Source organism: Lucilia cuprina, chromosome 5 (assembly GCF_022045245.1).
Source record: "Lucilia cuprina isolate Lc7/37 chromosome 5, ASM2204524v1, whole genome shotgun sequence".
In the NCBI taxonomy this organism is placed as follows: domain Eukaryota; kingdom Metazoa; phylum Arthropoda; class Insecta; order Diptera; family Calliphoridae; genus Lucilia; species Lucilia cuprina.
The window spans coordinates 37,114,793-37,165,363 of NC_060953.1; the positions used below are offsets into that span (position 1 = coordinate 37,114,793).

At 31.7% G+C, this 50,571-nt stretch overlaps 3 protein-coding genes across 9 annotated transcripts in view; all 3 read left to right on the top strand.

The window, feature by feature from the left end:
* Nucleotides 1-6,826: 6,826 nt before the first annotated feature.
* Nucleotides 6,827-7,566, top strand: LOC111677607 (heat shock protein 27). The gene has a single exon (XM_023438765.2). It carries the CDS (start codon nucleotides 7,038-7,040, stop codon nucleotides 7,503-7,505), a length of 468 nt encoding a protein of 155 aa, XP_023294533.1. The 5' UTR covers nucleotides 6,827-7,037; the 3' UTR covers nucleotides 7,506-7,566.
* Nucleotides 7,567-18,444: 10,878 nt separating this feature from the next.
* On the top strand, nucleotides 18,445-34,405 carry LOC111677620 (fibrillin-1). 7 transcript variants are annotated; one of them, XM_046951702.1, is made up of 12 exons: nucleotides 18,446-18,483; nucleotides 18,766-18,907; nucleotides 26,421-26,975; nucleotides 27,049-27,468; nucleotides 27,522-27,647; nucleotides 27,819-28,076; nucleotides 29,474-30,769; nucleotides 31,517-32,563; nucleotides 32,702-33,456; nucleotides 33,522-33,624; nucleotides 33,685-34,016; nucleotides 34,208-34,405. In XM_046951702.1, the coding sequence occupies exons 2-12, from the start codon at nucleotides 18,862-18,864 to the stop codon at nucleotides 34,313-34,315; spliced, it is 5,046 nt and encodes a 1,681-aa protein (XP_046807658.1). In that variant the 5' UTR covers nucleotides 18,446-18,483; nucleotides 18,766-18,861; the 3' UTR covers nucleotides 34,316-34,405. The 7 variants fall into 7 exon arrangements, with proteins under 7 accessions (XP_046807656.1, XP_046807658.1, XP_046807654.1 ...); XM_046951700.1 differs by having other exon boundaries at nucleotides 18,445-18,483; nucleotides 29,474-32,563; nucleotides 33,688-34,016; XM_046951698.1 differs by having other exon boundaries at nucleotides 29,474-32,563.
* An 11,263-nt stretch (nucleotides 34,406-45,668) lies between these two features.
* Nucleotides 45,669-50,571, top strand: part of LOC111677596 (aquaporin-like) — a 5,933-nt gene continuing 1,030 nt past the window's right edge. The window contains exons 1-2 of the mRNA XM_023438750.2: nucleotides 45,669-46,395; nucleotides 46,467-47,013. Of these exons, the coding sequence (XP_023294518.2) occupies nucleotides 46,358-46,395; nucleotides 46,467-47,013 (585 nt within the window). The 5' untranslated portion in view covers nucleotides 45,669-46,357. The remainder of the gene's footprint in view (nucleotides 46,396-46,466; nucleotides 47,014-50,571) is intronic.

Below are 50,571 nucleotides of genomic sequence, written 5' to 3' on the forward strand. Positions count from 1 at the left end.
AAAAAAATCTAAAAACAGTATAGAATATAATAAATTGTCTAATATGAGACATTTTGACTTTTTGGCAAAACGCCCATTAGTTTCACTTTCATAAAGTGCTACATGATGACAGTAAATCGAAGCAAACTATGAGTAGTTTTTCCTTTATACTTTGCGCCTCTTTTTTTATTTTCCGGCACTTTTTTATTTAATCTTTTAGATGTTGATTTGGCAGAATGTTTTTTTCCTGCTGTGGCTTGTTTTCCATTTCATTTCAATTTTCAACATGAACATTGACATTATGACTAATTTGTGGTGGGATTTAAAGAAATTTCAATTTAAATCTAAACAATTTATTTTCAACAAAAAGGCAGTAAAATATAAACGATAAATAAAACAAAATGCAACATTTTCCAAAAAAGAAAAAAAGTACGTTCGTTCATTGAATCATTTAGTTTAAAACAATTTACAGCGATAAAAATCATCGAAAGCCATTAAAATAATTTGTCATGAGGGTCAATCAGTCAGTTTAGTGAAAACAACAAGTGACCTTTTTGGTTTGATCTCAATTAATTGATTACATACATTCATACTATCTACTACATACATATAATCGATTCATTTACAGAAAAATTTAAATAAATTTCATTGGAATGTTCGCATTAAAATTTTAAATGCCTCCCTCCTTCATCAAAACAATTCAATTGTTTACATCAAATTACTCGTGTCATTTTTGGAATTTATTTGCAATTATCTCTCGAACACTGTGTGCGTGTGTAGGTAGATGCATTTTCCTTCGATTTTCGTTTTTAAAATTTCTTTTGAATTTTCTGTTTAGAAGCGAAAACTTTCATTTGTAATATAAATGTTTTTTTTTTTAATAATGTAGTTTATACAAATTCTCAACCCACATTTTACAATTTGTACGTGTGCTGTTGCAATTTCCTTATAATATATTTATTATTAACCTTTTGCTTTTAACAATTTTGTATATCAAATAATTTATTCAATAATATTTTAACGATGAGTTTGTGCATACGTTCTTACATACTTATGTCGGCATATTGCCTGTATGTGTCATAAGTTGACAAACGTAACATTTAAGAATTGTAATTTGTATTAGCATCAATTTGTAATACACGTCAAGCATGTAAAATTGAGTATATACGTACTTTTTTATATCGTAAAATACCCCAGTTCTGCGAAGAAATTTTCGATAAATTTTTTAGTTAATTTTTTATATATAGTCCACTTAGTTGTAGAGAAGACAGTTTATAGTTTATAGTCTACTCTATAGTAGTCTAGTCTATAATCTAGTCTTTAGCCTAGTACATAGTCTAGTCAGTAGTCTACTCCATAGTCTAGTCTATAGTCTATTCTATAGTATAGTCTATAGTCTAGTCTATAGTCTAGTCTATAGTCTAGTCAATAGTCTAGTCTATAGTCTAGTCTATAGTCTAGTCTATAGTCTAGTCTATAGTCTAGTCTATAGTCTAGTCTATAGTCTAGTCTATAGTCTAGTCTATAGTCTAGTCTATAGTCTAGTCTATAGTCTAGTCTATAGTCTAGTCTATAGTCTAGTCTATAGTCTAGTCTATAGTCTAGACTATAGTATAGTCTATAGTTAGTCTATAGTCTAGTCTATAGTCTAGTCTATAGTCTAGTCTAGTCTATAGTCTAGTCTATAGTCTAGTCTATAGTCTAGACTATAGTCTAGTCTATAGTGAGGTTTTAATAAAAACTCGGTATTAAAAACAACACGAAAAATCTACTGAAAACGAAGTTTAGTAAAATTATAAATTAAATTGGGGTGGGCCATTTTTTTTTTTTTTGAGGCGGCCTCAAATTAAAACCACAATACATATTCTTAATTTTTTTCTTGGTTTGGATACTCAGATATGTTGGCTTTAGTTTATTCCTTTCAATCTTTCCTAAGTCAACCTCATGTCAACTTTTCCGCACTGACCAAAAACCGCCCCATCTTTGGGGTAAATGCACCAAGGGGATGGGCAGATTTGTCATTAGTAAAATAAAAGAAAAAATTACAAAAATAAAAACTTATTTTGCTGTTTTATACTTTAATTCATTAAACAAAGTATAATAAACCAGATATTTATTGTTTATTTCACAAAAATTAACAAAAACATTAAATCAAATTATTACTGATTTTTTTTATATTCTAACCAAATCACAAGAATTACATATATTTGCGCATATGCCCCACGGTAGTACTAGGGTTTAATTTCAATTTTTTTCGGGCTTCAAATTATATTATCGAAAATATTATTATGTCTTATTGTTCACTATTATTGACGCTATATGTAAAGTTAATGTTTCAAATTTTTAGGGATAATAATCGATAAAATCGATTACTCAGTTTTCAAGTTATTTGATTTGGCAGATGTGCCCCTATGGCGTGTGATCTCCCTTCTACCCTAAATGTTTCAAAAATTTAGCGAAATTAATTTTATATCCACTGTAAATTCATAATTAACAATTAAGCATTATTATACCCATCACTGTGGCATTGTTTACAAAAGTGATTTACAACAACATTATTGAAACGTATTTAAGCAAAATATTTATATTGTTTTTATTTTTATTTCTATAAATAAAAACAAAAACATTTTAATTTGCAGGAGATCTCAAATAGTCAAAAACCTTTCTTTAAAATTTGCAAATATAACTTTAAATATTGTTGCATACAGCTAGAAGTATGTATGTATGTATATAATAAAAATATATTAACACATTCAATGAAAACTAGCATTTGTTTATTGTTCATGTAACCATTTAAGAAACACTGCTTTCAGTTTATTTTCAGAGAAATAAAGGGAACGAACAAGTGTCGTCACAAATAAATGTGGGCAGGTCAGGCAGCAACAAATGTATTTATTTATGTACAAGTTAGTAAGAGCTCAAAACAACAATTTTAATTCAGTATTTTGTAAATAACAACACAAAATAATGTAAACAAAACAAATACAAGTAAAAACCATCAATATATTCATATAAAGAAATCAATATTTAATTTTAAGATGAAATGTATAAACAATGTTTCATTTTATGACTTTACATTACATAATAGCTATGTAAAATATACATTGTATACAGAGTATATGTATGTAGGAAAAATTAAAATTATTAATTTAAATCGATTTTTTTAAGATAAGCTTTTGTAGTATAATATGCCTAATTTATGGGTGAAATCTAGAGGCTTTATTAGGAATTAAGTTTTAGTTGTTTCCGTAAAAAATTATTTAAATATATAATAAAATTATTTTGTTATACATATCCAGACAATACTTACATTAAAATATGATGAGTGAGAAAGCTTAATAAGAAGTTTTTCGCAAGTTTTTCATTTTTACTCATAATTTTAGCAAGGTGTACATAATTACTTATTACTGTTGCTTACAAATTGCGACTTAAATAAGTAGAGGGTAAGCATACCAATCTGGGACTTTTAAGAGGCTGTCGCACTCACAACACTTCAACTTGTTAGAATAAAATGGTATGGCAACCGAACTGTTTTCCTGAAAGAGGTGTTATACGGGGGCAAGGATAAATATGGGCCTATCCGTATAGGATAAGGTCAAAAGAGGCCCGTTCACTATGAAGTTCTACATAAATATTTATTTTCATACAAGATAATTAATAGGCTTCGCCCTTGGGTCAAGTAGAAGTTATATATCAAGTTTAATCAAATTTTAATAAAAATTGAGTGCGTACAAGGAGTGCCCACCTATAACATGAGGCTTATATTATTATGAGCTTTTGGCTTGTAAGTAACTTACTTCTGTGTATCATATTTCATAGCTATACTCGTATTTTTCAGCTAATAGTGTGCGTTAAAGTGTAAAATTTTAACACTGTAGCTTTTTCCGTTCGGTCTCTTTCGTGATTTCAATAGACAGACAGACGGATAAATATGGCTGGATCATCTTAGAACTAATAATGACCCAGAATATATATACTTTTGTGGGTCTATGATCAATATTTCGATGTGTTATATGACAAAATAAAAAGTACATTGAACAATTATATTACCTTGACATACCCTTAGACCCACGACCTTTAAACGGAGAAAAATCCAGAATATGGACTGTCATTTATCATTATGCCTTACACCAAGATATTAGGGCTTTATATGTTTCTGCTGATGTTTGTAACGCACAAAAATATCGGTCCTACACCTACATTAAAGTATACCGATCTACCCAGAATCACTTTTTGAGTCGATTAAGCCATGTACGTCCGTCTGTCCGGCTGACTGTCCATGTAAACCTTGTGTGCAAGGTACAGGTTGCAATTTTAAAGACGTTTTGATGAAATTTGGACCATGCGTGTTTTTTGGCCCAACGACGAGGCCTATTGAAAACGTTTTAATTCGGACCATTAACCGCACTCCCTGGAAAGGGCTTTTAAGTTCACAATTATGTTAAATATTGTAATCGTCAAAACATAGTTCTAAATACGTCTTAAAAATAATTACGTTTTTTGTAATTATCTGACTTTATTTGACCCTTGTCCCCATACAAATAGAGCATACATTACTCTATTGTAAACGAAAAGCCATGCAAAAAAAATTGTAAGTAGGCAGCCGATATTTATTATTGCCTCCATATCACCCCACTTTAAGAAAATGCCTTTTTTCAACAAATTGTTAAAATATTTCGGAATTGAAGAAAACAACTTAATGCTTTATTATTAAAAATATGGTCGACCCGACTATACTTTCCTATTTGTTATACCCTACACCACTTTAGTGGGGAGGGTATATTGGGTTTGTGCTGATGTTTGTAACATACAAAAATATTCGTCCTATACCCACCTTAAAGTAAAACAATCGGCTTAGAATCATTTTCTGAGTCGATTAAGCTATGTCCGTCTCTCTGGCTGGCTGGCAGTCCATGTAAACCTTGTGCGCAAGGTACAGGTGGCAATTTTCAAGATAATTGGATGAAATTTGGCACACAGGCTTTTTTTGGCCCAAGGACGAAGTCTATTGAAAATGGTTAAAATCGCTCCATTATTTCGACTAGCCCCCATACAACCGTACCCGCCAAATTGGGCCTTTTGGCTTATAATTAATTTAAATGATCTATTATGTTAACAAAAGTCGACAAAACTTAGTTTTATAGAACTTTAAATGACACTACCGCTTTTTGTAATGATCGGGCTTTATTTGACCCTATCCCCCATACAAATTCCCCTTCAGAAAATGACTTAAAGGTCAAAATTCACTTACAAACACTAATAACACTTTTAAATTCTAGATAAATAATATTGAAGAAGACTTAACTCCCCCTACCTAAATTTTTAAGGATAGGGCCATATTTTGCCCTACTCCCCTTTAAGCCCTCTTAAAAAAATCTCTTTTTAACCAAAAAAAAGTAAAAATATTCCGAAATAAAGTTAAAAAAAACAAACCAAATGCTTTATTTTTTTTAATAATCCCCATTTTTAACATACATACTGACTGGTGTAGGGTATCATATGGTCGGCTACGCCCGACTATACATTCATACTTGTTTTTCTATTACAAAATCAAGTAAATTTGTTTGTGAATAATTTTTAATAATTTTGCTTTCGAAATGATTTCAACCAAAATGAGAAAAAGGTTTTCTAAAGGTTTTCTAAAGGTCTTCTATTGGATATTATGTATTATTTACCCTTTTATTCCCCCTGAACGAGTGTTACCGTGATAAAACCTAATCTTAGTGTGATTGCAATTCCGGGGAAGGGAGGGGATATTTCGACATAGGATCGAACTAGAAAACCACACAACCTGGTACCACAAAAACCGATAGCCCGCACTTTCGGACTTCACGGAAATGGACAAACGTTAAAGTTCGCTGCCGTTGCCGAAGACAACAGATACCCCGTAGAGGAGTGACGGATATTAGGAGTCTTAAACAAGTTGTATCATTCAGTTTCTTTCATTGTCCAGGTTTAGACAGATACCCCGTAGAGGAGTGACGGATATTAGGAGCCTTAAACAAGTTGTATCATTCAGTTTCTTTCATTGTCCAGGTATGTTCCGGGAAAACTCTGTTTATACGTGATTTACCCTAAGTGTGTTCTCTATGAGTGAGATGTGTTTGATGGATTCATGTTTCGGTCTATAAAATAATCTTTAGGTGCTGTTGCCGACAACAAGGACTACCAGCTGTCAAAAGTAATAGCTATGTGATCTTTTCTATGGGAATGAACTATCATACATAATTATTTCATACTATATTTGAACTTTACATAAGCATTCCCATTGGAGTTTAATACAAAAGATAATATTTGAAATGAGCGACCATTACAGTATTCAAACTAAAATATTTTCCAAATAAAGTGAAAATTATTTACTTAATTTAATTCTCTTAGCATTTTTGGCATTTACAACTTATTTACATTTACAGTTTAACGTCACATAACAAACTGAAGCCACAACCTCCACTATTTGAAACTAGACATTTTTAAATAACTCAACTTAATTTCCTGTGTCAAGTATTCAAATACAAAGAAAGTCAAGATTTTATAATTCAAAATAGAGCAGAATAAAAATGATAACTTTAGTCCAGTTGTAATGAACATTTGACCATAGAAAGAACCTACACACAACGAGTTTAAAATGACATTAGTATAATTCTCTATATCTTTTGAATGAACAAAACAAAAATTTACTGAACTTGGGCAACTGTTTGTTGTTTTATCTGGGTTTAAACAAGATTTTCGTCATAGTTTGGGCGCGCGCTGTTCAATTAATGTGCGATGTCGGTGTCTTTGTGTGTTTAAGCTGAACTGAAATGCTCTATAAAAAGCCATTCAAACCAGGGATGACAGTTTATTTGCAAAAAATCGCGAAACTAGTGAACATCGAACAATACAAAAGAAATCACTCAAACGGAACATATTTGAAAATTGTGCAAAAAAATATAAAATCATAACAAAAAAGAAAATTCTAAAAAACGCAAATTAATCGTGTGGAAATAGCGAATGAAATTTAGTGTTGCTTGTATTGTAGAACTTACGAAAAAGGAGAGAATTTAAATAATTTCTAAAATATGGCCTTAGTACCCTCAAATACCAGCAATACCGATTGGGACTATTGGGATTATCGCAGACGTTTATGGCGTGATTGGGATCTAATCGATTGGGATTTACCATATTACAAACGTAGCTTATCACGTGTCGGTTCGGCACCGGATCTAAGTCGTGTTGTGGTGGGCAAAGATGGTTTTGAAGCCAACATAGATGTGGCGCCCTTTAAGCCCTATGAAATAACAGTTAAAACTTCAGCTGATACAATTATAGTGGAAGCCAAACATGAGAAACGCCGTGATGGTGATAGTTTTGTGGGTCGTCATATAGTCAAGAGATTTATTTTACCTCGTGGTTATTATCCCAATGATGTTCGTGCTGAATTATCCTCCGATGGCATTTTAATTGTTAGATGTCCACCCTGTTCCACCGCTGAACGTAGTGTATATGTGAGACAAATGGGTCTGCCCTATTTGAGTTTAAAACATTAAAAAAAATTATCTTAAGTTTAATATTCACTTTCTTACTAAAAGACTATATTGCCCGCTAAAACGAAAGAACGAAAAATCAAAAAAAAAAAATATTTTTTAATGTTGTTCAATATTTATTTTTTCATCACTTTTTATTCAACTAAACTATTTTCCAAGTGTCATTTGTTTTGTTGTTTTATAATACTTGCCAAAATGTTTTTATTTTAATTTTTATTTAACTCAAATTAAATTTAAAACACTTTTATCGTGTATGTTTGCAATATATTTTTTTGTTTTTTTTTCAGTGTAATTAATTAATATTTTATGTTTATTAGTGAATAAAATTTATTAATTAAAACTATATTGAATAAAACTTGTTTTAATATTATATATGGACTGTATTTGTGTCGAAATTGTATAATATAGTCAAAAAAATCTCGGATCAAATATTTATCCCTATCACCCATAGAAGTAAAATTTTTACTTCCGTGAATTTTATTTCAATGAATAATTTATTCATTAATGTTTATAAAATTCCATTAACAAAGGGAAATTTTTAATACGTTAGCAAAGATAGTGAACAAAAAAAGTGTAAAGAAAAAATATTTTACGTGTAATGGTTTTTCAAAATTATTAGAAATTTTCTGTATTTAACAAGTAAGAGTTCTATATTCGCCTATGCCGAATCTTATATACCCTTCACCATGGTGTGTTAAATAGCCAGTTCAAAAATGATTAACCTTTTATAGGTTCTCACCTAATCTGGGCTCTATATGCTAAATTGCATGTTTCAAGGTTTAATATTATAAAAAAATTAAAAAGTACGTTTTATAGAACAAAAAAGTACCAAAAACTCCCCTTTGGTCTATTCTCACCTAATCCGGGCACTACATATTTAATTTCATGTTTCTAGGTTCAATACTTTAGAAAATTCAAAAGTACCTTTTGTAGAACAAAAAAGTTATCACTTATTCCGGACTCTGCATACTTAGTTTCATGTTTCTAGGTTCAATATTACACAAAATTCAAAAAGTACCTTTTGAAGAACGAAAAAGTATCAAAAAGTTCCCTTTTATGGATTCGAATTTAATACAGGCTCTACATACTTAAATCTCAATTTTTGATAAAAATTTCAGAGTTTGTCTCCGATTTTGCTCATATCTCTGTTCTTTGTAGACCGATTTTGCTTATTTTAAATAGCGATCTTTTCGAAAGTATAAAAAACTCAAAAAGTATCTTTTGTAGAACAAAAAAAAAAAAATACCAAAAAGTCCTCTTTTGTGTGTTATTCTTTGTTATTTATAGACCGATTTTGCTGATTTTTAATAGCGATCTTCTAGAAAGTATAAAAAATTCAAAAAGTACCTTTTGTAGAACAACAAAATACCAAAAAGTTCCCTTTTATGTGTTCTTACCTAATCCGGGCTCTACATACTTAATTTCATGTTTCTAGGTTCAATACTATAGAAAATTCAAAAGTACCTTTTGAAGAATGAAAAAGTTATCACTTACTTCGCACTCTACATATTCAGTTTCATGTTTCTAGGTTCAATATTACAGTAAATTCAAAAAGCACCTTTTGAAGAACGAAAAAGTACCAAAAAGTCTCCTTTTATGGGTCCTAATTTAATACAGGCTCTACATACTTAAATCTCAACTTTCGATAAAATTTTCAGAGGTTGTCTCTTATTTTTGCTCATATCTCTGTTATTTATGGACCGATTTTGCTGGTTTTAAATAGCGATCTTCTCGCAAGTAGAGTTATTGAAAATTCGAATATCGCAGATGTCTGGGGTCTTCTAAAAACTGATTTCAACAAACATACAAAACGGACAGACAGACGGACATGGCTACATCGACTGCGCTACCTATAAAGATATAAAATATATATACTTAATGGGGTTGGAAAATTATATTGTAGAAATTAAGTACAAACGGAATGACAAACTTATATATATATACCCTTCATAAGAAGGTGACATACTCAGCAAAAGCATGGTAATGACTTCGACTTGCCGTTTGCATTACATTAAATAATTCTGCATTGCATAGAAGGATTCAAGCAATGACTTACAAATAAATATTTATATAACTTCTTTCCAAATTTATTTTGTTAAAACTTACAGTAAATATAATTGACGTATGTTATACTCTATAATATACTACATATATACTTTTTAATTTCAGGAAGAACGGGTTTAAACCGCGTTGAAAATCCAATCACCCCAGTAGTCAGACGAAGAGCTACAGCCCTCGAAATATTACGTCATTTCCTATAATATGAGAAGCTAATAAAATTTTCTGGAAAGGGTTTATTTTAATTTCCCACTTAGTATTCCTTATATATGTTATATTTGTTGTAGCAAAGCTCTCGAATCTACTGCAGTAACAAAAAAACTGTTGCATTACTTCAAGTGCCTACAAGGTTATCCTTGTAAATCTGTTCTTATTAAATTAAGGCAATTAGCTTCCTTCTATTGTCAATTATACAGATTAACATTTAAAACTTGAAATCCATAAATAAAGGATCGAAATAAAAACGGGGTCTTTCAAAATTCATGACGCGATATCTGAAAACCTTGTAAACGTTTGGTGCTATTCACGAATGTTCTGGTGGCCAAATGAAACAGAGTTTACCACTTAAGAAGTGGTAGTGTTCTAGTCTGGTAGACCGGAGGTGGTGGGTTCGATTCCCACCTGTGGCACTAGTGTATTTCTTCGGATTTGTTGTATATATGTCCATCCAAACTAACTAACTGCCATTAAAGATTATTCAGTTTATATCTTTGGATAAAGTCTTTTTACTATTGGAAAACGTCTTGACATCTGTTGGCTTTAATTTAATCAATTTCACACATTTCAATCCATTTTACACACACTAGCATTCAGATTTGTTTTGTATACATATCTCAGTTATTGACTTTTCAATGAAGATCTTCAGGCCCATTTATGTTTCAGTTGTGAGGTTTTCATTGATCCGTTGATCAGTGATCAGAGCCTTACAATTCCCAACAATTTCAATTTCTGTCATGTGATTGATAGTTTAATGTTTAACGATTTTTATGTATTTGTAGGAAATTGATTGGAACATTAATAAATTTATTACATAGTTAGTTACAATTACAAGTAATTGTATTTAGCTACGACACCCCGTTTAGAATTGACCTAATAATTTCAAAAAAATGCATTTCGTTCTACTGTATTGTTTTATAAAATTGAGGACTTGGCGATAGTTAGCAAAATATTATACTATTCCTTTGAACGCGTTATTTCACATTCCTGGATAAACAAAGTTTTAAAATAATTTCATTTCAGACTAGACGATTAAATAAATAATTATGCTGATGTTTCCTAACAGTTCACAATTCCAAAAAAAAACTTCATTCATTGACATGCATTTATTATATTGATCTTGGCAATGACAGTGACAATAATAAACTTAATAAAACACATATTTTTGTTTATATATGTATGTATTTTGCTGTGCAGCACAAAGTGTGCAATATAACCATATAAATTTATTAAATAAACAAATATGAATGTATAGTTGGGCATGACCGACCATATGATACCCAACACCAGTGGGTATCATTTGGTCGGGTATCATCATAAATATGATAACAATTTGGTAGGGTTGTATAGGGGCTAGGCGAAATAATGGACTGATTTCCATTAGTCATTCAATAGGCTTCGTCCTTGCATCAAAAGAAGTTAATGTGCCAAATTCAATCAAATTATCTTCCATATTGCGATCTGTAGCGTGTACACAAGGTTTACAAGAACAGACAGCTGGACGGACAGACGCACATCGCTATATCGACTCAGAAGGCGAATCTGAGCCGATGGGCATACTTTGAGGGTGGGTATAGGACAAATATTTATGGGTGTCACAAACATGAGCACAAACGCATAATACCCTTCCCACTACAGTGGTATAGGGTATAATGAAAAAAACAAAATTATCAAAAGCACGCGAACGCCTTCACAAACAAAAAATTACAGATATAAAAACAGTTAAACCGATAATATAAATTTGTACGAATTTAACATGTCGAGCGTAAAAGTGGTCGTCTACATTAATTACACGTTTTCACACATTGTATAGTGAATGTGTGAGTAAATAATAACTACTGCATTACTTAAAGTTTCAATATTTTGCATATATGCATAATGTAGTAATATGATTTAAATTTAACAACGAGGGTTTTATGATAAGTCTTTGGATATAATAATCCAGCGATATTAATATGCTAAATGGGTGTCGTCACTGTAAGCCAATTGGTTGTACTGTATCTTAATGCGGGTTTAGATTTTAGAATTTGTTTAACAAGAAGGCTTTATTTTATAATCGAGTTTTTATTTCTTGAACGACCTTCGTATATGTTTATAAGTACTAAATATATGTTTAACTTCAGCTTTTCATTAGTCCGTGTGTATATGTTAATATTTTCGTATTTTAATTTAATTGCATTAAATAAATTATATTCAATTAAATTACCTTATATAGAATATGGGTTCTATATTGTACTAGTATTTTATTTCGGATAAATAAAAATAATTAAAAACGATATCTACCCTGCAGTTTGGGGTATCTTGTTAAAAAATTTCACAAATGTCTAATGAATTGTAATTATCATATGATGAAGATAATTAATTGACGCTTAATAGCCCCTAAACATACTTTACAAATGATCAATTGTTCCTTGATCATCGGCACATTCCCAGCTAGCGTTTTTAGAAATTTTTGTTCACATTCAAGTCATTTATGACTTTTCTGCACGATTAAAATTATCATATATATATCGCTCATTTTCTAATCATAAATGATACATTGGTCGGGAGAAAATGGTGATCAGTACCGACTAATTTTTTAATCTTCCTTGCCTCATTAATGAGCCGAATTACTTACTGGATTAATTGGAAATTTTTATACTTAGTTTAGTGATTAGTTACCCAACTATCTTCTATTTCAATTTCCTTGACAGAAAGTCGACTTTATAAATATCTCAAAAATTTAAATACTTTTTTTCTTAGACCAGCACTCAGGGGATGACCACTACAGTGCATTGTACTGGAACTAATAAAATAGGTCGTGGGAGGGAGGATGTAGAGAGTAGTGTTTGTGGACATGTGATTTAAACATTTTCACATCGAAAGTGGTGGGGAATACTTCTGCAGGAACAGTGTGGATGAAGAATGAATTTTCTCTTTAATGTGTTGTACAGTCTACTGGCCAATCGACCACAAATGGCTGTTCGTGTGCTACGTAAAAAGGCGCTCCAGTGAATCAATAGACTTGAATATTATACTGTCACCTATAAGTAACTTCGCCCTCTCTTGTACGAGGTCGAGTATCTCCAAAAACACTTCGAAGCTTCAGCCCATACATGGGAGTTGTATTACATTTTCGGTCGGATATAAGTGGAGTAAATAGTAAGGATATCAGATGGAGTGAAGTATGTCTTACACCATTTCAAAAACCGAGACACTTGAATGCTTCTTTCGACAGTTGCAAAATGTGTTAAGTCCATTGGACATCGCACTGTATTTTCATGCCCAGAACATCAAGAGTTCCTGATTCCTTAATATTTACTCCACCCATAAATATAGATGGACTTACATTATCTGCCAAACTTTTATATGTTAAAAACTACATTGAGTTTTGCGGGCGTGAAAATCGATTCTGTTTATACGACCCCATTCAAAGTTTTTTATCATGTTGTGATTAAGCGATTCATTCATATAAGTTTGAAAACTATCATATTTGATCAATTTCTGATAGCTATACATTTTGTCACTGTTTTTCAAATAATTAGTTTTTAATAATATATCGGGATCATTTTCGAGTATTTTTTTAAGCGCTCAACTTATTGATCAGTTTTAGATCATCAACGGAGTCAAAATGACTCAGTTTACTGAGTAACTATCCAACAATTTTACAAATGCTATTTGGATTTTAGATATAAAATTACTTAAACTCTGCATTACTTATATTACTCTCTTACAATCGAATTAAAAATTAAATTTATTCTTAAAAAAGGCCTATTCTCCCCTTTTGAAACTGCTGGGCAATGTCACACAGACAGACTGCATGTAGGTGTGTATCGAAAACAGCAATAGGTTGTTGTTGTCGAACATAAATATTTGCACACCATGTAAGTATTTCAATTGTTTCAATAAATTTTATTCGAAATATTTTCCAGTTATTTAATCACTTTAACATATTTGGTTATATGGGGAAAATTGGCAGAGGGTAGATTAAAATGTATAATATATATTAAGATATAATTCAATTAAATGAGTATTACGCAACAGAAACGAGTTTTTCAATAAGCCCGAATATTGAATAAATTGAATAAGCAGAGGATGTTGAATTTTCTGAGTATACAAAACTTGGTTAGTTTGAGAGGAGAGGATGTATATTATAAATTATCAAAAGTAGATCTATGTTATTGCCGAACCTGCTGTACGTTCCTTTTCAAGGAACGTACAGCTCTGATATGGCTCTCTTATAGTCTTAATATGGCTGACTTCCAAAACGTAACGACACAGAACAAAACATTAAAAATGTAAGCGTCCCCTGTTTTAAAGCGACCCCATCTTTGTATTATTGCCATCCCGGGTAAAATAGGTGCTACCACTACCTCTATTCTGTCGGGACTATAAACTGATTATGTCAATTCATTCCTCGGGCATTCGATGAAATGATTCGAAATGGAGTCAAACCCGAGAAGAATATAATCTGATACTACGGGTGCCCAGTTGCCAGCAGAACTATGTCCTGGCTTGTCAACTGGTAAAGGTTTCATCAGGGCCCATGCATTGACTGTGCTTTAAACCCAAATTGCGATTAAAACACTGATGCACGGTATAGTCTGTATTTTGGGATAAGTTCGGTTCTTTTACCGAACAGAGGAGTGAGTGTTGTATTAAGCTTGGAAATAAGTTGGTGTAAAACGTATATGATACAGTATTTATATCGGATGTGTGCTGAGCTGAAAGATGATGAATACAAGTGAGTGTGAGTAAGAACAAAGTCTTCGGCTTATTTGAAGGATTCGTACTTCAAAGTTGATGATCTGATCTGCTTGAGTAAGTCAGTTTCCGGGCTTCCAATTATAAAGGACTCTCTACCAAGTTTGTACTAAACACTTTAGAAACTCCATACATATTATACCAACCAACTTTAATGAATATAAACATATGTTTATATTTAAACACATATTATCTTTAACGATTTTACAATTAAAACAATATTTACTTATTGTAAAAAATAATTAATTAACAACTTTATTTTCTCATTTAACAACATTATAATTTAGTTAATATTATTATTTAAACAGACAATTTCAAGTGCCATAGGTTTGATATCAGCGATTATTAAAACAATTGTGTAGTATTTGTAAAAACGACACACTAATCATACTATTTATGGTTGATTAAGCAAACTAATTACGTATAGTTTATATATTTATATTTAAATAAACTGCAATAGTTAAATTATTTTTATTATTTGTTATTTTAGGTGTTTAATTGTGTTTATTTGTTGTAAATATTGTTTTGGTTTAACTTTAAGTTGTTTTAAGTACACCACTTTAGTGGGGAGGGTATATTGGGTTTGTGCTGATGTTTGTAACAATCAAAAATATTCGTCCTTAAAGTATACCAATCGGCTTAGAATCATTTTCTGAGTCGATTAAGCTATGTCCGTCTCTCTGGCTGGCTGTCCATGTAAACCTTGTGCGCAAGGTACAGGCCGCAATTTTCAAGATAATTGGATGAAGATAATTGATGGCACACACGCTTATCTTGGCCCAAGGACGAAGCCTTCTGAAAATGGTTAAAATCGGTCCATTATTTCGACTAGCCCCCATACAACCGTAAACCCCAAATAGGGCCTTATGGCTTATAATTAATTTAAATGATCTATTATGTTAACAAAAGTCGACAAAACTTAGTTTTATAGAACTTTAAATGACACTACCGATTTTTGTAATGATCGGGCTTTATTTGACCCTATCCCCCATACAAACTCCCCTTCAGAAAATGACTTAAAGGTCAAAATTTACTTACAAACACTAATAACACTTTTAAGTTCTACATAAATAATATTGAAGAAGACTTAACTTCCCCTACCAACATTTTTAAGAATAAGGCCACATTTTGCCCTACTCCCCTTTGAGCCCTCTTAAAAAAACCTCTTTTTTGCCAAAAAAATGTAAAAATATTCCGAAATAAAGAGTTCTAATATTTGCCTTTGCCGAATCTTATATAGCCTTCAAAGGGCACTGGCACACGTTCAATATATATTGATCAATTTGGATCACGACGCATTTAAATGGATTGATGAATACCTCGGGTATGCTACACGATCAATATTTTTTACGTCAGTATTTGGAATATTTTATGGTATACGGGTCTGCGGATGATTAAACAAATGCCGCAAAAATCCCAAAATAACACAAATTTAAAAAAAAATTAATTTTCTTTTATATTTTTTAAAAACTTTTCAAACCATATTTCATTTTTATTTGTTTTATTATATTAATTTTTTTTCCGAATTTTACAAATGTATCGTGATCGATATCTCAAAACATGCTACACGTTCAATATTTATCATGTGATCCATTATAAATATTGATACGAATTTTGGATTTCAGAAAATTGGGGTTTTCTGTGATATGGATTGCTTAAGTTTGTTTCTCTGGCTAACGAAAGGAATTGTATTTATCATCGTTTACTAAGTGTACATTCGTAACGAAAGACGAAATTGAGCCAACCAAGTGGTAAATGGAAAATGTACTACGTCTTTGTCGAATTGCTGGCATTGTTGATTGTCGATATTTTGCCAAAGCATGTGAAATATTCTCTTTTACTGCTGAAATTTTCAAAGATTCCGTTACTTATGGACGGATTGTACTGATTAATAGCATGTCTTCTCAAAAGCATGTCGGAAAGAATTATTGAAGATTTAAATATAAGGTCTTTAGAAAATTGATTGCAACAGATGAAAGGCAGGTAGACGCCCTTAAAAATAACAGACTTATGAGGAATCGCTATAGTGATTTCGATACATATTTTGAGTTACGAAACGTATATAGTTAGTTAGGTAGTTGGTTTGTTAGTTAGTAAGTTAGTTAGTTTATTAGTTAGTTAATTAGTTAGTAAGTTAGTTAGTTAGTTAGTTAGTTAATTAGTTAGTTAGTTAGTTAGTTAGTTAGTTAATTAGTTATTTAGTTAGTTAGTTAGTTAATTAGTTATTTAGTTAGTTAGTTAGTTAGTTAGTTAGTTAGTTAGTTAGTTAGTTAGGTAGTTAGTTAGTTAGTTAGTTAGTTAATTAGTTATTTAGTTAGTTAGTTAGTTAGTTAGTTAGTTAGTTAGTTAGTTAGTTAGTTAGTTAGTTAGTTAGTTAGTTAGTTAGTTAGTTAGTTAGGTAGTTAGTTAGTTAGTTAGTTAGTTAGTTACTAAGTTACTAAGTTACTTAGTTAGTTAGTTAGTTAGTTAGATAGATAGATAGATAGATAGTTAGTTAGTTAGTTAGTTAGTTATTTAGTTAGTTAGTTAGTTAGTTAGTTAGTTAGTTAGTTAGTTAGTTAGTTAGATAGATAGATAGTTAGTTAGTTAGTTAGTTAGTTAGTTAGTTAGTTAGTTAGTTAGTTAGTTAGTTAGTTAGTTAGTTAGTTAGTTAGTTAGTTAGTTAGTTAGTTAGTTAGTTAGTTAGTTAGTTAGTAAGTTAGTTAGTAAGTTACTTAGTTAGTTAGTTAGTAAGTTAGTTAGTTCATAAACTAGTTCTTAGGCAGACTTTCACAAACTTTGTTGTTTTTTGCTGTACAGTGCCGTCAAACACTTAATCGATCGATTTGTTAAAAACTTTGTAAGTAGTGGTTAATTCGATTACAGGGTGACAAGTATTTAATTAAAAATTTTATGCATTTTGTGTCATTTTACAATAAGCGATAATATATTAAATCTTATCTGCAAGGAAATACTGAAAATCACACAGCTAATACATTTAGGCTAAAAACATTTATGAGCTTTTTTTGTAGTCAATTTAATCTACGATTAGGATCTCTGTCAAATAATTTTCTATCAAAGTGATTCATGATGATAATGATGATGATGAGCTGCACAAAACAAACACACATATATTGTGCAGTCTGAAAAAATACGTTTTTTTTGTTCATACAGATGCCCGAGTCATAAAGTGTTGCATGACATGATGTCACACATTTTATGTTTCATCGAAATCTATAAAAACAACATAGATACATACAACTTTACACTTGTGGAGGCGTTCCAAATTGAAACAGATGAAACTCAAATGAAACTAAACATCCAGCTATGAAACATTTTCTTTATAAAAATATTATTTTTATGGCATTTTCTCTATTTTTAAGAGGTATTTTTTTTATTTTTTTTTAATTTTCATTAAATTAAAAATATCTAAAAATATTGTCGCATGGTTCATAAAGACATAAACAATCAACGATCTTTGTGATACGAAAATTATGTATCCAAATAAAAATGTCATAAAATGTTCCTACTGAAATACACCGACTGTTTTGGTTGGATTTGCTTTACATATGTAGGTTCGGATAGTTTTGCTGATTCGTTTTTATTCAAATTGATCAAATGGAAAAACTGTCATGACATTTTCCCCCTTAACATTTTGTGTGTGTGTTGTTGTTGTTTTTTTTTCATTTTATCTTTGAGAGAAAAACTGAAAGATTATTTTTTTTTTTTTTGAAAAAACAAAAAAAAACATAAAATTGAAAACACAAATATGTATTTTGGCATAAATTCACTTCCCTCCAGTTTTGTTTTATGAATGATTTTCGTTTGTGTTGTCGCTATTTTCTTTTAGTATTTTTACAGTTTTCTTTTCATTTTCATATTTGTATGAGATTTTTCTTGTAGAGGGATCCTTAGTTTTGTGGGATGTTTTGTGATGTCCCCCAGTCTTTTTTCGGCTCTTATAACGTTCGGTTGTGTTTTTGAGGTAAAATTTTGAAAAAAGTTGAAAAATATCGAAAAATATTTTTTTAAAAAACGTGTGCATCGTGGAGTGTTTGTGTTTAAAAAAATATTCAATGGATACATATAGATCTTTTAGTATTTGTGTAAAAATAGTCTATTATTGACTGAAAATAGATCATAAAATTTTAATATATTAATAAATATAAAAATTATAACGAAATGTTTAAACATTATTAAAAAATATTTTAAAATTATAAAAAAATTTATAAAATTTCTAATCGTGTGCTTAATTAATATTTTTCAGCAAAGAGAAATGCGTAAAAATCATTAAAATATATAGAATATTTAAAAATATTGCATCAAGTGTTTAAGTGGGTTGCCACAGAAATTGCCGTGAATCATGGCACGTTTTTTATTTTATTTAGTTGCAGCTGCTATAATTTCAGGTAAGAAGAACAAAAATAATTACATATTAATGAAGTTTTAAGATTTTTAATAGGCAGATTTCTGTATTGATCAAAATGAAGTTTTTCTATAAAAGATAGATTCACTACGAATACAAAAGATTTGTCAAGTCACCCAAAACTTATATAGTCAAATGGATTTTAATAAAGAAAATAATATAGCACTCTAACTTGTTATTCTAATATAATTTACTTAATTCGATTCTTATGGGTTTTTGCTCTAAGGTTTCGCTTGTACATGCCATTCTATCTTTGATCATTGTTTTTATGTTTTCGAAATATTCTGTATCTGTTAGGCCACTGGAAATCTCCGATGATTGTGATAGTCTCTCAATGTGTACAGTTTACATTGATGGCATGTCCTATAACTGCCTTTAGTCAGTTTACCTAAAATTAATGGGTGGAAAATCAAGCAATGTTTTCAGAGCCTTGGTTGACATAGTTTTCAAAAATATGTGCAACTAAAATTTATAACGCTAATATCTCATACTAGGTCCATTTATGTCTATTGTTTTCCTACATTTGATATAACAATATATTTTACAAAAAAATCTATATTCCGGCTTTACAAAAGTTCTAATATGAAAATAAAAATTTGATTTGTTAAATATCTGCTGTAGTTTCTGAGAAATCATCCGTTAAAGTGAATAAAAGTCAATTTGGAGTTAATTGGAACATCTTTAGATACAATGTGCGGATCTAATATCTATGTTCGCTATAAACAATGTGCGATGCAGTTGACAGAATAGACTCTCAGATAGCATACAGATAAAATATGCATAGGCGCTATCATAATGACTCTAAAATTTTTAAATTTCAAGGCACGATATCTTAAATCAAAGATGTGATGGAAAAACTTCTAGCTTCGTTTTATGAATTTAGTGTAGTTTATCCATAAATATCTCAAGCTTATGCGTAGATTTCCGGCACCAATAATGTATATACATTAGGGTAATAACCAAGATTAGACCTAATATTAGGTTCTAATATTAAAAACATTTTTTTTCGTATCATTTTGATGCAAAAACCTTCCGTGGCAAACAAATTTACATGAATTACTAATAACAGTTTGTTTGGGTACAAAGTTTGGATAAAAGATAAATCGCAGCACCTATCCTTGCTTTTTATACCCACCTTCCGTTTGTAACACATCGAAATATTGGTCCCAGGCATACAAAAGTATTCTGGGTCCTCATTCCATTCTAAGACGATCTAGCCATGTCTGTCTATCTGTTGAAAGCACGATAGAGTCCAAATGAAAAAAGCTAGAAGGTTGAAATTTCACACAAATATTTCTTATAGGTAAGATCTGTTTGGTATTGAAAATGGGAAATATTGGTCCACATTTTCGGATAGCCCCATCGGAGTCCCATTTCGGAGTGGCCCATCGAAAAGCAGCTTTAAAAGTCATAATTTGTTTAAAAATTCGACATAAGTAAGTTTCTTATGAACCAAAATCACTATGCAAAATTTTATGAGGATCGGACCATAATTGACCCTACCCCTCATATAAGGTCCCCTTCAGAAAATAACTTTAAGGCTCATTACTGGCTTAAAAATACTAGTATATAAATGAAATTGGACATAAGTAAGTTTCATACGAGTCAAAATCTATGTAAAGTATGTTATGAGGATCGGTCCATGATTGACCCTACCCCCATATAAGGTCCCCTTCAGAAAATGACTGCAAAGCTCATTAACGGCTTAAAAATACGTGTGAAGCGGTGAAATTCGATTCAAATAAATTTAACACGAACCAAATTCTGTCGACCAAATTTTATATGGTTCGACCCATAATTGACCCTGCCCCTAAATATAAAGTTCTCTTAAGAAAATTATTTTAACGCTTATAAATGGCCTAAAAATACGAGTATGTAGATGAAATTCGACATAAGTAAGTTTCATTCTAGTCAAACGAGGTTTGATGGTGAAGATTCGGCATAGCCCAATATTACTTACTTGTTCTTCTTGTTAATATCGTATGTCAAACAATGACATAAGCTTATGTCGAAAATTTCAAGTTTTGTCTTAAAAAAATTAATTTTTTTAGAATAAATAATACTTTCAAAATAAATTGACCAAAAAGCGTTTTTAAATCAAGAGTATATATACTACTCCTTAATGTGGTTTCTATGACATATTAATTAGATATTTAACTCATACGGTTCATATTTTATGGGTCTCTAAATTAGGGCATCTCGGGTATTTTTATTCAAAATTAGAAATGTTGATGACTGAATAAATATGGAACTATTTAATTGATTTTAACAAAAGATGTTTCGTTCGACAGGTCTTCAATTACTTGTTTTTGACATTTTATTAAAATTAAGATGAATTTCTTCAAAAATGATATTTTGTTTTTCTTCATTTTTTATGACAAATAGGCAAAATATCTGTTATTGCTATGTAAAAATTTGAGAGTGGCATCTCTCAATGGGTTTGGAAGTTATAGAAGGTTTTATATAGCTATATTTACAATTTCCATAGGAAATTTATGAAGGCCCATAAAATATGAACCGAATATGTTAAGGATCCCTATTTAAACCGCAAATTAAGAGTAGAATGCATGTTTCGAGTTATATCTAAATCGAAAGGGATGATAATTTGAAGTTGTCGAAATGTCTGTATAATTACCCTATATATAAATTTTTTAACTTTCTATGACGCGAAAACATTCTTAACGCTCGGAAAAAAGGCTATAAATTTTCGACGTACTTTTTTATACTCCAAAAGGAATGGAAAGAGCCGACTTAAAAGTAGTACTAGTTATACGTACTTATAATATAGATCCTTATAGAATACGGTGTATATTAAGCAACTTCCGTCTGTATGTTGAAATCAACAAGACAACAGAGATAATTGAGTCCACAGAGATAATTTTATTTAAAATCAATGACAGTACTAGCACCGGAACTTGTTTTAGTTGGATAAAAATCTAATACTGTCACTTTGTTAGAACATAAATTAAAATACCTTTGCAAAATTGATTGTATAAAGTTCTTTAAAAATTCCACTAAAACATTATGTTGTTTTTAACTATTAAAACAGATAAATCACTTAAAAATTTAGTCCATGATCTTGAGTAGAAAAGAAAATCAATTTATTTTGGCCAATTTCCAAAAAAAAAAAAAAATATATAAAGAAAATGAATAACAGTTTTCTTTGAATTTCTTTATAAATAAAATAAAAAAGTAAAAATGTCTATTTCTATAATGAGTTAAACATAGATTCCCCCATTATAAATAATTAGGTAAATTTCGTTTTTAAAAAAATAAATGTACAAAATTTAAAGTGGCAATAAATCTTGTCAAATGTACAATACATTGTCCACAACTTTTCAAAAAAAAAAAAAGAAAAATGTGGGAGAAATTAACTAAGCCGGCCGGTAAAAGAAAACAAAATTGAATAAAAATAAATATTTTTAAACATAAATAGAAGATTATGTCAAATATTGTGGGTATATCTGTATATATCTTCCGAGTGTAGTGTTTTTAAATAATAATAACACGCGATCTATGGATTAATTTTTGACACATCTAAGATAATGACCAGGGAAACCAAAATATGCAAATGCATGTTTTTTGTGGTGCGTCGTATGGACTCATGGATAAGATATTTACACGTTTCAGACCAATTTGAGAATTTTGGCATCGATTTGTTAGAGCATATTTTACCCATAAGAGCATAATTTTGCATGATTTGACTTTTTAGCATATTTAAGGCATATTTTCGAGTTTTTAGAGCATATTTTACTCTTTTAGTGCATATTTTGATGTTTTCGCTTTTTTTCGTTTTTATACATTTTTAATTTTCTTTTCAAAACTTTATTTAAAAAAAATAAAATTCTATTTTTTTATTTTTTTTTTTAATTTTTTGGCCTATTTTACAATTTTGAAAAAAAAAATCGTTATGTTATAGTTTTTTATTCAATAAAGCATTATATTTTAAATCGGACATAAAACCGATTACTTTTGATTTCATGAGACCAGTCCATTTTTATAGTTTAAAAAAACTAATTATTGGAATTTATGACAACACCGATTAAAATGTCAGTTTAAAAACTTTGTCGTTTGAAATATGTTTTTTGGGGACCAAATGGTTTCATGTTATTTATTGGTTATCTGAACGTAAAACGGAATTCTATTATACTAGTTCTTTAAACTATGAGATAAAACATTTATAAAAAAATGTTGTAGGATATAGAATATCACATTAAACATTTATTATTTCATTACAATTTCAGTCTTTTTGAGCTTTTCAATGTTAAAAAATAATAAAAAATTTTATTTTTAAAGCATATATTTTAAATTTTAAGAGCATATTTTGAGTTTTTTACGGCATATTTAAAGCGCTTAAAACACTTTTTTTAGAGCATGTTTTCGGTTTCCCTGATAATGACAAATGTTTTCAAAATTTAAATAAATATAAACGAAAAAGACTATTTTTCTTCATATGTCTAATAGTTACCTGTAGATATTTATGCCAAATTTATTATTATCAATCACATGTATTCCATTGACTTCTTTATATATTGACGGTGGATGGGCATTATTAGTTAAAGGGCCTTCAGACGATCACACTTTACATTCGACAAGTCTAATAAAAAATTCGTATATCAAAAAAGAGTATAAATGTCGTATGATTTAGATTTTTTGTGTGTCCACGATGGAAACAGTTGTTTCATTTTTTTATATGTGTTTACATAAAAATACATCCCTGATCTAATGCGACCTGCTGGTTTTTTGAATCATTTCAAAAAATGAAGAGAGTCATACGACTGTTAAATTTTCCATCTGTATTCTCTCTCAATGTGCGATGTTTTCATTACATATTGCGTTTAGACGATCCCATCCGTACTCTTCTACACAAAATTTTGACAGATCATATCACTTGTGTGATCGTGTAAAGTCGCATTAGTGATTCTAACCCCAGTTTATATTAAAAGTTTTTCTTAAAGAAATATTGATTTTTACATTTGTGTAAAAACCATTCCAGATAACTTATTAATCGGACATTGGTTAAGAGAATATACTTATAAACATAGAAAATAACTGTATAGCCTGTTAAAAAATCCACAAAAGTTGGGTAAGCACATTAGTAACCAGTTATTGTTTGGTCATCGTCGAACAAAAATAAGTAGTTATTCCCCCTAAAAAGTAAGTATAAGTACTTACTTTACACTTTGCTCTAACATGAAACCCCATAAAAGTCTATAACTAATTTATGAACCATTAACAGGATACTAGGGAGCGAAGCTCCTTCGCTTCTCAATAACTCAGATTATAAAAATATATATGTAAAAACTATAACTGTAAAATACAGAAACAAAACATCATCAGTTATGTAATGCACACTCCTCTCTTTTATCAATTAGCTTTTTTGTTACAACTTTTTGTTTTTATACCCTACACCACGTTAGTGGGGAGGGTATTTTAGGTTTGTGCTGATGTTTGTAACGCACAATAATATTGGTCTTATACCCACCTTCAAGTATACCAATCAGCTCAGAATACTTTTCTGAGTCGATTTTGCAATTTTGAAGATATTAAAAATGGTTAAGATCGGTCCATTATTTCACCTAGGCTTCATACAACTGGACCCGCCAAATAGGGTTTTTAAGTTCATAGTCTCGACAAAAAGCTGCAAAACCAAGTTCTATACTAGCCTTGATAATCCTCACAAACTTTATTATGGGGCCTAATTTGACCCTATAAAAAGCCCCTATCAAAATTTTACTTAAAGATTCGATGTTTTATTAAACAATAACTGGCTTAAGTATAACTGAGGCAAGGTACAATTCAATTTAAATACTTTATTATGAAAACTAAATTACATTTTATTTGTATGCAGGTGTAGATTATTATATAGTCGGCCTTGACCGACTATAGTTTCTTACTTGTTTTTCCAATGTATAAATGTCGTGGGTCAAAAAATTACAATTGTCTATTTTAGAAAGTTCCAATTTTAAACCAAAAATTTAAAAGGCATTTGTCTCGGAAACTTTTTTAACGTTCGAGAAAAAGTTATATACTTTTCGATGTATTATTTTATACTCTATGCGAAATGGTTAAAGCCAATATGCATTTTTCAAAACTTTTTTAAAAGTTATGAGCCTAATGTACATATTTTCGGAAGTAGAGCTATGACCGACAAAAATAAAGAATATTTTTTTAAAATGTGCTAAAAAAAATTCTGACCCATTTCGAAAAAAATCTAAAATTTATTTATTTTTCAAAAATTACACTAAAGTCAAGATTTTTTATTTTTTTCATGTTTAGTGCATTAATACTCATAGATTGAGTGATATTCCTACATGAATAAAAAGCTGTTTCTCGGGACACTCTAACGTACATATGTTTATATTGGGTTTGTGCTAATGTTTGTAACATACAAAAATATTCGTCCTATACCCACCTTAAAGTAAACCAATCGGCTTAGAATCGTTTTCTGAGTCGATTAAGCTATGTCCGTCTGGCTGTCCATGTAAACCTTGTGCGCAAGGTACAAGTCGCAATTTTCATGATAATTGGATGAAATCTCTTTTTTTTATCCAAGGTTGAAACCTATTGAAAATGGATAAAATCGGTCCATTATTTCGCCTAGCCCCCATACAACCGTATCCCTCGATGAGGGCCTAAGGGCTCATAATTAAGTTAAATGTTCTATTATGTCAACAAAAATCGGCAAAAGTTAGTTTTATAGAACATTTAATGAAACTATTTGTTTTTAATGTGTATCTAAGTGATTTTCGGAACTGTTCCTTAAATGTAGCAGATGGAATACCTATGTAATTCTTGGAATTGCTTTTAAATATTAGTCCTACGGCTTCGCCCGCTGTTAAGATTCCGGTTTGAAGCACTCTAAGAGAAGTATAACTCTAACATAATACACTATTTTCACTAATTAATCCTTTGACGACCATAGGCAAATATACTAGCCATACAATTTAAGTGACAATTAGGACGAATCTGTCAACCGATCTTGAAAACTTTAAACTTAGAAGTCACCAAGGAGAAGAATTTCTTTCTCCTAACTATTATGAGACCATAGATATGGATAATCAAATCATCAAAGGGTTAAGAGGAATTGGCAAACCTATCGTTTACACAATATATATAGATTTGATGGTAGGCTCATTGTCAGTAAATAATCTTATATTTCTGCAGTATATATATAAAATAAGTATCTCACCTTCTGAAAATATATCTTTCTGGAGATAGGCATATAGGTATTTACCAAATGTGGATAGGAATATTGATTACTGTATATTGAACCACCGAGATAATGTAGTACAAAAGAGTAATAAACAACGGTGTGGTTTGTAGAGCTTGGGCGATCGTAAGTTCTGAGTTTGTATACTCTTATAACTTATGCTGTCATAGATAGACTAGATGTCCATTCGAAATTCTAATCTAACCTAGTATATAGATCTTTTTATAAGTAATACTTAAAAATTTTGAATAATAACATAATAAATTGAATTTTAATTTAATAGTTAGTGCTGCAGTCTATGAGGATTGTGAAAGGCCACCCAGTGTCCAAAATGCTAATATAAAAATTGAAGATGAAGAAGACACAATTCGTGCCATCTACAGTTGTCAAACTGGTTTCGAATTACGTGGACCCCATGAATTAGTTTGTGATCTTGATACCGATGAATGGAATACCAATCCACCGGAATGCGTACGCACACAACGATCCAATGAAGTAGATGAAGAAGATACAGAAGATGCTGCCGCAAAGGCAAAAAGAAAGAAGCAACAAGAAATTCTAGAAGATCGTATGGTTTCACCAGCTTTAGCATCAACTCTGGACATGAGTTGTGTACAGGCTAAGGTAAAGGCTCCCGAAATTAGACATGGTTATGTACAGAAATACGATAGAAGGAGACGAGGCGATAAAGTATTTTTGGCTGCTTTCTATGCCTGTAATGATAATTTCGAATTTGAAGATTCCGAAATAAATACATTGTACTGTAGTGAACGTAAATGGGTGGGTGAATTGCCGGTGTGTATAGCATTGGGTGAATACACCGAGGGTGATGAAGATGGTAAGTAGAGGTTAGTAATTGGATGTATGTATTTACATATATCGAAATCGTTTTTTTTTTTTAATTTTTATAGAATACGAAGAATATGAAACCGGTGAAGAGGAAGCTGAAGAAGAAAATGTAGCTTTACCACCACCCCCTCCACCAACTCAACCACAAACTTCAGAACATGAGCCCGAAGAAATTAGCAACGAAATCCCAACTAGGGAAAGAGAACACACTGAATACCATGAATCATCCGAAGTTACGAATAAAATCGCCGAAACATCACATCACGAAGAGACGGAGGCAGTAACTGAGTTGCCTGCAGTAGTAGAACCCACACCAGATCCGTACGCACCTCGTGTATTGGACTACAACTGTGGCCCCGATAATGGTGGTTGCGATCAAAAATGTGAACGTGTGTTGTTTCCCGGTGAAAATGAACCACGTATACAGTGTTCTTGTTCTCAAGGATTCAGTTTGGATCCTTACGATTATTCTACTTGTCATGGTAAGTTATCAACTAGTTTTAAAAAATACGCAACTAATTGTCCACTTCCCTAGACATTGATGAATGTGCCATTAAAAATGGTGGCTGCGAACAGCTGTGCCAAAACTTACCTGGCTCTTTTCAATGTACTTGTGAAAGTGGCCTTCAAATTGATACACTTACTGGCAACACTTGCATTGGTAGGTCTCATATTGCTTTTAAACTAGTGCATTATCTCATGTATACATTTTACTTTACCATACATCCGTCCATCCATCCATCCACGTACACATCGACATTACAACGTTCACCTTTGGCATCATTGCTGTCATCATGGTCATCATCAATATTAATTAATTGTTTGCATTTAGACATTAATGAGTGCCTTTTACGCAATGGCCATGGCCCCTGTCAGGATACTTGTCACAACATTTGGTCTAGCTATAGATGTTCTTGTGATAACTTACCCGGTACTCAATTATCACCTGATAATCATACCTGTGTCGATAATGGTGAATGTTTACATAATAATGGGGGTTGCTCTCATACATGTCTCTCTTCGATGGGTCGTATTTTTTGCTTATGTCCATCAGGATATCGTATGTCGGAAGATGATAAAACTTGTAAAGGTTTGTAAGGGAGGATGTCTAAAGTATATGGAAAGACATGTTAAAGCTGTGTGGTTAATATTAATGAAAATAGTGAATAAAAGATAAAAAGAATTTTCCAAAATCTTTGCTACTTCATCAATAATGTTAAAAGGAAGTGAAGGAAAATCAATGCATTTCACTGCATCATATTGGAGTATATTAATTAAAATTCAAAGGAAAAGCTCTTTTTATAAACGTTATAATGGTATAAGAATCTTAAAGTAAGAAATTGGATGTAATCTACAACGTAAGCATCAATTGTTGTTGGGCGATATAAGAGACTTAAGACGAATTCGAAAGCCCTATTCGTAGTTACGCTACAAACTCATGTAGAAAAATTTATAACATAAGATATCAGTATACAAAATTGACACGTTTGGCTGTCGAAAAATCTGCAATTTATTGTTGAAAAGAGAATCATTCACAGAGTGTAATAACTTGGTGAATATTTTAGAGTTACGGCATCAGTGCTGCAGAACCATGACAACAGCCTTTAAGGTCCTAAATGGAATATATTTTGGTGTCCTTTTTTATACCCACCATCAAAAAAGATGAGGGTATATGTTTTTGTTATTCCGTTTGTAATACAACGAAATATTCGTCAAAGACCAATATAAAAATTCTTGGTCCTTAATAGATTATAAAACGATCTAGCCATGTCTGTCTGTTGAAAACACGATAGAGTCCAAAAAGGGAACAGCAAGAATGCTGAAATTTTGAACAGATATATTTAGTTAATGCTGGTTTCGCCTAGACCCGATATAAGGTCCCCTTCAGAAAATGATCTTAACGCTCATAAAATCTCTCATATTTGATGAGTATCGATACATAATTGACCCAACATCCATATAAGCCCCCTTCCAGCTTAAAAACAAGTATAGCGATGAAATTCAACATTCATAAATAAGTTCTTACAAGACAAAATCTCTCTGCCAAACGTTATGAGGATTGGTTTAAAATTGACCCTACCCCTATATAAGATCCCCTTGAAAAAAATACGTAAAACTAACTGGAAAATGCGAGTACAGCAGTTGGAGATGAGAGTAGTCAAATAAAGAGTATGTGAATAATCCAGAACTCTTTAACCAAGTCCTAAAATCTTATGTCATCCGAATATCTCGTTAGATAGCATCAGAAACTATCATCAGAATGTTGGAAATTTCAATCGATTCAATGCGCTTTTTGAACTGAATTGAATGGAGTTATAGAAATATATATATTTTTTAATTTTTTACATAAAAAATTCAGTTTAATTTTAACCTTGAACCATTTATAAAAAAAATCTCTCCCGATACTTTCAATTACTTAGAATTTTATCAAAATTTTCTATTTCCATTTTTACTAATCTAATCTTTTTGCTTTTTTATCACTTACAGATATTAACGAATGTGAATTACCCGAAGTTGCTGCCGAATGCCGTGATGGTTGCGAAAATACACACGGATCTTATCGCTGTATTGTACCACTCAACAGTCGTGAAGATGTTGAAGAACACAGTGAAAACTCTGCCGGCATTATTAGAACCTCAGAGGTGCTGGAATGCAGTGAAGGCTATAGAGCCGAAGAGGGCAAATGTGTTGATATTGATGAGTGCACTGAAGGTACTAGCGGTTGTGAAATGTGTGTAAATATTGAGGGTGGTTACGAATGCACCTGTCCAGCTGGATTCGATTTAGCAGATGACGAAAAGACCTGTGTCGATATCGATGAATGTGCCATTGTTTCGGAAGAAGGCGAATATGAAGCATCTTACAAATTGTGTTCACATGATTGTAAAAATACAATTGGTTCCTTCCAGTGTGGTTGCCCAGAACGTTTTCATTTGTCGAGTGATCGCCGCACTTGTGTGGTAGATACCTGCAATGATTTACAAAATCCCGATTTGAATAAAACTCGTTGTGCGTATGATTGTGTAGACTTGGTTAGTGGTTCTTACCACTGCTTGTGCCCTGAAGGTTATGCCTTAACCGAGGATGGTTACAATTGTGTAGAAATGACCGATATTTGTGCTGAGCATGCTGAAGCCTGTGCTCCTGGTATCTGTCAACCCAGTGAAGATAGAACCACATTTTCTTGCATTTGTCCTTTAGGTTATGAAGAAGTTAACTCGAAATGTGTGGATATAGATGAATGCTCCAGAGGAGTACATAAATGTTCATATGAATGTGTAAATACCGAAGGCAATTATCACTGCTTATGTCCAAGTGGTTTCCGCTTTGCCGAGGGCAGTGAATACGAATGTGAGGATATAGATGAATGCGAGGAACAAGAAGGTGTTTGTGGTGCTTTACAATGCATAAATCTACCCGCCACTTTTAACTGTATTTGTCCTGACGGCCGTGAGCCAAATGAAGAAGGGGCCTGCCCTAATATGGTTGAAGATCCTTGTGGGGCTCACCAATGTTCCCACGAATGTTTGCCCGAGGGTGAGAGCTTCCGTTGCGCCTGTCCTGGCAATATGACACTCGACGAGTCGGGTGTTAATTGTATAGTAGCTGATATGTGTGCCATCAATAAGAATGGCTGTGAACAAATCTGCAAATCCGAGGAAGGTGGTATTTGTGGATGTTTTGATGGATTTGTCTTAGATGTCAATGGCAAATCGTGCATTGATATAGATGAATGTCAAATCAATAACGGCGGTTGCCATCAATTATGTACCAACTTTGCAGGTGGGTTTAAGTGTTCGTGTCAAGCAGGGTTTGAGTTCCTGGAGGGAGCTTTAAAAGACTACTGCTTTGATATCGACGAATGCACTACGGGTTTACATACATGTCATGGCGATATGATTTGTGAAAATCTAAATGGTTCATTTACTTGCTTATGTCCACCCGGTTATGCTCTGGGTTTGTCCGCCAATCTCGCTGTAAATATCATTCCATTGTCATCTACTCTTCAGGGACATAACGAAAATTCATTTCATAATTCTTACAATTCTTCATCCTCATCATCAGTTCCATTATCACCAGCTTCTCCTGTGTGCTTAGACGTTGATGAGTGTTCCATTGACAATGGTCAGTGTACTCATTTCTGCATGAATTTACCCGGAAGCTATGAGTGTTCATGTCCACCCGGGCATCTGTTGAATGCTAGCGATAATAAAACTTGTATCTTGGTGGATGTATGTCTGCAAAATAATGGTGGCTGCTCTCATGCTTGCAACAATATGAACGGCCAGGCGGAGTGCTCTTGTCGGAGTGGCTATCGTTTACATCCTGATGGCAAAACATGCTTGGATAACGATGAATGCTTTCTCACTAACGGTGGTTGTGATCATATTTGTCATAATAGCGCTGGCAGTTATGCCTGTTCATGTCGCACTGGTTTCATACTTTCATCCAATGGTCATAGTTGTCTCGACATCGATGAATGTTTTGATGGTCTGGCGAATTGTAGTTCTATTTGTGAAAATCTTCTAGGTTCTTATGCTTGTACCTGTGAGGCTGGTTTTGAGTTGGCTGACGATCAAAAGACTTGTTTGGATGTGGACGAATGTGCATTGGGACGTCATGACTGTTCTCATGAATGTGTTAATGTAGATGGCGGCTTTCAGTGTACCTGTCCTCAGGGTTACTATTTGGGAGAGACTCGTTCAGTGTGCCTCGATATAGACGAATGTATTGTAACTGATCATGGTTGCAGTCATAATTGTTATAACACCCAGGGTTCTTACATATGTGCCTGTCCTGATGGTTTTACACTCTCGACTGATGGTAAAAAATGTTTAGGTGGTCATTGCGATACAGATAATGGTGGCTGCTCTCACTTGTGTGATCCAGAAAAGGGCTGCACCTGTCCTCTAGGTTGGACTTTGGGAGCTGATGGAAAAACTTGTGAAGACATTGACGAATGTTTAGATCAAAATGGTTATTGTTTGCATAAATGCCACAATACACTTGGTTCCTTTGAATGTCGTTGCCCTGATGGTTCTAAACCTGCTCATGGTGAAGACGCTTGTCCTATAACTTGTCCCGCTGGTTTCACCTTCAGCCGTGATGATCCCTCAAAGTGTGAGGATATCGATGAATGTTCCCTGCCGGGTGTTTGTCAATATGATTGTCGTAATACTAATGGTTCCTATGAGTGTCTCTGTCCCAGGGGTTATAGACTGGAGAATGGACGTGAGTGTGTGGACATCGATGAGTGTTTGGAAAATAATGGCGGCTGTTTGGGAGGTTCATGCTTTAATCATAATGGTGGTTTCGAGTGTAAATGTCCCTTGGGTTATAGCTTGGCTAGCGATAGAAAAACTTGTGAAAAGCGTGTGGAATCCCGTGATCAATGTCAGCCCTTTGAAGCGCCAGCAAATGGAGAAATCCACTGCACTAAATACCGTCACAAGAAGAAACGTTTTTATAACACCAAATGTAAGGTATGGTGCAATCAAGGTTATCGTCTAGAAGGACCCAGCCATAGGCATTGTAATGCTTCCGGCCAGTGGGATGATCATGAGAATAAATGTTTGCGTAAGTTCTTTTTTTTAATTTCTAGTTTATTTGTGAACAATATTGTTGTGTTTATTGGCAGTTATATTTACCCTTAGCCATATAAATTGAATGTTTTTTTATCTCACCTTCCATCTAATTTTTTTCCTAATATTGCAGCAATTGTATGCCCACGTATTCCAACGCCAAGAAATGGTGTCATGTTACCGCAATCATGTTCTTTGGGTTCAACATATATGGGCGAACAATGTCGCCTTAAGTGTAACGCTGGCTTTGTGCCAGTGGGAAAATCAGTAGCTATCTGCACCTCACAAATGAAATGGTCCTATGAGGGTGCATTTGAGTGTGTGCCAATGCATATCGACACACGACTAGATGCCACAAATGATTTTACACCTTCCTTTATGCCAACTCTACACAAACAACCATTGCCCAGCATACAGACTACGTACCAAACACGTCCTTTGCCCAATTTTGCCTGGAAGCCACCCACATTTGGAGGTGCTGGCGCTGTTGCTGGAACTGGTGTTCAGAGACCCTACATTAAATGTCCTCGTAACACCACCGTATTTTTGGCCAATGGTGAACGTACTACTCATATTATCTTAGAGAAACCAGTTACCAATTTGGATTATCGATATATTGAATCATCCCCTGCCTGGACTCGTGATTTGCAAGCTCATTTAGGACCTGGCAGCTATAATGTAGTATTCCGTGGTCATGATCCAATTACAGGCAGAAAAGCCCGTTGTAAAACTGTTATAAATGTAAGACATGCCGAAGGACCAAACATTGTTTTCTGCACATCATCATTTGAGGTACAATTGGCTGAAAATCAAGCTTATCGCTCCGTAGTATGGGAAGAACCTAGATTCGAAAGCAAATATGGTTTAAAGAAAATCTACAAATCTAGGGTATTTATTATGAAATAGATATAGTAATAAATTTGTTTAAAAATTATATAACATTTAATTTACAGATTCCTGGTGAATTATTTGGTGTCGGAGTGCACACTGTCTTTTACGAGGCCACCAATGATGATGGTTTAACTGCGAAATGTGAATTTAAAATCAATGTTAAAGGTATTTAGAATTATCAATTTGTCTTTGGCTTTAAATCTATATTGAAAATTTTTGTTACAGAAGCCAATCCCTCTAAAAAGCTACCTATGCCTTCCATCAATCTTACCCCCAATAAAGCCGATTCCTCTTCAAGTGTTAGCAATAACTTAAAATATACCAATGGTCTACATCCAGTTAACATGGTGTCACCACCGGTTTCTCATACAGTAATGGCGCCCGTTACTCACACCGCCATGTCATCTGTTGGCCATAACGTCATGTCGCCTGTTACCCACAACGCTATGTCACCTGTCTCTCATCCCTCTATGATTAGTGCTCAACTTTTGCCTGGCCATGAATCGTTTATAATTTGCCCTGGCCAAAAACCTGTTAAGGTCACACATGCCCAATCTGTAAGTTACTATTATCCAGACTGGCTGATACACATACGCTACAACAAAAAAATGCTTTATCAGCCTTTAGCTCAAAACAAATGACATTCCATGTCTACTTGGCTTTATATAATGCTGCTTTACATATTCGCTTGAATTTAAAATCGTGATTTTTGTTAATTTTATCCTTAAACTTAATTCAATTCTAACAGGTCGATTTGCCTCCCAATTGTTACTTGAAGAATGTACGTCTCAATCCGTTCCGCCAGTTTATGTCTCAACGCCTAATGCCTAGACTTTGGAACTCATATTATTATTAATATTTACTAGCAGTTTATATAAGTTTCCAATTTGTATTTTTTGTAAAGATCCCTTAAGAGAATTTGCATTTGTAAATTATAAGATTTTTCTAATAATTAAATTGTTTTTTTTTTTTTAATGAACGAGTAGGTGAGTAAATATTTGAATAATGCTGCATAAAGATCAGTTTGATCGTAACCCAAATACATCGATGAATTCTAACTAACTTGTAATGCAGTTTATTTTTCCAGAGTCATACCTCAGACTCAGCCTGTACAGGTTCAGTTCAAAGGTCTGCTTCCTTTTAATGAAGACACAAATATTTAAAATGTGATGTGTAGTTCGGAACAAAGCTTTATTATTGAATCCTTAAACTACTTATGATCTACTTAGGTGTACGATGGCTATTCGGGATATTAACGTTGAATGATGGTTATTCCGGAAGTGATCCTCGAACGATGGTTATTCGCGAAGTGATCGTTGAACGATGATTATTCGAGAGGCGATCGGCGAATGGTGATTATTCGGGAGGTGATCGTTGAACGATGGTTATTCGGGGGACGGTCGTTGTACGATGATTATTCGGGAAGTGATCATTAAACAGTGATTATGCGGTGGTGTTGACGGCGTTTGCCAGACAAGTGGGGGGAAAATGAACTTTATCGCCATATTCTGGTAAGGTTTCTGTTAATTTTAGGGTCTATTCGTTCTACGATTAGTTGTTTAATCTGCGAAGCTGAAAAGAGGAACTACACGAAGTCAAGAAGAATACGGAGGTTTTTGAGAAGTATTCTGAGATTCTTGATTTCGACTAAGAATACAATCGCAAATATTACACGAAGTCAAGAAGTATTCGGAGATTCTTGATTTCGACTAATACAGTCGTAAATACTACACGAAGCCACGAAGTATTCGGAGGTTCTTGGTTTCGACTAACAATCGCAAATACTACACGAAGTCAAGAAGAATACTACACGAGTTAGTTAGTTACGAATGTAAGAAGAATTCGGGGGTTCTTACAATCGGCAATTTTACAAACTCACACTATTAGAGCAGGTATTGTGTTAGATTTTGGTGGTACTTCGATATCATGCACGAACGCAGCACGAACGGCAATAACAGCTCTGTCTCTAGTCACAAAACTCTGACTACTTATACATTTTCAACATAAACAAGTTAGGATTTATAAACTATTTACTTGTTTTTATAGATTGTTTAATGTGTAACGTTTTGTATAATGTACACTTCCGTGTGTAATGTTTGTATAATGTATTTATTGTATGGAATGTGTAAGATGGTTTATTCATACAATTTATGTATTGTTTTGTAGCTGCCACGTTACAAACAAACCAACTAACTAACTACCTAAGCAAGGGTTGTGGAACTCTAGAGCACTTCCCTTCCCATTATCAGGCTTTCGATCCAAATTTCCAAATTTCTTGAATTTGTAACAACGCCTAAAGACGTATTCGGTACACCGAAATGCTTACCCATACAAATAACCGAGATCATACTCTTACTCACAGAGAACATGTTATTGTAAATCTGGTAGGAACATAGTTTTCTTGAAACACAATTGGATTATAAAGAAAAATTCAATGGTATCACATATATAAGTAACCTTTCATCCATCACTGTTACTTCCCTAGACACTCACTCCTGCATTATGTACATTTAACACCAGCTGATTGTTTGTTGTTTGGACAACAGCACCAAACTTATCCCGAATTATAGTGTTTAAAACGTATCAGTATCTTAGAGACATTATATTTCATGGTAACAAATTGTGTTGTTCTCTTGTTCGCCCCCTTTGTCAAATCATTCCAAGGAGAAGCTTAAGATACGTTTAATCATCACTAGTTTTTAGTTTCGACAGATTAGAGCTACTGGTAAAAAGTGTTACCAGAGATTATTCATCAAGGAAACATGCTCCTTAGGCATAGGATACATTTATTCAAAAGTTTTAAGTTCCGGCAGACTAGAGGAATTGGTTAAAGGTGTTACCAGAGATTATCCATCAAGGAAACATTCCCCCGGTTGATGAAACATTTAATTTACTAAAGTGTGACAAAAAACATACATAATAACAATCGAAACACTAGCTCTAGGTATACGGCTGGGTAATTTCCGCATTTCCTATTTCCATCAGACACTCGTGTGTGGGGTGATTTTTGTTGTTGGTAAAAGCACCGAACTAATACCGTATTGTAGACTTTGCATCAGTCTTTTATAGACATTTTCTTCCAGCGAATTTGTGTTTAAATAACAGCCACCACGTGAACTCCGAAGGGACCTCTCCAATAACCCAGAAAGAAAAACCACGTCTGAAACTCTGTCCTGCGGGCTACCGGTTTTCGTGGTATCGAACTGTATAGTTCTTTGGTTCCAAACCTTGTGAAAACATTTCATTTGACCATCAAGTTTTTAGTCTTGGCAGACTAGAGCTAGATGGGGTCTTTCATCAAGGTAGCATACCTCCGGGAAATAAAATATTTCACAAATAAATTATCAAAGAACTTGTATAAACTGGTTATACTAAAGTATATAAAAAAACAAGTAGGAAAGTATAGTCGGGCATGGCCGACCATATAATACCCTACACCATGAGTATATTTTTAAAATTTTTACTTATTATAAAATTTTTATTTTTTGTAAAGAAACTTTTATGTTGAATATTACCATAATTCCAAAATATTTAAGCCATTTATTGATAAAAAACTAAAATTTCTAAATGAGGCTTTATATAGGTCAAATATGGGCCGATCCTCGGTAAATTTGGGAAAAGGATATATTTCTAAATAACAGTTAGTTTTGTTGAGTTTCATTGCGATACAAATGGTTACAAATCAATTTTAGACGTTTAAGTCATTTTTTGAAGAGGGGTTTGCTTGAGGGCTAGGGTCAAATATAGGCCGATCCTTACGACAATATGCAGTGCCATTTATACTTATATAAAACTTATTTGTGCCAATTTTTAGAGAGATAGCAGAATATTTGGCGTAATTATGGCATACAAAGTTCAAATCGGGAGGTACGGTTGTATGGGGGCTAGGTGAAATAATGGACCGATTTCAACCATTTTCAATAGGCTTCGTCCTTGTGCCAAAAAACATGTTTGGTCCAAATTTTATCAAATTATCTTGAAAATTGCGGCCTGTACCTTGCGCACAAGTTTTACATGAACAGCCAGCCAGCCGGACAGACGGACGGACGGACGGACGGACATGTCTTAATCGACTCAAAAAACGATTCTGAATCGATCGGTATACTTTAAGGTGGGTATTGGACCAATATTTTTGTATGTTACAAACATCAGCACAAACGTATAATACCCTCCCCACTATAGTGGTGTAGGGTATAAACATTACTTTTTACACCATAAATCTTAAACGGCGACATATCTTTGACAGACTAATATAATAAAATGTTAACAAACAAAAACAATTAGAAAGAAATAGGTAAACACTAGAAACATGAAGATAATAATGACAAGTTTAATATATACTGATAACTATCAGAATTATATATATGTAGTTTTCAATTGGAACTAAAATGCACAATACAGATACTTTAATATAATATTTAGATGCGACATCGATATGGTGACAAATAAGAACTTGTGATTAATTTCAAAAAATTCCGAAACGAATCCAAATAACATAATTAATCAAAACAACATTTATGTATACAATGTCTAGGGGTGTGACAAAAAGTTTTTTTGTTTGAAAAATAATACTACTTATTTACATACATTTTTACTTAATAGTAGTATGTTTCTTTTCTATTATTTTTTTTAATAAAACATTATCAAATTAATATCAAATTAACAAAACAAATAAATGAATAAACAAATCTTATATTTGTATTCACATTAAATCCATAAATTTGCGATTACACATAAATGCCGTAAACAAAAAATATATATTCACTTTTATTCAGTCACTCTTGAACACATTCATCCAATGATTTATGACGCCTTTAGAAAATTTCTATGTCACGATTTTAAACAATTAAATAAATCGAGAGACGCCTTAAATAACACTTTGCTTTTGAAATACCAGTATTTAAGAAATTCTTAATAGATTAGTTCCAACTAATCATTATTTACTTACTTGTGCCAAAAATTATGATGTACAATATAGTAATTTACATAAATAATTTTATTAATTAATGGCCTCTATGAATTTTATCATTCGTTTAGGAATTTTCATTTTAGATATAAATCTAAAAATAACTTTAATAATTTAATAAGTTTTTTCCTATTAATCTTAAAACATAAAAAAATAGGTTGGGTTTAACAGCCTTTATAAAATGTTTAATCTTTAAACTTGAAGTGATAAGTTCTTGTATATTTCAGTATTCACCTTGAATAATCCTTGAGTGATATTTTCTCTAAACTTTAAAAAGTTAAGGAAGAATTATCAGGGGAAATTTTAAGCAACAGTAAATCCCCTTTCATAAAATAAATTTTTGTCATACAAATATTTATAAAATTCGAAACTGATCGTATATTGTGAGACTTGTCACGTTATAGACGATTTCAAATCAATAAAATGTGTCTAAAAAGTATATATAAATCTATGAAAAGATTTATGAAGAGCAACTGAATAAAATTAGAACCGTATTTTAAAATTAAAATGATAATTTGTTTTAAGTCGTAAAATTTGCAGACATTAGTTGTTTCTTTTTTTTTTTTGAATAATTTAAATTTAATTATTTTCAAAACATTCCTAAACGTCTTTTTGATTATTTCATATCAATATATTAATTATATTAGTACACTATCCATGGACGAATGGATCTTAAAAAGTACAGGGGTTTATTTTAACAAATCTCGGGATTTTATGTTCGATTTCCTTAATGTTGTATATTGGTATAATCTCATCGTCAAATTCTATTAGAATCAGTTTATGACATGAAATTGAATCTGTGCTTAGAATTTGAGATCAGGTTGTCTTGGCATCACGTCCTTAAGAAGTATAAGATCCTGGCATTATTTTGCGGTATACCACAGGTTGGTATTTTGTAACATTTACTCTGGGTTACCACGATTAATAGCTTCCTAATTATATTGTAATTACACCAATTTTATCATATACTTATAATCCTGTGGACTGTATAGACAAAAATTTTAATATCAAACTACTATAGGGAGTTCAGCGTATATGCTGTTTAGGTATTAGTGATGCCATGTGTATTCCTTTAACCAAATTGCTAGATATGATATATGTATATAGGAAACTGTGGACTATCAGGCATTCGTCAAAGTTAGATGCAAGTATCTTGGAAGTGTTATTATTCGAAAAATAACATTTCTAACTAACACTTATATTGGAAGATTCTTAGGAAATACGTTTAGGAAACTGAGTAACGTTTAGGAAACTCAGTAAAGATTTTTTTCATGAAAAAGAGCACACAACATGCTCGATAGTGGCCTAGGTGTATTTCTCCAGATTTTATTTAGTATACATACTTCTATCAACCTAACGTGATTTAAATAAGTAAAAGATCTATATTCGGCTGTACTGAATCTTATATATCCCTTATGTTGTTGTGTTACAAAAAAAAAAAAAATAGTCAGAACAGAAAGTTATTACAAAACGTAAAAAGTACCAGCAGTAACACGAAAAAGTACCAGAAAGTACCCTTTTAAGGATTTGCATTCAAATAGGAAGCTACATGTGTGGATATAAAAAGTAGCAATCATAGAAGGAACAAGTATCAATGTCACTGAAAACTAAAAGAAGGAAAATTTAACAACGAAAGATTACAAAGAAGGCCAATTTTTAAGGTCCTCACTTAATCCGAGCTCTTCAAGCTTAATTTCATTTTTCTAGGTTCAATATTATACAAAATTTCAAAAAGCAAAGAAAAATTAAAAAATACCCTTTTATAAGTTCCCACTTATTTTGTTGTGTATTGTTGTTGTCGTTGTTGTTTGTTTATAATTTTTATCTCAGCATTCATCAAAAAATTAGTTTAAAATAACAGTTCTTCCCGCCTGGCGGTGTGAAGTATAAATATTGAACATATAAATTGATTGAATTTTTGCATCATAAATTCCTAAGCCTTGTAAGGAGTACGTTGAAAATGGTCTCTCAAATAGAGACTTTAAGCTCATAATTTTTATTAAATATACTAATTAATAACTTTACCAGTGATATAAATAAAAAACGTACAATCCAATTTAAATAAATATTAGTTAAACACAAAACGTCATCTTACCAGAACCTGAACAAATTGAAAACACCATTTAAAAAGTAATTAACGAATAAATTTGCTAAATGCTTGATTTAAATATAAATTTTAATAAAATAAAAATTTGCGACACAGTTGTTTAAATATTGAAATATCATTAAGCGACACATACGAACTAGGTTTTAAAAACAATATTGTTGGTCCCTTTTCCCCGAGTTCTGCTCTAGATTAGATCTTAATGTTTGATTGTGTTAAAATTATGTACTACTGAATTTTAGACATATTTTTTAAAAAAGTCGGTACTAAAGGTCTATTAACATTACCCCAGAAAATTTTGATATATTTTTAATTTTATAATTTTCTATAACATTTTATGAATTTTGATCTACAGATGCAATATTTTTAAATTTATAATTTTCTATTACTTTTTTGAATTCAATTATTATGTTGCAAAAGACTCTTTCTGAATCAATACTACCAGAATTTACTCATTTATTCGAATTATGCTTAATTGAATTATCATGTATTAATATGTATATCTAGGTGATTTTCTTTAACGAGGGATGGATTTATTCTGGACCGATACCTATAGAATTTAAGTTGTATATTTCGAACACAAATAATGTTTGTAGAATTCTATCATAAATTCTTTATTTTCTGTATAAGAGTATATGAACCTATCATATACATATAACCTAATAACTATAAATAGATTTTCTGTATAAAGGGTAGGGTCATACACATACATATGAACCAATCGTTAAACAAATTATATATAGAAAGATTCATGTTTTTATACCTGCCGTCCGACATAGGTCACAACATAATTAACATGTTTATAAACCTGAAGTCATGAGAGATGAAATGAAATCATGAATCAATGTTGCGCATTTATCATTAACGATTAGCTTTTAACGTTTCGTACTTCATGGAATAATTTGTTGAGGTCTTAATCGACCCTATACATTTCAAATAGAGCTGCAAATGCTTTGAAGTTTTCGGTATTTACTCTAAATCAAATTTTAATTTTTATACAAAATCTTTTTTTTTAAACAACCAGCGTTTGACTCATGATATTTAAGTACATCAAAAATGCAAGAAAAGGAGCTTCGGTTTATCACTGTTCCAAATTGAGTACTTAACCTGTAAATTTGTTATACCTTGCACCACTTTTGTGGGGAGGCTATATTAGTTTTGTGCTGATGTATGTAACGTACAATAATATTGGTCCTATACCCACATTAAAGTATACCAATGGACTCAGAGTCGATTTATCTATGTCCGTCTGTCCGTTTGTCCGTCCGTTTATGTAAACCTTGTAATCAAACTGTAATTTTGAAAATAATTCAATACAGGTTTAGAGATAATTCAACAATATTTGGCACATACTCTTCTATGTAACATCAGTTCATTATCCCTCATACAATGTTTTATATACTCGTATCTCGCCAAAAAGCTACAAAACCAAGTTCTATACTAGCCTTGATGAACCTCATGAAAATATTTGACCCTAGCCCCTATAAAAATCCCATTCATAATCTGTCCACAGTAGAATCGAAGAGATTCCGTTTGATCCAAAACCGCTGGATTTTTTATGGATATGACTTCACCTCACACTTTATTTTGACGTATATTGATCATTTTTGATGAAATATGGAAAAAGTGTTTTTGAAGGATATTATCCGTTTTAGAATGTAGTGACATCAATTCTAAAAAACAACTTAGTTTTCTTTAGAAATAACCATTTACTGTAGCTATACATGAAAGAGTTAATATGCTCAATAATATATTTAACGACTGATATAGTCGTGTCAAAACGGAATCCTTACGACTCGACTGGATAACCATGGTAATATCGAAATAAAGTTACATTCATACGTATGTATGTATATTTTTTTTATCAGATCAGATAGTAAATACTAATTGTCAAATATCATTAATAAAAAATTTTTACAACTGAAGATAATTCTAATTTTTATTAAGATTGTAAATATTTATCAGAAATTCCCTCAAATAAATGGATAATAATTTAAAAGTATTTTGATTTATAACTAAATGCTTGTGAGATATATTCGCAGCCAATTAAACTACATTATGTTAGAATACGAGGGTATATTAAAAAATCATTGAATAATATTATAAACTTTGGACCGATAATGATGAGAAAAGATAGTGTAGTTTTGTATTTAAAAAATTAGTTTTTGATAAATTTATATTTGGGTATTTCGAGCTTTACACAATATTTTTAAAAACGGGTCTCATGTGATGAGGGCCACACTTTATAAAATAATTTTTGAAAATTTTATATGGAGATTGAAGTCCCGAAGATACATATACAAACATCGCATATGCGTATTAAATTAATAACTTTAATTTCTTTGTGACCCTCGTACGCGTGTAATCAGGAAATCTCTATAAAATTATTGTTTATTATATTTCTTTTTAAGGTACTTTAACGTATTTTATAAGCAATTAGAAATATAAAAAAATATGCAATACTCGTATATATGTACTTGAGTAAACATTTAAGTACGAACATTGATTAAAAGTGCAAAGTTTTTCGCAAAACATATTTAGATAAATATGAAGGTTGTGTGATAAGTAATGATAATATGAGACATCAAAAAACGTATTTTTTGTTTACATAAACCAGCAAAATACATGTTAATGACTTCCACTTACACAATAACTTACTATCTCACAACTACTGCATTTCGACTACATTACTTATTACTTACTTTATACATCATTTTAGACGCAGTAGACTTATTTTCGTTTTTTTCCAAAAAAACTGCTTTCTTAACCATTAATTCTATCACATTAAGTACTTACCTAACACCCTATGTGTAAGCGAGTGTGGTAAGTAGTTGTCTTTAAAGTCATAATCCTGTTAATGTAATGACTTAAAATGCTAATGTGTAAGTAAATTTTATAACACCTATTACTTTTCAATATAAGATTTTGCTGGGCATTAGAGATAATACAATTTTGTTAAAAATCAATATTAAACTCAAATCAAGGATGAGTATTAAATAATAAAAATATTTTCTTAAAATTTTTTGAAACCAAAAATCGAGGGATAAAAAGGTTAAATTTCTTTTATCATTGAACTCTACATAATTAATTTACGTTTCTACGTACTCATTTATTTCAAATATATCAATTAATATTCCAAACACACCTACTCCAATATAAGTTCATTGAAATAAATATGTTTTGCCACCTTTTAAGGGCTTCCAAATAAAATTCGCCGCGTATTGATGGTGTCAATTAATTGTTCGTTCTATCCAGTTAATATAAACAGAGACAGACAGACAGACATTGTTTGCAAAACAATAAGCCAAACTCCAATAAAAAAATAATTAATAACAACCATATAAAAAAAGAGAAAAATAATAACAAAAACAAATAAATATTATTAACAATTTGTATTACGAGTACGAATTACAAAATAAATAAATAAATGTTTCTCTTAGTTGTACGTATTTTTTTATTGATGGTTAAATGATCAAATGTTGTGGTTGCTGTGAAAACCAAATAATAAATTTTAAATTATTTTTACACTAAAAGAAATTGTTGTTAAAAGCAAAATGATTGTTATTAAGTCATGTATTTATGTGCAATTATTAGGCCGTCAAATTATATAATTTTGTGCGTAAAGCTAAGGTTTTCATGTTCAAGGTAATTTGATAAAAATTGGCACATATCTTTGTGCAGTTCGATCGGACAGTTCTGAACTACCTATTTATCCTATCACTGAAGGTGTAACCCTCACATGTGCTTGTCCTACGATAAAATCCATCGTCAGCCAATAGATTACAAAAAAAGTAGAAGGAAGAATAAGTTTACTCAAGTGTCCACTTACTTCTTTACCCTCATTTTCAAATTGCATAACCGTTTCGAAAGACGAGAAGAAAGAACCAAAAAGTTGGCAAGACGTTAGTGGAAATCATTGCCTTTTTCGGATACATAAACTTTTTGTTGGATTGTTGGGAAGTGACTAACTATGTACATGTATATTTTGTTCCTAAACTAATTTTCTTTTATATGGCTGGTACCCATATAATGCAGAGCTAACCATTTGAAGAGTATTCGGGGCAATCACCTGATGGCACTGTGGTATGAACCAAAAGTAATGTTGCATTACCAAACCTATACTTTACTTTACCCACTATTGCAGGTCCGGATGTGTTTTCTTAAAGATCCCATATTTCTGCTCTAATCGTTGGGTGTCCCGGTAGGGTAGTTGTGTTGTAGTGTGCAGCCTGTCAGTATGTGAGTTTGATTCTCATCAGATTATAGTCATCGTCATCCGGTTTCGTGCATTTGATTATTATATCTCTAATAGTTAGTAGGTTAGTTATTTAGTTAGTTATTAAGGTAGATAGATAGATGATAGATAGATAGATAGATAGATAGATAGATAGATAGATAGATAGATAGATAGATAGATAGATAGATAGATAGATAGATAGATAGATAGATAGATAGATAGATAGATAGATAGATAGATAGATAGATAGATAGATAGATAGATAGATAGATAGATAGATAGATAGATAGATAGATAGATAGATAGATAGATAGATAGATAGATAGATAGATATATAGATAAATAGATAGATGCTTTTGTTTTAATAACGACAAATTTCATTTTTTACAAACAGTAAACGCCATCTGTTTTTTTTTATCATTTTTGACAAATTTGACAAAATCATTTCTTTTCCAAGTGATAATTTAATAACATTGTAAATATCAATTTGACCTGGATACATTATAATATCAACTGACAAAGTTCACATGATTAATATTAGTTATCACAAAATTTGTTTATGTATTCCCAACTACATTTTTAGTTGAAAAAAAACATAATAAACTTTTTTGGGTGATGACGATAAATCTGTTCGTGCGCATTCTTTACTATTAAATTATCATAATTGTCAAATAAATAGAGATTAACTAAGTTATGTTGATCGTTATCAAAACTTGTTGAGTATTTTTTTACGTGTATTTGAAATGTTTTTGAGTATAAGTGCTTTAAAAACACGAACGTAAAAGTGTGGATACTCAACGATCCACAATTTGTCACATTAGCAGAGCGTAGTGGGAGTCGTTGGCTAAAACAATAAAAAAAATTCATTAAAACTAAATACGAATACGAAAAAAATAAAACGAGAATTGTGATTAAAAACCCAAAAAAAACTAAAAACATTTTGATGGCATTCAATAACTGTTGGATTTATCAGTTCATATTTAACCATTCAACCAACTCCAACAAAATAAAAAAACTTCTCTCCTTAAAACGAAAACCAAACAAGAGTGCTTTTAAGAAAATAAGTGAACTAAATGATCGTGTGAATTTTGCTAACGCACTTACATGATTTTAATAAATGCAGTTGCCAAAAAAACGAAAATAATTTAATTTAATGCCAAAATAAACCGCCCTAAAAAAATTGGCAAAAACAAAAATCTCAATTTTAAATACTAAACAAACGACAAAATAAAATGTTTTTACGAGTACAAATACTAAGCAAATGCTTCTGTTCTTGGCCATAAAACTTAAAATAAAACTAAATATTTCTTAGTGCAAAATCAAACATATGTTAAACAACACGTTTCTTTTTAAAATTGTGGCATTTACGAGTATGAATCCATAAAAATATTCAACTAACTAGACTTTAAACGTTTTGCAAAACAAATTAAGCAAATCATTTAACAATACATACGTATGATAACTGGCATGTTGAAAACCCGTTGGCCAGACAAATAAACTTTATACCGGAAAATAATAATTATTTTGAAAAATTAAAAATTATTAAAACAAAAAATTTAAAATCAAGTTTGAAAAAACTAATAACAGCAAAATGAAAAGTCCCCTATTCAAATGTTTGTGCGCCCAAAGGTACAGAATAGATAATAATGAAAATTATATAAAAATTTGTGTTATTAAAAATTATTTCCCCAATTTTACAGCCCCAAGGAAAAGGTTAAACTATTGGAAAATTTATGCTGCCTTTTAAGTGAATTCATTGGCACTGGCATGCTTATGTTTTTGGGCTGTATGGGCTGCATAGAATCTGATCTCTTTGAGAGCAACAATTTGACTAGATCGTTAAATTTCGGTATTGTTGTTCTGATCATTATACAATGTTTTGGCTGCTGTTCTGGTGCACATTTAAATCCTGCCGTTACCTTGGCTTCTTATATCTATAATATGCTATCCTTACCCATGGTTGTGGGCTATATAGTGGCTCAAATACTAGGCGCCATTTGTGGTTATGGTTTGCTTAAAGTTTTCCTGCCTATGGATCTTATACAGGTGCCGGGTAAAAGTAATGCTTTATGCTTGACTGCTGTTCATTCAAGCATTGCTACTTGGCAGGCTGTTGGTATTGAAATGTGTATAACGGCCACCCTAGTGTGGGTGTGTTGTGGTGTTTGGGATCCACGTAATAAAATGTTTCAGGATTCTGTACCCATTCGTTTTGGTCTGACAATTGCTTCGTTGTCTATAACAGCGGTAAGTGTATTTTATATTTATTAAATTAATTAATATAGATATAATCATGTAATTTATAAATACTGTGACAAGTGATTTAGTGAAGTTGAGAAAATAGTCTTAATGCTGCAGAGTGGTTTAGACTTTATCTTCAGCTCCTTCCAAAGTTGTTAAATTTTAAAGAAAAATTTTGCAAAGAGCCGATCCTCATAATGACTCTACACTTATATAGCTCTATATGGTCCTTAAATATGTACGAAATTTTTCTACTAACACGTTATAATAAAAACTATAAAATAATCACCAAAAATTGTCCAAACTTAAAATCGTTTTGATATTTTTCAAATTACGGAATTTCGATCCCCATTTCGAAATGATTGTGAAAACATTTTGTACTGATAACCAAACTTTCAGTCACTGGTAGGAAACTGAGGCATCTACACAAAAGTATATTATTTATTTTTTCGTGTTTAGTACGTACATTCATACATATGCATCGATGGAAAGGTTATCCTAAAGAAGATAGTTCCTCTGGCAAGTCTTATGTACTTTACTATAAAGCCAGTGTTTCATAATGAGATAAAGGCCTTGTTTACCACTAGTATCGTCTTGGTTTGACGTTTTTTTGTTATATTTTGAAAAATCCATTTTGTTAAGATTCCGCGGGCTTACAAAGTACTCGTGTCGTGTCGGCCTTTTTTCGCTGTAGTCTTTTTCATCCAAAGGGTGAGCTTCTTTGATGATTTTACAGGTCCAACTTGGACTTGGTATTTGGACTTCCGTTTATAACCACCCATATGGAATGACCTTTGCTGTATCGGCAACAGCACTTAGAGACGTAATACGTAGAGCGAAACACGAATCCATCATACATATTAAGATTTTGTTCGTACTCACCGAGAACACACTGTTGTAAATTTGACATATTTTGTCGCCTTTCCATCACCATCCAACTCTGCACATTTTTCATTCATTCGATACACCCATACAGAACTACATCTGACACAATTTCTCTAGGAATACGGGAGAGTAAAATCCATATACCCCTATATTCATCCTGTATCATAAATACTAACTCATTTCCAATGCTTATCCCCACAGTCACTACCTTGTGAGCTATCTGTTGCCTCTGCAATAACACCGTCTATTACCCAAATAATAGACTTTACAATCTGGTTCAACCCCTTGTCAAACCATTCCAAGAAAACGACAAGGGTGCATTTGTTCATCACCAGTTTATAGTCCCGGCAGACTAAAGCTACTGGAAACACCTCTTTTCCAGGCAAATACAATCACACCAAGATAGGGTCTTTCATCAAGCTAACGTGTCCCCGGGGAGATATTTCTTGTATAAGACTTGATTATCAGTCTTTACATGCACCCTAATAACCTGAAAATATAAAACTCTGCCTGAGGGGTGAAGGTTCCCGTGGTTAGAGATTATTTGGTTCTATGGTTCGACCCCATGTGAAATCATTCCAAGAAAAATCCGAGGACACATTTGATCATAACCAGATTATAGCACCGACAGACTAGAGCTATTGGGAACACCTTTTTTCCACCGGGATTGCATTCTCAGCAAAGGTCCTTTATCAAAGTAATATGCCCCGCGGGTAAAAGTAAAGAACTGATTTTCTTATTCAATACACAATTAAGAATCTCATATTCAAAAGAAATTAGTTCTGGACATTAAGACGGACGAGGCCAAATTTCCCAATCACGTTTCCAGCTGTTCAGTTTATTTCGGCAAATACATTCGATGTGACGTTATTTTGCTCTTAGGCCTTTTATCGCCAGTGACTATAAAATGCAAAAATTACTTCTCTTTATAGATTTCAATCAACTGATTCCCTATATTCGAATCAACATAATATTTTTTGTTTACATTTTTAATGACTAAGTATAAACGAGAGATATAAGCTCATTCAAAATATCAACCGCAAAACTAATTTAAAATACATAAAACTCTATAATGACAAGTTTTTGAAACGAATTATTTTTCCGTATTTGGTTTTACTACATTTGAATGCATATTTAATTTATGTAGACAAATTTAAATAAATTTATTAATTTCTGGCACAAGCTTAAGACGAATTTATAAAATAAATAATTTATAATAAACTTATAACTCGTTATAGTAGCATCATTTTAATTAGTATTTCATAAAAAAATCAAACACATGTTTTAATGTTGCTGTTGTCATATGCAAACTATTGAGTCTTCAAAATCTATAAAATTAAAAAAAAAAACAAATAACATACAAAAGATAATCCAAATAAATTATGCTGATTTATTAAAAGATAAATGTTTCAGTTCTAAAACATTTAAAATTGATTTAAATAAAAAAACTAGTTAAAAAAATAATTTTGTATTTACAAATAATGAAATATTTTTTTTTTTCTCAAACATCAATAAAAAATTAAACAACATTATTATCGCTCTTTGGATTGTAAAAGTATTAAATTTCATTTAAATCCAACAACCCTGATAATTGTAATCAAATTCGTATTAAAAATCGCACAAATGTCATTCGCCAAAAAAACGTAATCGAAATTAAAATCAACATAACTAATAGTGTTACGAGTTTTAAATATATTATTGTTTTTTTCGGATAGTATTTTATACAGTACATACCTACACAGATATGTTTTCGATAACCAATTGTTTGTATATTAAGGGAATATGTGTGACTAAACTATATATGCAAACAGATCGTTATCTACATACAAAATTAAGACCACGGAAAAAGTATAAATTGTTAAATCGTTAGAGTATTATCTTATGAGTTTTTGATATGAAAATCGCATTTTTGTAATATGTATAAAGACCAGGGAAACCAAAAGTAAGCTCTAAAAAAAACTCTTTAAATTTAAAAAATAATTTTTAAAAATAAAAGTTCGTGGAAAAGTTATATAGAAGTTTGTTATTCTGTTTAAAATTTAAAAAATACAAATTGAACCTCCTTCTAAGTTTCGAAGTAGATTTAGCGATCTGTCTTTGTAACTTCCTTTTGTTGTTACGTTTGTTTTGCAAATGTATGTATGTTTATCTGTCTGTCCGCTTGCATGTATGTTGTAATCAGTTTTCAGAACATCACAGATAACTTCGAGATCCGAATCTTTAATAATTTTCGCGTAAACGCTATTTTCAATCAGTCCATAAAGGAGATATGACCAAAAATTCAACAATGAATTTCACAAAAAGTTTAGATGTCTTGAAACATGAAATAAAGCATGTTAGGTCCCCATGTAAATGAGAATAAAATGGGAATTTTGGTACTTTTTGAATTTTCTATAACGTTGACCCTGAAATCATGAAATTAAGGAGTAAGTAAGAACATATAAAAAAGGGGCTTTCACGATCTGAAATCTACCCACCGAGTTTGAATAGACCCATAACTTACCCTTCCCCTCATATAAGGTCTCCTACGCTTATTACTGCCTTAATAATAAGATCGTTAGTTACTTAGTCAGATAGATATTTAGATAGATAGATAGATAGATAGATAGATAGATAGATAGATAGATAGATAGATAGATAGATAGATAGATAGATAGATAGATAGATAGATAGATAGAT

Coding starts and splice junctions, on each gene's coding strand:
- LOC111677620 (XM_046951698.1), top strand. CDS start 18,862: ATGGCACGTTTTTTATTTTATTTAGTTGCAGCTGCTATAATTTCAG. Junction 27,648..27,818: donor TACTGGCAACACTTGCATTG/GTAGGTCTCATA, acceptor GTTTGCATTTAG/ACATTAATGAGTGCCTTTTA. Junction 34,017..34,207: donor AGGTCACACATGCCCAATCT/GTAAGTTACTAT, acceptor CAATTCTAACAG/GTCGATTTGCCTCCCAATTG.
- LOC111677607 (XM_023438765.2), top strand. CDS start 7,038: ATGGCCTTAGTACCCTCAAATACCAGCAATACCGATTGGGACTATTGG.